The sequence below is a fragment of the Zingiber officinale genome, chromosome 2A, assembly GCF_018446385.1.
Source record: "Zingiber officinale cultivar Zhangliang chromosome 2A, Zo_v1.1, whole genome shotgun sequence".
Taxonomy (NCBI): domain Eukaryota; kingdom Viridiplantae; phylum Streptophyta; class Magnoliopsida; order Zingiberales; family Zingiberaceae; genus Zingiber; species Zingiber officinale.
Genome location: NC_055988.1, coordinates 102,018,840 through 102,090,928, shown reverse-complemented (window position 1 = coordinate 102,090,928; position 72,089 = coordinate 102,018,840). Strand labels below are relative to the sequence as shown.

The following is a 72,089-nucleotide window of genomic DNA, read 5'->3' as shown; positions in this document are numbered from 1 at the left end:
TTGCTATGATTTACATGTCCATATACCATGCTCCTAGCACTTTTAGTATGATTCTCATTATGTATATCAGCATAGCATCTTTTAAAGAGCATGATTTCTTCGTATGCATGTTTTTATGAGGTAGATGGTTTCTTACTAAGCTCCCAAGCTTATAGTTTTCCTTTTTCCTTATGCTGCAGATAAAGGTAAAGGGAAGATGGATTAGCGTAGGCTGGAGGGCGATGCAATAAAGATGTGTGTGCAAGGAACTTGGAATGACTCTTAGGGAGTAGCCCAACTAAAGACTTAGAATTTCAGCTTTTAGTTACTTTTCTGCACTTTTAGGATACTAAGTCTCATGATTTGTGAACCTAAGGGTTTTGCCATGCTTAGACTGCTAATTGTCTTGTTAATAGATAGTAAAATGTGAATGATGCTATGTTTTAGTGATTCTGGAAGTTCTGTACGAAGTCGGGTCTGATTTCTGTAGAAATCAGAAATCCAATCGATCAGCCGATCGATTGAGCAGTCCTCAATCGATCAGCCGATCGATTGGATGAAGTCCCCACGTACAGAACACTATGGAATCGATCAGCTGATCGATTGAGGAACCCTCGATCGATCAACCAATCGATTAGGAAGCGATCTGTCGCATACAGAGAGCTGATGAGTCGATTAGCTGATCGATCGACCATGGATCGATCAGCCGATCGATCAGGAATTTAAATCCCGCGAACAGAGAGCTTCTGAATCGATCTCCGGATCGATTGGCCAGATTGGCGATCAGTCGATCGATCCAGACGGGACTTTCGTGCACCATAGCACGTTGAATCGATCAGTGGATCGATCAAATAACTCCAATCGATCAGCCGATCGATTGGAATGTCTGATTTCAGCCAAAAGCGTCTGTTTTCAGGTTTGCGCTCAGATAGCAAGTTTGGCTTCCCCTCTTAGTATGTGTACAACCTTAGAAAGGTACTCTGAACATATAATTCCATATTTGATAGCAAATAGCAAAGGGTTTTAAATTAGTTCAGTTTCCGCACCTTATAGTAAAGTTTAGCACAGCAATTATAACCCCTGGCCTTACAGTCTAGTCAGTAGGAGGCTGGGTGTTACATGCGTGCAAGCGATAACGCGAAGCGGCTGGGGGAAGAAGAGATGCCCTTATAAACATTGGGCTCAATCGGCCGGAGCCGTCCGATCCAGGTCACTGGCCCCGAGGTGCAGATCTGATCGTCGAATTCAAAAGGCCAAAGGTCACATCAACCCTGACAACTCGAGCGAGTGGTGACGGCTGCGCGACCACGTGCCACCCGCTCACGGGTCACATTTAATGAGCACTATTACGTAGGCGTAGTCGCGTGCTCAGCCTTAATGGCGAGGATTTGCATGAATTCCGAGGAGATTCCAAGGACATCGCCATTGACCAATGTCAGAGCAGTGGGACAACCGCTGGCAAACAAAACTTTCCAAGTGCCGGTAGGGGTCGTGCCGAGCGACATCGTCCACTTCCGCAGTTCCCGATCAGATAGACACCCACATCGGTTGCCGAGCGACAGACATATCACCAAGCCAATAGTCCAGTCAGTCGGACTTGGAGCCTTCTTCGACTAGACTTGAAGGGAAGACACGTGATCCGGAGATAAAGATCGGGGGCCCACATAGGAAGGGGTCAACGACACAGGAGAGTCAAAGTCCCGACTAAGCGGGGGGGGGGGAAGTCGCCTGGCCGACCGACCAGAGTAAATTCCGGGTTGGCGCATGGATAGCTCGACCTGGGGTCGAGCTTCCGACGCTCACAAGCTCCCTTATGAAGGAACAGTCGTGTCGTGCGGCCGATCCGCTCGGCCGAACCGCAGATCAACCAGATCGTACTCCCATCCGAGTATTTGATCGAGCGGCCTTCTCGCCCGGTCCGATGCGCATACACATCCAAGCCCCCTGGAGGCCGAGCGTGCATTCCGTCCGGCCCAGTAAGAGACAAAAGACTTAGAAGAGGATGAAAAGGGCAACTAGGGATATCATTCTCGAGACACCTGCCGCCGACAAATAGCATGGTCGGCGGCTGGGCCGTACCGAGGATCGTACGATAGAAGTTTCCACTGTCGTGGCAGAGATATGCTCTGATAGTTGCGGTATGGCGTACAACACACGTTTCTAACACAACCATTCTGAGGTATGCTTTGAGGAACGTGCTCGCCTCGAGAAGCGTGCACGCGCCTCTCCGGGGTCCTATATAAAGACCCTCGGACTTCAACGGAGGTATATTTTTTCATCTACTGTAGCCACAGTCTCGTTATTTTGCCTCTGATTCGTCTCGTCGTTGCTTGACTTGAGCGTCGGAGGGTCGTCGCCGGGAACCCCTTCTCGACCTGGCTTTGTTGTAGGTTCCCCGGAGGTCCACGTCACTGAGGAGATCACCCAAAGGTAGCAGAGAGTACCATGTTCCCAGTTTTCATCGACTCAGCGCTCGGACAGGATCAAAAATGTTATAGGGAAAGGAGAGATGAAAGAGAAGAATAGTTGTTGAGTAAAATAGAAATTAGGTGCCCCTTTCATAAAGATGGAACTTAGGTTTTTCATAAATTCAATAATTTAAGTGCGCCCTTGGAACATTACTGAAATTAAAAATGACACCGTATTTTTTTTATCAAAAAATATTTTTTATTTTATGTTACCAGAAGTAATTGTTACCTGTACAAAAATAAATCAATTTAATTCAATCATATATATATATATATATATAACTTAATTATTATTTTTTAATAAGATAAATTTGTTATAATAAATATTACACTAATATAACAACTAATTAAAAAATTATTATAGCTATACTACTCAATTAGTTGCTATATTAAGGGCCATCATTTCACCTATTGACGAATGACTTATATTTGGATGAACATTAATACGAGAAATGTTATGGAAGAAAAATTTGTTAAAATTTTTCATAATAAAATTTTGTTACGATTTTATATAATAGAATTTTATTACATTTTTATATATCACAGATTCTATTAAAGTTTTTCATAACAGAATTCTGTTACGATTTTTCATAACAGAAATCTGTTACGATTTTACTGAGTCTGGGGCTTATACATTATTTATAGGGATTATTATAAACCTATTGTACAACAACAATCACAAGAATCATTGAATGTGATTCTCTTGTGTAGAGAAAATTTTAATAAATCTTCAGTCGTTTTTTGTAGAGTAGGCACGCTGCCGAACTACGGTAACTCTTCTTTTCCTCTTCCTCTTCTCCTTCCTCGTATTTGCTCTCCTTTTGTGCGTCTTTGTCTGGTTGCTCCGCACCATCTTTTACTCTATTCCTTTTCTTTCGTATTAGAGGTTGAGAGGTGTTGCCCCCTCTTTGCACAATAATTGGTATCAGAGCTACATGTTTTGAGGGATTTCTTCAACATGTCGGGGATGACTTCTACGAAGTTTAATATGGTGAAGTTTGATGGAATCAGAAACTTCGGATTATGGTAGAGAAGAGTCAAGGACTTGTTAGTGCAACAAGGCATGGTGAAGGCGCTAGGAGAAAAGAAACCAGAAAGCATGGAGAGATCGGATTGGAAAGAACTTCAGGCGAAGGCAGTGGCAACAATTAGGTTGTCTTACGGATGATGTGATGTACCATGTAATAGACGAGAAGTCACCGATAATAATTTGATAAAAGCTAGAATGTCGGTACATGTCAAAGTCATTGACAAATAAACTATATCTTAAGCAGAAATTATTCAGACTGAAGATGATAGAGGGAACCGATCTGAGCCAACACATCAACATATTCAATCAAATTGTGAGCGATATGAAGCGGGTTAATGTGAAGATCAAAGACGAAGACAATGCACTGATGTTGTTGAATTCTCTACCTTCATCTCCTATGTGTGAGATGTTGGTTACTACTTTGCTGTGGGATAAGTAAACTCTTAAATTAGAGGAGATCACAGGTGCATTGCTAGATTTTCACTAAAGGAAGAAAATAAACGATGAAGTTTCTCAGGGAGAAGGACTTGTAGTAAATAATAACTAAGAGAGTGGTAGGAGCAAATATCGACATGGATCTGACAACAACAATAAGGCTCGTTATAAGTCGAGAAGGAAGAAGGTGATCACGAGCTACAAGTATGGAGGCAAAAGTTATATGAAGAGAGATTATCCAGAGATAACGAAATATGTTGCAGAGAACAAAGATAATTCGGCAAATTCTGTAAACATAGTTGAAGAGGAAAATTCAGAGAGTAGTGATGGAGATATGCTATCAGTGATGGCGAGTTCAGAGCAGCTGATGGATGCATGGATTTTAGACTCTGCATGTTCATATCACATAACTTCAAACAAGAATTGATTTAACACCTATAGGGTAGTGAATTCTAGTTCAGTTTTGATGGAAAACAATGCGTCATGTAAAGTTATCGGTATAGGGAACATCAAAATCAAGGCGTTTGATGGTGTGTTCAGAACTTTATGTGATGTCAGACATATACCGGACCTAAAGAAGAATATGATCTTATTAGGCACACTGGATGGTATTGGTTGTAATTACAAATCAATGAGCGAAGTGATGAAGGTCAATAAGGGGGCTCTGGCGATAATGAAAAGACAAAAGGTAGCAAGAAACATCTACAAGTTGATAGGGACTACAATTATAGGTGGAGTCACCTTGGTGGAGTCTGAATCAAACAATACTGTCTTGTGGCATATGCGACTAGGGTATATGGGCGAACGTGAGTTGCTAGAACTTCACAAGAGAGATTTGTTGAAGGATGTCAAGACGTGCAAGCTTGAATTTTGCAAATTCTGTGTTCTTGGGAAACAAAGCAAAGTGCAATTCAAGACGGTAACAAACAAGACAGAGGGGATCTGGACTACGTACATACGAATCTTTGGGGACCATCCAGTGTAGCATCACATGGAGGGTACTTGTATTTTGTGAGTTTACTGATGGTTACTCATGAAAGGTCTAAGTATACTTTATGCGATACAAGTCATAAACCTTTTCAAAGTTTAAACTGTGGAAAACTAAAGTTGAGAACCAGACCGAAATGAAGATCAAATTCCTTAGGTCAGATAATGAGATTGAGTACACAAATTCAAAGTTTTAGGAATTTTGTGAGTAACATGGGATAATGAGGTATTTCTAGGTTCGTAGGACACCTCAGCAGAATGGGTGGTGGAAAGGTTGAACAGAACAATCATTGAGAAGGTAAGATGTCTCAGGTTGAATCCAGGGCTAGCAAAGAATTTCTGGACAGAAGTAGTTAACATGACATGTTATCTCATTAATAGATCACCAACGGTAGCACTAGAAGACAAAGTATCAAAGTAAGCATGGACAAGGAATCAAGTAGATTACTCTCATCTTCGAGTTTTTGGATGTCCATCTTATATGCATATATCTAGTAAGGAAAGATTAAAGTTGGATGCGAAGTCAAAGCAATGTATTTTTCTGGGGTATCAGAAAGGAGTTAAAGACATCAAACTTTGGGATCCTAAGACAAACAAGGTGGTGATCAACAGAGATATGATATTTGATGATAAGGCCATGCTACAGTGTACTCAGGAAGAAGGAAAGGAAACACCACAGAGCAATATAGAGAAAAATATTGTGCGGGTGGAGCTGGAGACTCATGACTCCAATGATTCTAGCTCAGAGCACACAGAGCATCGTACTATAGCTGGTGGTAGAATGAGACAAGTCTTAAAACCATCCACCAGATACATATTTGAAGACTTAGTATCTTATGCGCTTATCACTAGTAGCAAAGACCCTACATCTTTTCAGGAGAAAATACATAGCTTAGAGAAGGACAAGTGGACGGGTGCTATAGCGGAAGAGATGGAGTTGTTGCATAAGAACCAAATGTGGGATCTAGTGGACCTTCTTGAAGAAGAGAAAGCTATAGGGTACAAATGGATTTTCATTGTTGGTTGCTACTCGGAAAACCTAGAGGTTCCACTGTACAAAAATTTTGTACAAAAATCTGAACCTTTTCCTAGCTACCATGTGTTCTTTTAAATTAAATTTTGGATCGCCTGCGGAACTTAACACGTTTGATCCAAAACTTAATCTATTTGTTCTTTTAGGTTTTGACTTGGGTCTCCTGCGGAACTTAACACGTTCGACCCAAATCACCTTAAGTTATTAATTCCATTAAATATTAATTTCCATAATTGGTTCCCAGTATTGACGTGGCGAGGCACACGGCCTTCTTGGATATGGGAGCAACCACCACCGACTAGACAAAACCTTTTATAGAAAGCTAATATTTAATTTCCTAAAATAACTTTAGGTCAACCGAAAAGAACAATCAAATCACAAGGAAAAAAAAAAAAGAAACACTATATCGAAAATAAATTCGAAACACTAGAATCGTATGCCTCTTGTATTTAGTATTATTTCCAAAAATAACTAGTATGATGCGGAAAGAAAAATTACTAGTTATACCTTTTAGAAAGACCTCTTGATCTTCTACCGTATTCCTCTTCTAACCTTGGACGTTGTGTGGGCAACAATCTTTCGAGATGAGAACCACCAAGCACCTTCTTCTTCCTTACAAGTTTCGGCCATCAAAACTTCTCCTAGGATGAAGAGGTTCGGCCACCATCACCATGCTCCAAGGGATGCTAGAAAAGAGGCTTCTTTTCTCTCCTTCTTCTCCTTCTTAGATCCGGCCACCAAAAGCTATCTCCACCATGAGAAGGTTTCGGCCACACAAAGGAGAGGAGAGGAAAGAAAGGGCCGGCCACACCCAAGGAGAAAAGAGAGGAAAAATAGAATAGAGTCGTTCACCTTGAAGCCTCCTCTACCCCCTCTTTTATAATCCTTGGTCTTGGCAAATAAGGAAAATTTAATAAAAACTTCCTTAATTCTTTTGCCATTGAAAAGGAAAATTTATTTAATTAAAATAATTTTCTCTTTTCAAATTATAATGGCCGACCACTCTTCTCCCCAAAACAAGGAGAGTTTTAATTAAAACAAAAATTAAAACTTCCTAATTTGTTTCTAGAAATTTATAAAAATTTCTCCAATAATTTTAATCCCTTCATGATTGGTTAATAAAAAGAAATTTTATAAATTAAAATCTTTCTTTTAAACATGTGGATAATTTCCAAAAAGAAAAGTTATCTCTAAAAATTAAAATCTCCTTTCAATCTACAAATAAGGAAAGATATTAAATCTTTTCTTAATCTTTTGTAGAAACTAATAAAAGAGAATTTTTAATTTTTAAACTTTCTTTTAAATCATGAATATAATTAAAAGGAAAGTTTTTACCAAAATTAAAATCAACCTTTTAATCTACAAATAAGGAAAGAGATTTTAACTCTTCTCTTAATCTTTTGTAGAATCTTATAAAAGGAAGGATTTAAATTTTTAAACTCTCTTTTAAATTATATTATCCACATAAGAAAAATTTTAAAATTTAAAATTCCTTTTTATTTAATAGGGTCGGCCACATGAATTCACTCATGAACATACCCATGGTCGGCACTAGCTTGGTCTCCAAGCTAGCTTGGCCGACCTATAGGATGGGTAAGAAGGTGGGTATAGGTGGGTATAGTACTCTATAATTAAGAGGCTACGATAGGGACCGAGAGGAGGAATTGGTTTTGGTCTCCCGATAAAATTAAGCATCTCGTGCTCGCCCCGAACACACAACTTAATTTTATCAATAATAATTCATTCCACTAGAGAACTATTATTGAACTACCGCACCAATCCCAAATTACATTTTGGGCTCCTTCTTATCATGAGTGTGTTAGTCTCCCTGTGTTTAAGATAACAAATGTCCACTAATTAAGTAAGTTACTGACAACTCGCTTAATTAATATCTAGCTCCAAGAGTAGTACCACTCAACTTCATCGTCATGTCGGACTAAGTCCACCTGCAGGGTTTAACATGACAATCCTTATGAGCTCCTCTTGGGGACATTCTCAACCTAGATCACTAGGACACAGTTTCTTTCTATAATCAACAACACACACTATAAGTGATATCATTTCCCAACTTATCGGGCTTATTGATTTATCGAACTAAATCTCACCCATTGATAAATTAAAGAAATAAATATCAAATATATGTGCTTGTTATTATATTAGGATTAAGAGCACACGCTTCCATAATAACTGAGGTCTTTGTTCCTTTATTAAGTCAGTATAAAAGGAACGACCTCAAATGGTCCTACTCAATACATTTTAAGTGTACTAGTGTAATTATATAGTTAAGATAAACTAATACCTAATTACACTACGACCTTCCAATAGTTTGTTCCTTTCCATCTTGGTCGTGAGCTACTGTTTATAATTTATAAGGTACTGATAACATGATCTTCTGTGTGTGACACCACACACCATGTTATCTACAATATAAATTAATTGAACAACTACATTTATCATAAATGTAGTCATTTGACCAATGTGATTCTTATTTCTAGATAAATGTTTATACCAAAAGCTAGGCTTTTAGTATACACTCTAACATTCATATACTTGAAAAATACAACTGATTATGACATCATATTCAGTAGACAACCAGAAGATCCTTCAGTTGCTGGGTATGTAGATATAGACTATGCAAGAGATTTAGATGACATGAGGACTATTACAGGATACATGTTCATTGTGGCAAGAGAACCTATCTGTTGGAAATCCTATTGTTGCATTATCTACTACCGAATCAGAGTACATGACAGCAGCTGAAGCAGTGAAGGAAGTTTTATGGCTTATAGGGTTGGTCAGAGAACTAGGCATTTAGCAAGATGGAGTTAAGTTATTATGCAATAGCCAGAGTGCTATCTATTTGGCGAAGAATCAGGTGTATCATGCGAGAACTAAACACATTGATGTGAGATTTCACAAGATTAGAGAGTTGATTGCTTCTGTGAAAATTTAACTTAAGAAGGTTCTCACTACAGACAATGTTGTAGACATGCTGACAAAGCCAGTTACCATAGATTGCTAGGCTTGCAAGGTTGCAAACATAGTCCCACATTAAAAATATATGGGAAAGATCATGGATTTATAAGAAAAAGATATATCCATTGGTATAAGGCTTTTTGGATAGAACCCAAGAGCAAAACCATGAGATTTTAGACCCAAAATGGATAATATCATGTCATTGTGGATATATCTAAATTTTTTTCGATCCTTCAATTGGTATTAGAGCGGGTTCTACTCTGAATTGATGCAACCACCAATCAAGTAAGGGGGAAATCATTTTAGTTTTAAATTTCAGTTTCTTTTCACATTTTATTTGAATTGATAAAAGTTTATCTATTCAAATAACTCTTTTTCGTTCGATTTTTTTTCTCAAAGTTGGTGCAACACTACTCAAGTTCCTTAATATATTTTTTCCTCAAACTCTGCTAATCCAAGACCAAGTCTTGGTACCTTCTTCAAGTTTTCTATTTCAGATCTAAATGACCCAAAACAAAGGATACAACACTGCTCATCCTCCTCTTTTCAATGGAGACGACTTCCCCTACTGGAAGAGGCAGATGGAGGTGTACCTGAAGACCGATTTCAACCAGTGGTTCAGCGTCACCAAAGGATACAAGGTGCCCATTAACAATGTCAGAATTTTAATGGACCCGAAAAATTAGAATATGGAAATGAAGAAGAAGGCCCATATTGACTTCAAGGCTCTCAACACAATCAGTGCGGACTAACGAATGAGGAACTAAACTACGTCGGCCTACACGAAAACACAAAAGAGTTATGAGACAAACTCATAAAACTATACAAAGGAACCAACAACGCAAAGGTAACAAAAAGATACCTATTCTTAAATAAATTATTTAACATCAAAATACAGGAAGGTGAGATTGCCAGTCAGCTGCACGCGAGGATAAAGGATATCCTCAATGGACTTCATACAATCGACCACCAGATAGAGAACTGAGATCTTATAAGGTACTCTCTAAACTCATTTCCTCGAAATGCACTATAGGCATCTATCGTGGATGCCTATAAGATCTCGAGAATTTATCCAAATTGAAATTAGATGAACTTTTTGTGAATTAGAGCTACATGAGCAGACTGACGCTAAACTCGAGAAAGGTGTTGTTTTTATTGCAAGAACATCAAAGAAAAATCTAGAACTAAATTAGAACCTGAAATTGAGTCTGACCAAGACTCAGACGATGAAGAACACCTAGTGAACTTGGTAAGAAAGATGTTCATTAGGAGAAAGAAGAACCTTACCAAAAGGGTCCTGTAGAAGATCAACTCTAGCAATAATAATACTATTGTCATATGCTTTGGATGCAACAGGAAGGGACATTATAAGTATGATTGTCCGAATCTCAAGAAAAAGAAAGACCTCAAAGCAACATGGGATGAATTGTTCGTAGATGAATCAGACAGTGATGAACTAAAAGACACCAACTACCTTGTGCTAATGACATATGGACCAGGATCAGAAAGCAAATCGAAAGATGGGCCCGAATCCAAATCGAGACACGAGTTCACACTCATTTCCGAAGGTTCCGATGAGGAAACTAGATAGATTTTAGACCGTGGTTATTCCAGACACATGACTAGCAATCACACAAAGTTCACTCAACCAACATATAAAAGCCTAGGAATGGTTGGCTTTGGAAATAATGTTAAATTTAAGGTAATTGGGATAGGTAATATCGAACTAAAAACTATCTTTATTGTTAAAAAAGTACTACTTGTTGATAATTTTAAATACAATCTACTTAGCATTAGTCAACTGTGTGATTCTGGATATAATGTTAGGTTCCTTTCTTCTGAACGCTTAATCAAGCACTTAGATAACCCTAACGTAAACCTAAAAGGGTTTAGGAAGGACAACATCTATGCAATCAACCTAACTATCTCTTCACTTAAGTGTCACCTGACACAAAAAGAAGAAACCTAATTATGACATAGAAGAATGTCCCACACAAACTTTAGAAACTTAACAAAATTAAATAGCTTAGTTAGAGACTTACTAAAATTACCTAACTTAGATTCAACAATATTGATCCGGCGGTAAAAATCCGGAACCCCATAAGGAGTCAACGCTGAGGGGAGGTCAAAGGGTCCAGTGGCTCGCCGGAAAAGGGCGAGCCGACCGGACTCAGAAGAAAGGGAAATCTGATAGTAAAAGGCACCCTGGTAGGGACCAGGGGTCCGACGCTCAAATAAAGCAGTGCGTAATGACCGAGCGGAAGGAGGTGCCGCCCGGACGGCGCAAAGAATCAAGGCCGTCCGGACGACGTTCATCGCCCGCCCGGCGGGCCGGGCACCCCAGTCAGACGGTGGGTAAAAGACGGGGACATCTTCTGACAGCCGTCAAGTCGTATGGCTGTGCCATACTTCTAGTCTGACAACGGGTGGTCCTGCCGTCCCATCAAAGAACATGCTCGGACTATGGCAGCATGGTGTCAGGTAAGCTCTCTGACAAGTGCATACCGTGGTATGGGTTGCTGACACGTACGCACCTCGGTGGGCGTGCATCAGTTCCTTCTCCGTCCTATATAAAGAGGCTATTACTTCGCCAAAGGTACGCATGATACAAATTTGGCAGCCACTTTCTCCACCACTTACCTGACTTGAGCGTCGGAGGACCGTCGCCGGGGCACCCCTCCCTTGCAGGATCGCCGGAGCACTCGAGGATCCAGCAGAGAGCGCCACGTGCCCAGCGTCCGCTGACTCTTGGTTCGGACAGGATCAAATTGGCGCCGTCTGTGGGAACGCTCCTGCATTCGAACAAGAACAATGGACGAGGCTGGACGACAACACACGGTGGCGCTTTCAACAGAAGAACTCGACGCTCTGGTCGAGATGAGGGCCGCCAAACTCATGGAGCAAAAACAAAAAGCATCCGCCGAGCGGGCGGAGCAACAAGCAACATCTGCGTCTGGTGGCCGAGCGGAAGCACCTCCAGCCACCGTCGCATTCCATCGGGCCTTATTTCGCACCCCTGAAGCCATACCAGCCCGAAGAGATAGAGGATCTTCCTCAGATGAAATGCCAAGGCGGGATGACAGGAAGGGGAAAGCTCCCCGAGCGGACTCCTCCCCCGAGCGGATCAATCGCCAATTTTCGGAGGCTATCCTACGAGACCCTCTGCCCAAGCACTACGTGCCTCCGACGATCGGCGAATACAATGGAACAACAGACCCGGATGATCATCTTGGTAAGTTCGATAATACAGCCACGCTCCATCAGTACACAGATGGAGTAAAGTGTAGAGTCTTCCTTACCACCCTCTCGGGATCGGCTCAACGATGGTTTCGGAGGTTGCCGAACGGATCCATCACGAGCTTCAAGGAATTCCGAACGGCCTTCCTCCACCACTTCGCCAGTAGTCGGCGTTATCAAAAGACAAGTGTCAGCTTATTCGCCATCAAGCAAGAGCCGAGAGAATCGCTTCGAGGTTATATTCAGCGATTCAACCAAGTGGCGATGGATATCCCCACGGCCACATCGGAGACGATGATGAATGCCTTCACGCAAGGCCTTGTGGATGGGGACTTCTTCCGGTCGCTCATCCGAAAGCCGCCCCGAGATTATGATCACATGCTACATCGGGCCAACGAATATATAAATGTGGAAGAAGCGCAAGCCGCTCGGAAAAAGGAAACTCCAGCCGAGCACGCACCTGTTCATGCCGAGCGGAAACAGCACGCCGCTCAGCAGCCACCCAGAGGACCGAGGGCCGAAGCAATTCGATCCCCTCACGCCAGATCGCACGTACAAGAAGTGGCTGCCGCTCGGCCCAAGCCAAAGAAGAGGTGGACTCCTATGTTCTGCACCTTCCACCAGACGGATACGCACAACACGAGGGATTGCCGGAGCCTTCCCTTTGTGTCCAATCCTGTTCCCAGGAAAGCCGAACGACGGTCGCCTCCAATCGACAGGAGACGTAGGACTCATGAAGCTGACCGGGCCCGCACCGAGGGGCGACATCAGCAGACACCCGATCGGCACCGATCTCCGAGGCAGGAGAATCGCCGGGCGTCCAGAGAACGGTCACGACCGTCCGCTCGGGAGGAGGAAAATAGGAGCAATACTTCCCGGGGCGAGATCAACGTTATTGCTGGTGGGCCGACCGGGGAGACTCCAACCGAGCCGAAGGCGTCCGCGCAGCGTCCAGATCCACCGTCGGTTGCAACCAAGAGCGGGCAAGTGGACCTGAAATCACTTTCGGGGACTTAGAAGGAGTAGAAGTGCTCCACGACGACGCACTGCTCATTAAAGCAGTAATAGCAAATTACACCATCCACCGCATATTTGTTGACACAGGGAGCTCGGTCAACATCATATTCAAGAAGGCGTTCGATCAGCTGCAAATTGATCGAGCCGAGTCGCCGCCTCATGACGACCCCGCCTACGGGTTTACTAAGCAAGTTCACTATTTGACAAATCCTACCGCCACCTCACCGGGAGAAGAGCCGATCAGAGGACCGGACAATAAACTTTGTGGTGGTCGACTCTCCCTCATCCTACAACGTCATTTTGGGACGTCAATGAATTCCGAGCGGTTGTCTCAACCTTCCACCAAAAGTTCCCGTGGAGGACAAAGTAGGAGAAGTGCGGGAGATCAGAGCTCGACGGTGCTATATAGAGATGATCCGAGCAGAAGCTTGTTCCGCTCGGAAGGCGCCTCGAATTGAGGTACACGCCATAACCGAGAAGCCTCCCGCTTTAATTTATGATGAAAAGGAGGAAGTCCAGATCCATCCGACCCGATCGGAGGCCACGACTTTATCGCCTCTGGAAGAGAAGGAGAAGCCGATTCAATGCCTCCAACGAAATCATGATGTCTTCGCCTGGGTCGACACATGAGTTACCCGGAATTTCACCGAGCCTAGCGCAGATGAATTGCATGTCCGACCGGACGCCTGAAGGCGGAGAAAAGGGACTTCATCACGAGGCGAATGCCATTATCCAGTGAGGTAGAAAACTTCAAGGTCGGCCCATACGCGAGGTGCAGCCCCGAGTCGGCCGCCAACGTAGTCTTGGTCTCAAGCGGGCGGCAAGTGGAGGGTCCGCATCGACTTTCGAGATTTAAACAAGGCATGCCCAAGGATTTTTATCCTCCGCCTTGGATAGATCACCGGTGGTGGACTCTACGGTCGGCTGCGAATTAATTTGCATGCTTGACGCCTACCAAGGATATCATCAAGTGCCGCCCCGGAAGATCAAGAAAAGTAAGCTTCGTAACGACACATATTGTTACAATGTGATGCCGTTCGGATTGAAGAATGGGGCCACCTATCAACGCTTGATGAACAAGGTGTTCAAGGAGCAGATCGCGGAATCTGGAAGTTTATGTGACATTCTTATCAAATCCGTCCGAGCGGCCGATCTTTTCAAGGATATGGAAGAAACCTTCCGAACGCTGCGCAAATATGGAGTCAAGCTAAATCCCCAAAAGTGCCTGTTCGGAGCCAAAGGAGGGCGTTTCTTGGGATACATAGTGACCGAACGGGGAATCAAGCAAATCCCAGCAAGGTTAAAGCACTGCAAGACATGCCGCCCCCAAGAAATACAAGAGAAGTGCAAAGGTTGACCGGTCGGATAACTGCTTTATCCAGATTCATCTCCGTAACCGCCGACCGGAGCTCGCCATTCTTCGGATCGCAAGGCCACTAAGTTCCATGGGATGAAGAATGTGACCGAGCATTTGAAGAGTTGAAGACATATCTTAATTCTATCCTACCGGTCTGGGGTGAGTCACTTTATATGTATCTGTCATCAACTGAGCATGCTGTAGGCTCAAGGCTGGACGGCGAAGAACAGCTGTGTATTTTCTAAGCCACATTTTAAAGGATGCTGAATCTCGTTACACGGCTCGAGAAGTTGGCCTTTGCTTTGGTTCTAGCCGCTCGGCGCGGACCGTATTTCTTGGCTCACACCATTATTGTCCGGACGAACAGTCCACTCGGAAGAGTCTTGTTGAATCCGAAGCGTCCGGACGGCTTATCAAGTGGACGAATTGAGTGAATTTGACATCCAATATCAGCCCCGCCCGGCGATTAAAGCCCAATCCTTGGCTGATTTTGTGACCGAAGTGCAGAGCCGGAAGCTATGTGGAGAATATATTTGGATGGATCCTCCACTCGGCTGGAAGTGGATCGGAATATTACTACTCTCACCTCAGAAGAAAAGATGCACCTATCCGTCCGGCTAGATTACAAAGCTACTAACAATGAGGCAGTATAGGCCCTCATAGCCGGATTGCAGGCAGCACGACATGTGGGAGCAGTCGGGTGACACTCTATTCGGATTCACAGTTGCTCAGCAACTTTCCGGCACCTTTGAAATCAACCGTGTTCGGCTCAAACTCTACGCTGAGGCCTTTGAAAAACTCAAAGCTACTTTCCGAGAGGTGCTTATTCGGAAGATCCCAGAGCGGAGAACCAAGTGGCCGATGAGTTAGCCAAACTCAAGCTCAATAACGCCGGTCGCCATTCAAGAACCAATTGAAAAACGCTGTGGTGGCGCATGTCGACCGGATGCAAGGCCTCGCGTTTCCAAGTGACTGGAGGACACCTATTATAGAATTCCTCCGTTCGGGCACCACACCATCCGATGAATATGCAGCCCGGCTCCTCAGAAGAAGAGCCGGTCGGTTTACACTCATCGGAGATCAGCTTTACAAGAAAGCTTTCTCGCGCCCTTTGCTGAAATGTGTAAGCTCGGAGGACTCAGCTTACATCCTCCAGGAAGTACATCAAGGATCATGCGGGGTCATCCGGGTGGACGCTCATTGGCCAAGAAGATCCTCTTGGCCGGATACTTTTGGCCAACTTTACAAACAGATGCCGCTCGGACAGTATCTACATGCCTTTCATGCCAGAAGTATCACAACTTCTCCCACCGACCGGCAGAGGAGATGAAGGCATCAACCATCTCATGTCCGTTCGATCAATGGGGAATGGATATTGTGGGTCCATTTCCGATAGCGACCGGGCAGAGGAAATTTTTACTAGTGGCGGTAGACTATTTCTCCAAGTGGGTGGAGGCCGAGCCGCTGGCCAAGATCACTGAACAAATGGTTAAAAAATTCATCTGGCAACACATCATTTGTCGGTTCGGCATCCCTCGCCGACTAGTGTCCGACAACGGGCGGCAGTTCACAGGGAAGATGTTAGAGGATTAGTGCAAAAGCTACGGCATTGAGCAACATTTCACGTCCGTGGCCTATCCTCAGAGCAACGGTCAAGCTGAAGTCGCCAATCGGGAAATTCTTCGTATTCTGCGCGCTCGGCTCCACCATTTGGGAGGGAGTTGGCTGGATGAAGTGCCGAGCGTCTGAACGACGCCAAAAGAAGGACGGAGTCACGCTTCCATTTGGTATATGGCGGTGAGGCTGTCATACCGGTCGAAGTCGGCGGTCCGGATCCAGAGCTATGATGATGACAACGCCGAACGAAGAAACATGGAGCTGGACTTGGTAGAAGAGGAGAGGGCAAAGGCGTCTGTTCGGCTGATGGCATACCGTCGGTGGATGAAGCAAAACTACAACCGCGGCGTAATTCCCGGATCGTTCCAAGTCGGCGATCTTGGAAGAAAGTCAAGCTTGCGACGTCGGCAAGAAGCTTGAAGCCCCATGGGCGGCCTTTCAAAATCATTGAAAGCTCACGGCCAGTATTATCTGGAGGACGAGGGCTGACAGCCTAGATAGGCCGTGGAGCGCGACCACCTCCAGCCTTACCGGGCGGGTGAAAGGTGTATCATGTAAATCACCCTGTGTATTTCATTTTTCGACTAAATACTTGAAATGCGAGATGAAAAGTCAAAAGAGCGAATATAAGGCATTATCATCGTGGCAAGGCCCCGAGCCGATCCGGAGGTTTATATCCGAGGGAGCTCGAACAAGGCCCGAGCCGTCCTGGGGAGGTTTATATCCGAGCCGGAGCTCGAACTCGAAGGCCCCGATCCGAGCCGGGAGCTCGAACCCGAAGACCCCAGGCCGATCGGCCGGGCTGCGTATAGAATATAAGCAGCGTTTGAAATCGAAGACCCCGAGCTGTTCGGCCGGGCTGCATACTAGCGTGGCAGGAAGGAAACCAAAGCCCTGCGCTGTTCAGGATTATAGAGGAAGGTTATTGCCTGAAGCGAAGGCCTGAGCCGGTCGGCCGGGTATATGGTTTTTCCGAGCCAAGTGCTCGATAACGAAGGCCCCGCGCCGTTCGGCCGGAGGTAAATGGGTCGAGCCAAGCGCTCGAGGAATGAAGGCCCCGCGCCGTTCGGCCGGAGGTAAATGGGTCGAGCCAAGCGCTCGAGGAACGAAGGCCCCGCGCCGTTCGACCGGAGGTAAATTATCCGAGCCAAGATGCTCGACGAAGCAGACCTTGAGCCGTTCGGCCAGGAGTACGTTCTCCAAGCTGGGTGAAAGGGGCATATGGATTATCCGCGCCAAGTGCCCGAATAGCGAAGGCCTCCCAGCCGATTGGATTCGCAAGCAAATGACCCGTGCTGTTCGGCCGGGCACAAAGACTGTTCAAGTGCGAGATAAGTTATGAAGGCCAAGGTCGCTCAACCTGGTAAGGAGTTAGCCTAGAAGGCCGACGAGCCCCGTCGTTAAAAATCGAGAGCCGCGCCGACCGACTATAAATATCCGCGCCGTCGAGCTCCGACGTTAAAAATCGAGAGACGAGCTGGCGTCTATAAACGTCCGAGCGGAAAACCGACGAGCCCCGTCGTTAAAAATCGAGAGCCGCGCCGACCGGCTATAAATATCCGCGCCGTCGAGCTCCGACGTTAAAAATCGAGAGACGAGTCGACGTCTATAAACGTCCGAGAAAAAAACGAGCCCGCTCGTTAAAATCGAGAGCCGCGCCGACCGGCTATAAATATCCGCGTCGACCGGCTAAAAATCGAGGACGAGCCGCGGCTATAAACGTCCGAGCGGAAAACCGACGAGCCCCGTCGTTAAAAATCGAGAGCCGCTACCGCTATAAATATCCGCCGTCGAGCTCAAGCGTTAAAAATCGAGACGACGTCTATAACGCGTCAAGGAAAACCACGAGCCTGGTCGTTAAAATCGAGGCCGACCGAGGCTATAAATATCCGCCATGAAGCTCGACGATAAATATCGAGACACTTAAAGTTGGGACGAGGAAAAATTTCTTGCTAAAATAGAAAGGAGCGAAGATTATCTAATATGCAAGCCAAAAAGTCATTACATAGATAAGCGGCGAACGGTGAGAATTCAAAAAGTTTACGAAACGCCTCACACATCGAAATCAAAAGAGCCGGGATAGCGTCCATCACGCTCGCCGATCCTCGGGGATAGTCACCGGCAGACAGTGACCTTTGGTCTTCGATAGCCCACCGCCTTGATGGCCTCCTCGAACGTGAGGGATATCTTGTCGGTAAACTTCCCTCCGCGGAGGGCGCCTTCCTCACTTCGTCCGAGCAGGCCGACTCCCCTCTTGATACTCCTTGAGCCGGCATGGGCGCGTCGCTGGCAGCTTGGAGATCCTTCAAGTCTCCATCGAATCTTTGGAGATCGGCTCTCTTTTTCGGTGGCCAGCAGAGCATCCAGGTCCTTGATGCGTTGCTCCAGCCCCCGGATCTCCACCTTCATGTGGTCCATATCGTTGATGGCCTGTTGCTTCCGAGTGATCGCCGTCTGGATCTCCTTGTCTCGCTGCTTAATCATTATTTCAAGCCGAATGACCTTGCTCGCCAGATCAGAGGCTCGTTTCCGTTCGGCTTCTAGCGATTTCTTGGCCTTCTCCAGAGCAGCCGTCGACTGCCTGGCGTCCCCCGCTGTTTTTTGTTTCTTCAGTTCCTCCTCCAGCTCGGCCAACCGATCGCTAATGGCGATCTGCTCCACCCAGTTCTGCTAGCAAACACGAACAGGGTAAAAACTTCAAATAAGAGAGAGAAGAGGGGGAAGGGCTATACCCCGGTGGCTGATTGAAGGTTGCTGTCGCCGAGCTGCCCGGGAGTCAACTTAGCTATCCGACTCCGAGCATCTATCCAAGCTTGTGCGAGAGGGCCCGCCAGGGTGATCATCTGCTCAGGAAACACCGGCCGATCGGCAGCAGCCATGTACGCCTCTGAAGGGAGGCGCAGAACGGTTTTAAGTAAATTCTGGCCGCTCGGCCCGCTCTGAGATGGCCCGCCAGCAGAAGAGGTGGGTAGCTCGCCTAAACGCCTGAGACGTCGTCGAGTCCTCGAAGGGCTGGACGGCGGCACTTCCAAGCTGGCCCTCGGAGAATCCTGAGGGGTCGGGGTACTCTCGAGAGAAACTGTTCCGGACATCACCGGCGCATCTGCACCCCGCTCAGGTTGTGGCTCATCAAGTGTAGAGGCAGGTGCGGATTCCGGTCGCCGGCGTTTCCGAGCGCCCAGCGGCACATCATCGGCCGAACGGCCCTCCACTTCAGCTTCACTCGCAGGTTCTATAGTGCCCGTGGCCTCATCAGGAGGGGGGCCCGGCTTCCGGGACCGCTGGCGTCCCTCACCTTCTTCGCCGGCCGGATCGGTAATGCCCGTTCGACGGCCTCTGCTCGCCACCGCCAATCCGAGCAGCCTTCGTTTGAGCTTCTGGCTCGCCCGCCACATGACTTCAGCAGTAGCAGAATAAATCAGTTAGAACAAAATAAAGGGAAAGATAGGCTTACTCATGCTACAAGGCGGATCGGCTAGTGTAGAAGACAAGCCGAATATATGCATTACTCCTGGGAGAAGCATCTTGTCAATGTGGTAGCGCTGACCGACTAGCTGTTCGGCTGCATGGAGATAGTCTGCGTCACCTCTAAACTTGCCGAGCTCCGGTTGCGCAGGCATAGCCGTTTGCCACTTGGTGCGGAAAGTGGGCCGCTCGGGAAAGCGTATATAGAAAAAATGCTCCTTCCAGTGTTTGTTGGAGCTCGGCATATTATCGAAAAGGACGAAGCCTATCCTAGATTGGAAAACAAAGGTGCCCCACTCGGTTTGCTTGGGATAGTAGAAGTAGTGGAAGATTTTTGGGGTTAAGGGAATGCCCTTCAGTTTGAACAAAACTACCACTCCGCTCAGCAACCTAATAGAATTAGGAACTACTTGGCCGAGCGGAATGCGGAAATAGTTGCAAACTTCTAAGAAAAACTTGTGAGGAGGAAAACGTAGTCCGGCCAGGAATTGATCCCGGAAGAAGACAACAGTGCCGGGCGGAGGATCGTTAGGCCGATCGGAAGGCGTGGCTAACACTATTTCGTGGTCGGTCGGTAGGTCATATACTCGAGTGAGGCGCATGGCGTCTTCCTCGTCGAACCGACTTTCCATGCTCGAGTACCAAAGACCCGGAGTACCGCCGGTTGACTGCGAGGTACTGGTCATGATCGAAAGGCCAGAATGCGGGATAGAAGAGGATGGTTCAAGCAATGGAAGAAAACCGGCTGAAAAGGATGATTAACAGAAAGAAGAATGCGTCTGAAGCGAGAAAAAGGCTCTTACAGGCGAGGAAGATGACCAGAAGAAGCCGTGTGATCGTCGGAAAGTCTGAGAACAAAGTCGCCGGCGAGAGGGGGAATGACAGAAGTTTGGAAGCGAAGAAGACGAAATGCGGCGGAAACGAAGTCAAGGGTCTTATATCGCCGCCCGGAAACGATCTCCACCGTCCGATCCAGGTCGTCGATATCGAGGTTATCATCGGATCGTCCGTTTCAAACGGCGGCTGTCCCATCGGAAGTGACGTAACCGCCATACTCTGACAAATGCACGGTCGCCACGTGTCAACCGGTTACTAGCCGCATTTAATGAGCTCCCCTTACCGTGCGCAAAGCACGTGAGGGGTAGTGTGGGAGAACAACGGACATCGATTCCAAGAAAATACAAGGCATGGACAAAGTATCGCCGGACAGACAGATATCGCCGCACGGATGAGCATCTTTATGCCTGGCCGAGCGGCCTAAGGCAATGATCATTGTTCGACAGATCGGCAGTCCAGTCAGTCGGACTTTGCCTCCTTCGACTAGACTCGAGAGGAAGGCAAGTGATCCGGCGGTAAAAATCCGGAACCCCATAAGGAGTCAACGCTGAGGGGAGGTCAAAGGGTCCAGTGGCTCGCCGGAAAAGGGCGAGCCGACCGGACTCAGAAGAAAGGGAAATCTGATAGTAAAAGGCACCCTGGTAGGGACCAGGGGTCCGACGCTCAAATAAAGCAGTGCGTAATGACCGAGCGGAAGGAGGTGCCGCCCGGCGGGCCGGGCACCCCAGTCAGACGGTGGGTAAAAGACGGGGACATCTTCTGACAGCCGTCAAGTCGTATGGCTGTGCCATACTTCTAGTCTGACAACGGGTGGTCCTGCCGTCCCATCAAAGAACATGCTCGGACTATGGCAGCATGGTGTCAGGTAAGCTCTCTGACAAGTGCATACCGTGGTATGGGTTGCTGACACGTACGCACCTCGGTGGGCGTGCATCAGTTCCTTCTCCGTCCTATATAAAGAGGCTATTACTTCGCCAAAGGTACGCATAATACAAATTTGGCAGCCACTTTCTCCACCACTTACCTGACTTGAGCGTCGGAGGACCGTCGCCGGGGCACCCCTCCCGGCTCGGTTTTGTTGTAGGTTCGCCGGAGCACTCGAGGATCCAGCAGAGAGCGCCACGTGCCCAGCGTCCGCTGACTCTTGGTTCGGACAGGATCAAATATGTAATGTCTGTCAATAAGAAAACAAACTAAATCAACCCATAAATCAACTAATCAAACTCAAACTAATTCAATATTAGAATTATTGCACTTGGACCTATTTGACTCATATGGAATCAAATCTATAAATGGGAGTCTCTATTGCCTAGTAATAATAGATAATTACTCAAGATTTATCTGGGTAAAATTCTTAAAAAATAAAGATGAAACGTTTAAAGTTTTCAGTAATTTTTGCAAACAAACTGAAAATGAGAAAGACCAAAAAATCATACAAATTAGAAGTGATGACGGAGGTGAATTTAATAATCATAACTTTAATATATTTTGTCATGAAAAAGGTTATCATCATAAATTTTTATGCCCTAAAACACAACAACAAAATGGAATAGTAGAAAGAAAGAATAGAACCCTACTTGAAATCTCCAGGATAATGCTAAATGAATATCAACTTCCAAAATACTTTTGGGTAGAAGCTGTTAGCATAGCTTGCTATGTATAAAACAGAACCACAATAAATAAAAATCATAATAAGACCTCATTTGAACTCTATTATAATAAACAATCTAATGTTAAATACTTTAAAGTGTTTGGATGCCTAGCTTACATACTGAACACAAGAGAATACTTAGGAAAATTTACCTCAAAAGCAGAAAATAGAATCTTTGTAGGATACTCATTAAATAGTAGATGTTACAGAGTATATAATACAAATACACTAAGAATTGAAGAAACTATAAATGTAAAGTTTGAAGAATCTACCCTTAACTTAGGACAAACTCAGATTTAACTAATTGATTTTATAAGAGGCAGCACTAGTCAAGGGGGAGCAAGTGAAAACCTATGTCAAGAATACAAAGAAGAACATCAACCACAAGGAAATAAACCAACTAGAATAATAAGGGTTAACCCAAACCATTCACTTGAACAAATAATTGGTGACCCAAATTTAAGAGTCCAAACTAGATTAGTCTTTAGAAACCTAAACCAAATAACTTTAATCTCTAACATCGAACATAAAATAATAGAAGAGTCATTAAGTGATCTAGATTGGATCCTAGCTATGCAAGAGGAACTAGCCCAATTTGAAAGAAATAAAATATGTGATCTAGTTCCACTATTAGAACATAAAAAACTAATAGAGACAAAATGAGTTTTTAGGAACAAACTAAATGAAAAAGGGGAAGTTGTTAGAAACAAAGCCAGTTTAGTAGCAAAAGACTTTAGTCATGTTAAGGGACTTGACTACGATGAAACTTATGCCCCGGTGGCCAGACTTGAATCAATTAAAATGTTATAAAGCTATGCAACCCATAAGAGTTCTAAATTATATCAAATGGATGCTAAATCAGCCTTTCTAAATGGACTAATTAAGGAAAAGGTATATATAGGTCAACCTCCAAGGTTTGAAAACTTAGAACACCTTAACTATGTGTTCAAACTAAAGAAAGTCCTTTATGGCCTAAAACAAGTTCCTAGAGCTTGGTATGAAAGGTTGACCATATACTTAATCTCAAAAAGCTTTAAACAAAGTCAAGTAGACCCAACCTATTTGTCAAAACAGTTAATCAAGATTTCTTTATAGCTTAAATCTATGTAGATGATATAATATTCAGGTCAACTAATTCAAAACTCCTACAAGGATTTATAACATTAATGAAACAAGAATTCAAAATGAGTCTAGTAGGACCACCAACATTTTTCCTAGGTCTATAAATCAAACAAACAAATGTATCAATAAAAATATACACTTGAATTACTTAAGAAATTTGGTATGGAAAACTCCAAGAAAATTAAAACTCCAATGGCTACCAATATAACCATATACAGTAATCCAAATGGAAAATCTATAGACCTCAAATATTACAGAAGTACCATAGGAAGCCTACTATGTCTAACTGTCAGTCGACTCAACATTCTATTTACAGTTAATATGTGTGTGAGGTACCAAACATGTGCCAAGGAGTCACACTTGGTCAATGTTAAAAGAATTTTTAGAACTTAAAAGGAACATCCAACGTAGGTATGTGGTACCCTAGAACAACTAATTTTGAACTTATAGGGTTCTATGACTCAGATTATGTCGGCTGTAAATTAGACAGAAAAAATATAAGTGGTGGTTGTCAACTACTTGGACCATCACTTGTCAGCTGGTTTAGTAGAAAGTAATACTGTGTCGCTTTATCTACTACTGAGGTAGAAGATATGGCAATAGAAGAATGTGTTGCATAACTATTATGGATGATGGACACCCTAAAAGATTTCAATTTAAACCTTAAAAATACAAAAGTACTAATTGACAATATTAACCAATCAACTTAATAAAAAATCTAGTATATCATTCAAGAACCAAACATATCGAAATTAAACACCACTTTATAAGAGATCATGTAACTAAAGGCGACATTGAACTCAATTACATTGAGTCCAAGTCAAACTTAGCTAACATATTTACAAAACGCCTCCTTGAAAATGAATTTAGCAATTTACGACAACAATTAGAAATGTATTTTATAGACTAGGCTTGCTATTTATAAAATATTCTCAAAATGATTTGCAAATTCTAGGAAAAATTTATTTACTTTTATTTTTATAAAAATTCCCAACTTCTTAGATTTTCAAAAATTGTTTTAGCTTTAGTCTAGGTCAAAAACCATAGAAAGCATAATTCTATAGATCTAAGAAATGAGCATCTCACAAATACACTAGGTCTACTTTGATTGTATATTCAAAAACATACAACATAAGTCTGCACGTAAAATACTAAAATATAGTGATCAAGCTAAGCAATCCCTCTTAGTAACAATAAGTTAGATCAAATCTTGCTTAACTTGACTAATCAAGTGAACACTGCTATCTTCTGATAGTTAGTTAGTAACTAACAGTTAGATATTTAAGAATAATTTCTAGAAGAATATTTTCTTTAGATAATATCAGGTTTAGAGGGAGAATATTATGAAAAATACTTTCAATTTTTTTTCCTCTTCTTGATATTTTTTGAAAAATGTATTCTGTTTTCAACATGAATTTACTTAAATAGTTTGAAATTTTTAACAAGTTGTTTTGAAAAACTCACTTTCAAAAGTGGTACTAAAAATGAAACCTTGAAAACTATTTCTTTCCTTTGAAAAGTAAGGTCAAAATTTCCCTTGAAAAATGGATTTCAAAATCTTCTACAAGTTTATCTTTGCTAAATGTTTTTGAACAATTTAATCTTCAAACATTTTTAAAAATACTTTGAAAATTATTTTCTCACTTTGCAAATTAGTTTGGGAATTCTTTTCTTATCCTTTGAATTTTTTACTTAGTAATCTATTTATAGACTTATTTTGGAATGTTTATCTAAAATCTTATTTGAAAGCATTTTTCTTAGAAATTTCGTTTCCTCTTTAACACTACTTAGAAAATCCTTGTTAAATTGTTTTATTTTAAAGTACTTTGAAAATTCTTGTCTTAGAAAAATTTTCTTGAAATTACTTTGTAAATATTTATTTTTCTCAAAATATTTAATCATTCCTCAAATAAACCTGAATCTTTACTTTGTAAAGTTTTTATTTAAAAACATTACTTGCAAAAATCTCTTTTAAAAGATAAGCACTTTATATTTGAAGCTTTCATAATTAAGTTTGTAAAGTCCCTTCTTGCTAAACCCTTATATAATTATTTATGTTGCATACATTTTTTTTTTTATGTATATAAAATGGGGAGAATAGTGGGTTAGGTTAGAAAAGCTAACTCATGACTATTAAATATTTCATGCTTAATGCTTATTTGCATTTGTTTTCTAACTTTAACCAACGTTGTCATTACATCAAAAAGGAGGAGATTGTTGGTGCAAGTTGCACTAATAATTTAATTTTTATGTATGATAAATATGTTAAAGTTTGATGTGTTATTTGTTAACTACTTTGCTAAGTGTGTAGGAATTGCTGAGTGTGGAGGACCAAATACCAGGCTAAAATCCAGATAGGTCTGTAGTACTGGATAACTGGTGCGAAGTCTAGATAGATCAATGGGTCGACCTGATATTTGGTAGGAAGTTCGGTAGACAACCAGCAAAAGTCCAGTTGGGTTTGCGAACCTGACAGCTAGCATGAAGACCTGGTGGGTTAAGAGGCTAGCCAAACCGACTACAAGTTGGTAAGTAAAGGTAAGTCACTAGAGAAGAGTGCTCAATGATGACACATCCTGGTTGAGGGACAGTAAGTATTAGTCCAGTTTAGGACCATTTCGGATCTCTAAACTGAGACCTTGACTAAATCCTGGTATCGGGGAGACATGGTCTAATTACTACTCAATATTATTGTGCTAACACTTGTCTTATAGGTTATTATTTTGTTTATTGCATTAACACGCTTTGCAGGGCAAGAAGAGCATAAAATGCCTTGGGTGAACAGTACCCGATACACCTTCCAATGGATGGAAGGGAGGGGGTGAATCACGTGGTTTGAAAACTTATTCTTTTTGAATTTTAAAAGATAAGTACGTAGTGGAAAACTAAGAACTCAAAAAAAAAACCAAGCAGACAAAATATGAACGCAAGCGGTTTTACTTGGTTCGGAGCCTTTGACGACTCCTACTCCAAGACCCAGGTCCCACAGACCTATAGATGAATAATCCACTAAAATACTTCTTTCGATACCTCCGGAAGAGAGAATCGAGTACAAAGAATTTGGTACAAGTACAACACACTGTATTTGTCCTTTTGCAGTAATTAAGTATAAAAATTAAAGTTACCAAACACTTTTCATAAGATGGTCGGCTCAAGCTCGGTGTTTGGGCAGCTTCTTAGTAGTAGATGAGTGTAGCAGCGTTGTAGCAGAGTTGTAGCAGGAAGATGGAGTAGTTGGAGCCTCAATTGGATGCGTAGGAGCTTGTATATCAGTTATTCTTGAAGCTTAGCTCGAGAAGCCCTTATAAGGGTCGTGGAAGGTGACTTTAATGCGGTAATTCTGATCTCGAACAAGTTGGCCCTTATCCACGACGAGGTCTAAACTTTATTTTACGGAAGGTGCCTTCTATGCACTGAAGGCGCCTTCTATGAACAGTGCCAAGGCGCCTTCGGTGATTTAAGGCGCCTTCCATCCCTTGGAAGGCTCCTCGGGAATTGTTCACCCAAGGCTTTTTGTGCTCTTTTTGCCCTGCAAAGCATGTTAGTCAAATAAACCAAATAATAACCTGCAAGACAAGTGTTAGCATAATAATACTAAGTAGTAATTAGATCTTGTCTCCCCGAGATCAGGATCTAGTCAAGGTCTCAGTTTAGGGATCCAGAATGGTCCTAAATGGAACTTACGACTACTACCCCTCAACTGGAACACATCCCCACCGAGTCACTCTTCTCCAGTGATGTACCTTTACTTACTAACTTGCAGTCGATTTGACTAGCCTCTTGACCAACCAGGTCTTCATGCTAGTTGTCAGGTCCGCAGACCTAATTGGATTTCTGCTAGTTGTCCACCAGACTTCCTGCTAGATATCAGGTTGGTCCGTTGACCTATCTGCACTTCGCACTAGCTATCCAGTCCCACATACCTAGCTGGATTTCAGCTTGGTATATGGTCCTCTAGACTCGTCAATTCCTGCACACTTGTTAAAGTAGTTAGACAAATAACACATCTAACTTTAACCTATTTGTCATACATCAAAATCCGATTATTAGTGCAACCTGCACCAACACAGAAAAGTTCAAGCATTGCTTGAACTTGATTCATATCTCTATATGTTAGAGGAAGAAAGCCTAAACCTAGAGATTCAGGTGAAGTTGTATTCAAATAATCGTGTTCTTCGAAGGAGTGAATATTTGCTAAGGTGGAGATTATTGACAGGTGAAGTTGTATTCACATACTCGTGTTCTTCGAAGGAGTGAATATTTGCTAAGGTGGAGATTATTGACAGATAACTTATATTTAGATGAAGGTCAGTACGAGGAATGCTATGGAAGAAAAATCTGTCAAGATTTTTTATAATAAAATTCTGTTACGATTTTATATAACAGAATTCTGTTACGGTTTTTCATAACAGAATTATGTTGTGATTTTTATAATAGAAATCCATTACGATTTTATCGGGGTTTGGGGCTTATGCACTATTTACATGGATCATTGTAAACCTATTGTACGACAATAATTAAAGAATCATTGGATGTGATTCTCTTGTGTAGAGAGAATTCTAATAAATTTTTGGCCTTTTTTTGGAGTAAATACACTGCTGAACCACAGTGACTTTTCTTTTTCTTTTCCGCTTCTTCTTCCTCGTGTTTGCTCTCCTTTTATGCGTCTTTGTCTTATTTCTTTGCATGATCTCTTTCTCTCTTCATCTTTTTCTATATTAGAGGTTGAGAGGTGTTAACCTGTCTTTGCGCAACACCACCAAACTTGGCTACTAAATCTAATAAATTTAAGCGGTATAAAATTGATTAATTCGATCACTTTTGAATTAATTGATTTTTTTTTATAGTTGACTGCTATTAAACAATTAAATTAATTCGATTTATGAGTCGATCAGTTAAGTTACACAATTGTTATTCGGTTCAGGTATAACTAATCGACTATTAATATTATCAATTCGGTTTAATTGATTTGTTTGAATTCAAAACTTTAATATGAAATTGAATAAATTAAAATAATAAAAAGTTTAAAAAAATTCCTCAATTAGCCGAACTAAACTTCTTAATTTGATTAATTATTTTGATTTAATTGAGATTTTGTTTATTCAAATTGTAATAGTCAATTAATAACTACTATAATATTATAATCATTTTTAATTAGCTGTTATAACATGACTATTTTAAATTTGGAAAGATTTTAATTAGATTTAAATAATTTTAATATATAAAAAAAATATGACATTTTAATTAATAGATAGGAGACGAAGAGTTAAGGTAGAGATGAGTTTCAGAGGGTGTTTGGCTAAACTTATTAAAAACAACTTATAAGCTCCTACAATTTATAAGTTGTTTTAGGAGCTTATAAGTTGTTAGGTCTTATTTTAAAAATAAATTGTTAAAGTATTTGAGTGAACTTATTACAATCAACTTAAAGATATTGATGTGTTTGGTATTATAAGATCTTTTTATTAATAAAATTACCAAAAAGGGTATAATACTATTAATAGAGGGTTTTGAGATTTTTATTAATAGAGGATTTTGTGTGAATTTCTGCACCGGGGGAGAGAAAATTAGAAAGAGGCGTTGGCGGAGAAGATGCCACAATGTTGGAAGAAAAGTCGGCGGAGATAAAAAGATATTAAACTTATAAAAATTTATGGAGGATAAGATGAGGATTTATGAAATTATATAAGGATATTTTAGAGAAACAAATTATTAAAATAAGATCTTTTTTTAAAAAGTAGGGTCTTCCATACTTTTTTAAAAACAGCTTATAAACTCCAAAACAACTTATTTTGACAGCTTATAAGCTGTTTGAAAAAAAATTTACCAAACAAATTTGAAGAGCTTATAAGCTCTAAAACAACTTATAAGTTGTTTTAGAAAGCTTATAAGCTCAGTCAAATACCCTCTCAGTACTCTAAAATTTTAAAAGAAATTATACCTAATACAATTATAATACGTAATATGAAATTGAATATTAGATAATATAATATTAAGATTACATATCAAAATTAATTAGTTAAATAATAATAAAAAAATATATTTAAATATAAATAATAAATATAATAAATTTTATCTGATGGATAAACTTTGTTAGTAAAGAAATACATTCTTTCCTTTAACGCAGTTTTACCGCCTATAGAATCGCGTATCTTCTTTGTTTAGAAAACAGGTACTTTGTAGGGTAGCTGCAAGCAGGTAGCTGCATCCTTCCGTATTTTCTTTCTACTTATGACACCGCAAAAAATTACATATATTAACCCCTAAACCCTAAAATAATTTCATTTTCCGCACTTCGCATTTATTCACTTATCCTCAGCTTAACTCGCACGACTCGCCCTCTCTCTCGCCGTCTCCGTCTCCGTCTCCGTCTCACTTGCTCCTTTGACACTTTCGTCTCCGTCGATCCAGTTGCGATCGACTGTTCTTCGTCGACGGGGTGATTATTGTGCCGATTTTTTTTTATCTTACTGTTTGAATTTTATATCGATCGTCGTTTATTTGGTTTGTTTTTTTTCTTCTGACGATTCCAGGATTGAGTATTCATCGCGATAGTTTTACTTTTTGCAGAACGGTTTATAATTGAGCGAAGCATGGGGTACAAGGAGGTCTTTGCAGGTCTTCTGGAGATTTTTCCACAGGTAAAGCATAATTTCTCTTCCCTTTAGTCCTTGATTGGTTCTTTTAACAGTTCTTAACCTGGCATATTGTACGTATATTCTTATGCATGTATCATATGTGCATCTGAAAAAAAAATGTAAGTGTAGCTTTATTTTACATTTTTGATGTCTTTTTTAATGATTGTTCATCAGATTGTTAGAAATTCCATGGATATGGTAAAAGTAAGAATAAGCTATAGGTGTTCGTGATTTTTCATAACCGTGCATATATTGGGTGTTCCTTTAAAAAAAATTCCAAAGATTCTGGCAGTAGTCGTGTTACAATTAATGCTCTTTAAAACATGATCTCAGAGTTAATTGAATTTGTCAAAGGACATATTAGTATTAGTACTCTTATGTTAAATCCTTTGATTATTGCCATTCCCATAATTCAAAATGGTACTTGTATCAATTATTCAGGCTCCAAAGAACTTGAAGTTTTATAGTTTGTAAGCATTATTGGTGTTCTAGGTTTGAAGTAGTGTGTAAAGCATTTGCTTATATATGAAGTATACATGATTAGTGGTATACTATAGATTTTGTGCTGCCATTGAAGTTTTCATTTTGTAAGGAATTCAGCTGTTAGATTTTATTTCAGTCTTAAAATTTATAAATTCATTTAATCCAATTCCATCAAGCTTGATGTGCTTGCATATATCGACCTGTATTTTATCTTATTGTGCTTATTTTGGAGTTTAGATTTTATGGTTAAGTTTACTGTTGAAACTGATGTTCATTGAAGTATGGACTGTGAAGTCTTAAAAAAATATCATGCCTGGACTGTAGATTACTATTCTGGGATGCTTTTAGTTACTACCCATTGCTTGATATTTTGGTTATCCTGGTTTTAAATGATATTTAGTGTCCTTATAGTTTAAGAATATAATGTATTCTCTCTTTTATGCTTACAGGTTGATTACCGCATATTGAAGGCTTTTGCTATTGAGCATCCTAAGGATATTGATGCTGCAGCTGTGTCTATTGTAGATATTCTGCCTTCTCTTACCACATCTTACGATACATCATGCACTGTGCAAGATACAAATGAAGTAAAGCATCCCTCAACCTCAGGTAATGTTGCTTTTGGTCTCTAATTGATTACTGTAATACTTGTGACAATTTTCAAATTTTTGTTAGTTATGCTCTTAGGATTTGCTAGAACAATTTATAAATTTATATTTGCCCTAAATATTTGTAGCCTTTATACTCTTTGCTACTCGAATGCATCATTTGTTGTAACCATCTAATGTAATTATCAAATCCATTAAATAATTAAGCATAGAATTTGACTTGATCTATTTTCAATCAAAAAATAGGTTAAATCAATCAAGAAATATAATGCATTAGAAATTAGAAAAAAATAGAGAAAGTTGATCCAGAGGCAAGTTAATAGTCAGTCATAAGGTAAAGCTTTGGTTCATTGGTGCGAGTATGATTCTAATTTTCTACCTTAAGGATATATCTAGTCTGTCTTCTCTACTACCGCGTTAGTGTGGAGGCCTATTGTAATATTGAGCACCAAAAGAATATTTGTAGAAAGACCGAATAAAAAAAAAGAATGGGGTGGCAGGACATTAGAAAAGTCTCAACTGCTTTTGATTAGAACTTTGAACTTTAGATTTAAAAATCATGTAGAATAATTCTCTTTAATAGAGCCTTCTCTTTAAGACACTCATTGAATTGGAGATGTGTCGATATCAAGAGTTGTGGCTTTTTAATAATTAAAAAAATAAATAAATCAAAACTAGAATTAAATAAAGTTATACTAAATTGTTCTGTTAATTTTGAGTTTTCTTAACAAAAAAAACAATTCCCTATAAAACTCAAACTTCAAAATAGATTAATACAGTAAACAAGTGTTGCTTAACATCAATACTAAGGTGCTTTTAAAAGTACGAACTCTCACTTAATAGTAAAGTCTTCATCATCGCAAGAAAAATAGTGATTGTAACTGTTGAACCACATCATTCTTGGTTCGACTTTAACATGAGCTCGTATAGTGCTTGTGTCCCATGCTTTGATTTTTTGTAAGGACATTTAGTAGGGTCCAAACCTAGCTGTGAATGTATATGATACCCTCATATAGGAGAGCCTCTATTAGGGATGTGTAGAGTCACATCTCATAATAACACCACTTTGAGTCTCTTTATAGTTTTTAGAAACTCATGCTTTTACTCTACATAGTGCTTACCATCATTTGAGGATGAGGGTTAAAGTTCCTTAAATAGAACTTCTCGTACATTGAGTTCTTTTTTTCCCCCTTTTTCTATTTATACAAATGAATTTCTTTATCCAACCAATCAGCTTTTGTTGGTAACCTCCTTTAAGGGTCTGCCTATCAGAGTGATTGGGTTGCCACCATAAGAAGACTCATTTTGAAGAAATCTCATTCCCCTCATGTATCATTATTGAGTATAGCCTTTAATAAGCTTTATGATATGATACTATTTTAATCCCGTTCACGTCTTGATTTTTTTTTATGATATGATTTATTCATATCTTTAGCCCTTGTATAGGCAAGTAATTCCATAGGTGTAGGATATTAGTATTATTTCACCTATACTAAGTCAATTGTTTATAATTATAACATATAAGAATATAAAAAGCATTAAAAAATGAGTGTGTATATAAATGCATGGTTTTACATTGCCCATGCAAAGAAAAGTTATAATATACAACAATCTGTATATTTCAATGTTGCAAAAATATTATTTTAAGGTTTCTAAAATCAAAATGCATGTCTAATAATCCACAAGAATTTTCAAAGCATTTCACGAAGATTAGTTGTCTACCTCTTTGCATTCAACTTTTCTTCATAGTTATGTGAAAATATTATTTTCTTCATGCCTCCCTTCTTTTGGTGATTTATAAGGAAATATTCCAAAGCAACCATTTCTCTTCACATACCTCTTTGTTAATCATCAAAAGCCAACTGACTCGATGAGATTTGATCATGCGTGATTATTTGATGATGCAAATATATCATTAGAGTTTGAAAAGTATCCAAAAAGCATAATTAAAAAATTGATCAAATAGAGCATGTAATTAAATGACTATACAAAGCATTTGTGGTATATATAATATATAGACAGTCTGTATAAATACTGTTTTTATAAACTTCATGCTTTTCATTATTCAAATAGTATTACTATTAGCAAGTATCTAAGATTAAGTCAACCCAAGTGCTTTATATATATCAATTGCATAATTAGATTACTGATCCTGTCTGAAAATTGTGAAGATGGCAAGCTGGGGATGTAACTACCGCATTGACTGGATATAGACTCCGCTCTGTTCTGCAACACAAGAAACGTTAGTACTGACGTTGGCCTTTCGACGCTCAAGTCAGTCACTGGAAAGAGAAAAAAAGGTGGAGCAACAGTAGACACAAGCTTGAATAGTGAATCATGCGTACCTCCACCGGCATGTGGACCCCTTTTATATAGTGCCCTAGTGTGCGATGTGCACACTTCTCTTGAGACGTGAGCACGTTCTCCAACTGATCGTGGACACGTTCTCCAATTTGTCAAGAAAGTGCCTGACACCATACCTTAACAGGGCATGCATATCCCTGACATTAGAAGCTTTCGTCGTACAATCCGCTTGTTGACCATGCCCTGTGTCAGCGACACTATTTCTCAAAAGGATATCCCGAGACACGTCAATGATCCCTCTGATCGGCCGAGCGAGGAAGCCGCTCAGCTGATATTCTCTCTCGGTCGACCTCGACTGTTCTTCCTTGTGGTGATTGGGCTCAAACAAGCGTTTCGGTGACTTTAGTTTTCTGTCGATTCGCACTGAGCGTCTGGCGATCTTGCCCTATTATGTAGAGTTGGACGGGGTCAGCTCGCACAAGTCTCTTGCCGATTGGACACTGCCCACATCGATCAGTCATTGTAGTCGACCTCCGCTCGGCCAACATAGATGAGTCCTTTGACATCTTGTCGTTGACTACCTTGACTTTGACCTCCACGTCGACCGCTCTCTCCGTCTTTTGACCCGCACTTAGTGGGCCCCCCTTTATCATCACAAACCTTCCCCTCAAGTTTAGTTGAAAGAGGCTGCCAGTCTGACTGACGGGACGAGTAGTGTCTCGTGTGATCTCTGGCGATCGGACACTCACTATACTGTGCATATCGGTCGGCACATATCCCCTAATCGTCGTCCGAATGTAATGAACGCAGAAGTGTATCGCTGACTCGAAGGTCTAATTAGCCGACCGACCACCATTCTCTGTTCTCGAGTCCCTGATTGGATCACCTAATCGTCGCCGTTCTGTTTCATTTACTGACTCAGATGTGTAGCTGTCGCGCCGATTATCCCTTATAAAACTGATGGTGGATCGACCGCTTGGCTGTATGATGGTAAGACATCTGTGCCGATCGGGACGATTGACGACAACACTTGGCGAATTTTTCCCTTTCTCTATGCTTTTCTGGATGCACGCCCTTTTAGGCTGACGTCGCCTAAATTTCTAGAAGACTGTGCAAATCCTCGATCATTATGGCCGAACACGCGGCCATGCCTTTTAATTAAGTCTCATTAATGCTCTGCTATAATTAGCTGCCACGTGTCCTTCTTTCTGTCGTCGCACGCTCGACGTGACAGGTGGATATCCACTGGTGATGTGACTGGCGCTTTTTAAATTCGACGGTCGGATCTTCTCCTGGTTTTTCGCAACTCTTGATCGGACGGTTCGAGGCGATCGACCACGAGGTTTATAAACCTTACTTCGCTTCGTCGTTGCCTTCATTCCTCGCGTTTTCTTCTTCGAGCACGCTCTGTGGCGCTTCTCCTTCTCATCTTTGCCGACGATCTTTCTCATAAGGTTCTTTCTTCCCTTTGTTGTTGCGTCTTCTCGATTTCATTATTTTCGATGGCTAGTTCCTCACAACCTCCTGTGCCCGTCCTCGGACTCTGGTAGTACTTTCACCGAGTCCAAGTTTGACGGGGAGGACATAGAACAGTTTAAATCTACATTCCATTTTTTGTCTAATTATCAAATTGTCATTTCTTTTGCTTACAATCAACCACACGAACTCTTGCCGACTTTTTGACCTTCTTTAAGGACTAGTTTTGTGTAGGCTTTCGTTTTCCCGTTCATCCCTTCATTTCCACCGTCTGTAAATATTTCCACATCTCCTAATCAATTAGTGCCGAACTCCTTTAGGTTGCTGTGCAGGGTAGTAGTATTATTCCGCCTGCACGACACCCCTTTGACGCCTCAGGTCTTCTATTACTTTTATTATTCTAAGTTATCCGAGTCCGACATCTTTTTATTCTAAGCCCGCGTGGGCTCAGTCTTCATTGACAAAATGTTGACTCAATAAGCATTGGAGGGAATATTATTTCCGCGTTCGTTTTCCCGAGCGGCCCGACTTCCCGACTAGCTGGCAGATGGAAGTGATGCAATCTTCGTCACTCGAGAGGTATTGAAGCACTATCTCCAAGCGGCGACTAGTTTGGTCGGTCAGAAGTATCACATCCACTGGCTGCTTTTGGAGGACGTCCTATATGTGTTTGGCCTGAGGCCGATCCGAACGCGGCTGCCGACCAACCTAGGTATGCTCTTTTTTTTGTTCATCTTTGAATCTAACTAATTTTTCTTCCTTTTTTGCAGCCCGTATCATGCTGAGGGCGCATCTAGCCGGGAAGAGCAGGTTCGCGGGCGCAAAGATCAATATAACGGTCGTGTCTGAGTTGGAGAGTCGTGTCCTAGCTTCGATCACCCACTCTGAGGATCCGCTCGGCGAAGCTGGAGGGGCAGACGCGTCGGCTAGCAAGGGTGGAGGGAGTCAGACAGCGGCTAGCGGAGCCGTGGCTACTATTGTAGTCCTTTCTCCCGAACGACTTTCCATGCTGCCGATCGCAGTGGCCTCAGAGTCTGCTACCTCCGGTGAGCCTCTGATACACCGTAAGAGGCACTGCGAGGAAGCTTCCTCCCGCTCTACCACTTCCGCTCTGCAAGCCCCTGCCCGCACCGGTTCTCGTCCATCATCTGAGCGGGTGAGACATCGATGCCCGCTCTTCCGAAGCAGGGAGCCACTGTGCTCCGTCCTTCACTATCCTCTGACCGGACACCTTCGCTATTTGGGTTGCCATTAGGGACTATCTATGCGCTGTTAATTGCCTTCATGCCATCGCAATCTTCGTCGATCGCACAAGTATCCATCATTCGACCGTCCTCGACGTCCCAGTCTACGGGGAGAGCGACTTCTGAACCTTCCGGTCCGAGCGACCAGAGGTAAATAATGACCATCATCCATTTGCCCACTGATGAATGGCGCAGCCTGGACGCTGTCGCGTCTCGAACCCCCAAGCACTAGATTCGGATTCAAGGGTCGTTAGCACAAGTATGGGCCGATGCCCATGCGCGCGCGACGGTCATCTCACATGGGGAGCTTACGAACAGCCATACTCAGATGGCCGGGTACGTATGTTGCCTTTATATTTACTTGCTTTCATCCGTTCGACACTCACAATCTTTTTGTTGCTATAGTCCAACAGCTGTGCGCTCTGAGCGACCATTCAGAGCCTGACCATGTGCCAAAGGCTGACCTTTCTGGAGCATGAAGTCCAACAGCTGCGCGCTCTGAGCGGCCATTCAGAGGCCGCTCAGGCACGCATAGAGCAACTGATTGCTGAGGCGACCCAATTAAAGGGCGATCTGAGTAAGAGCTCTGAGTTATTGCAAGCGGAGAAGGCCAAGAGTGCTGAGCAAGCTTCGCAACTGGCGAGGCTCAACAAGCAGGCTAGCTCATTTGAAGCGAAGATTAATTCCGCCAATGCTCGGAAGCTTTGAGCCATCGAAGACCTCGATATCAAGAATAAGAAGGCCTGGGTCTTGGCTCAGAATCTTAAGGATGCTGAGGCCGAGCTGAGTGTCGAGCGGGAGTCAATCGGCAGAGCAAGCTGCAACGAAGGCCCATCTCGCCGTAAGGATGCTGACTTGGAATCGTTGAAGGCCGAGTTGGAGGCATCCCGATCGACCCTCCAAATTTATCAAGACGTCGAGCTTGGTCGGTTTGAAATCCTCAAGCAAGATTATCTCCGCTCGGACACCTTCAACGACTGGTTCACAGACCGAGCGCTCCGCCTCTTCAATTTCGGAATTAATGGGACTTTTGATCAGCTGAAGGACGACTGCTATCTTCCGTCCGCATTGACCAACAAGGTGATCAACCGGGAGAAGCTGACCGAATCGCTGTTGGATGACGTGCTGGATTACTTAAGAGTGACCCCTATCTTTGTTTTGTAGGCCTTCTTTTGTAATGTCTCCCGATGTGTGGTAAAAAACTTCTAAGTGTTAATGCACGATTGCCTGTTCGGTGCATCTTTCTTCTGTTAATTTTTACTACCATTCCTTCATGCCTCGCCGTTCGATTTCAATGAAGCTTTGTACTACTGAGCGTTTCTTGAAATTTTTCTAAGTGTAACTCACTGCTCTCCCGATCATCAGTGTAACTCGTCTCAGAGATGCTCGAATGCTCATTCAAGCATAAGCTGAACGACTATATCATATCCTCGACTGTTGACGTAGGCTAGGATTTATAGTCGTCGTTCGACTGTTGACGTAGACTAGGGTTTATAGTCGTTGTTCGACGGTTGACGAAGACAAGGGTTTATAGTCACCGCTCAACTGTTGACGAAGACAAGGGTTTATAGTCGCTGCTAGACTTTTAACTTGGCCGAACGTCACAAGAGTCTGGAACACTTTGGATTTTTATTCATTCTCTCTGCATTTACTAGACACACACTTATACAAGTGCATTTGGATTTAACCACGCACTTGACCATATAGGTCTGGAGATGGTTCGCGCTCCAGGGCCACTTGAGTTTTCTCCTGCCTTCCTCTTGCAGGTAGTAGGCTCCCGAGCGGAGCTTCTGAATGACTTTGATAGGTCCCAAGGAGCCTCCAGCTTGATAACATCGCCAACTGACTTTATTTGTTTCCACACCAGGTCGCCGACTTGGAATGACCTTAAGATCATCCTCTGGTTGTAGTTTTGCCTCATTTGTTGCCTGTACGTCATCAGCTAGACAACTGCTTTATCCCACGCTTTGTCCACCAAATCGAGCTCCATGAGTTCCCGCTCGGTGTTCCCCTTGTCGTAGAGTTGCACCCGGTCGGACTCTACTCCGACCTTCATTGGAACCACTGCTTCTCCTTTGTACACCAGATGAAACGGTGTGACGCTGGTCGGCTCTCTTGGCGTGGTGTGATTAGGGATGGCAATGGGGCGGGTTCAAACTCGGCCTCGTAATAAACCCGCCTCGGCGGGATGGGTTTAGACTCGCCTAAACGGATTTAAGGTGGGTCTAGGGCGGTTCCCGGGTTTAACCGGACCTGCCCCGTGATCAAAAGGTCACCGGTTCGAATCCTGGAAACATCCTCTTGCAAAAAGCAGGATAAGGCTGCGTAGGATCCTTCCCCAGGACCTCATATAGCGGGAGCTTCGTGCACCGGGTTTTAGAAAAAATAGTTTATTAATATAATTACAAAATTTCTTATATTTAATAATTAATATTTTAATTAAAATTTTATGTTATAATATTTTAATATTGAAATAAATATATTTTAAATATAGCGGGTCTAACCCGAACTCGCCTCGTCGGGTTCACGGGGCGGGGCGGGTCCAAAGGGAGGCAGGGCGGGTTTTGGGTTTGGCCATACCCGCCCTAACCCGGACCCGTTGCCATCCCTAGGTGCGATTGACCCACATGGGGAGTTCAGCTGCACCTAGCGTGATCGAGCCGAGCTTGTAACCCTTTAAGGATCTCTTGGTTGGTGACTTTCGCCTGATCGTTGCTCTGAGGGTAGACTACTAAAGTGAAAGCCTGTACAATGCCGTAGCCTTCGCACCACTCCTTGAGTCTCCGTCCGGCGAATTACCTCCCGTTATCCAAGACGAGCCGACGAAGGATGTCGAATCGACATAGGATATTCTGCTATATGAATTTGATGACCACATGTTCGGTTATCTTGGCTATCGGCTCGACCTCCACCCACTTTGAAAAGTAGTCTAATGCGACGAGCAGAAATCTTCGCTGGTCGGTCGCTATTGGAAATGGTCCAATGATATCCATACCCCATTGGTTGAACGGACAAGATACCGTGGATGCCTTCATCTCCTCGGTCGGTCGGTGCTGGATGATGTGATATTTTTTGTACGACAAGCAGGGTCACTGTCTGAGCGGCATCATCTTGTAGCATGGGCCAAAAATATCCGGCCAACAAGATCTTTCGAATTAGTGATCTGCCGCCTGAGTGACTTCCGCATGAGCCCTGATGCACTTCTTGAAAGATGTACTTAACGTCTTCCAGTCCGACACACTTGAGCAGCGGTCTTGAGAAAGCTCTTTTATATAGTTGGTCTCCGATCAGCGTGAATTGTTCGACCCTCTTTTTCAACAGGCGAGCTTCATCCTAATCGGCTGGAGTACTACCCGATCGGAGGAACTCTATCAATGATGTTCTCTAGTCACTCGAAAAGGTTAGTCCATCCATCCTATCGATGTGTGCCACCAGTGAGACTTGCTCGATCAGCTTGATTTGATCGAACGACTGGAACAATTCAGATCTTGATCAACGGTGAAAAGTCGCTTAAAATCCGATCCAAAGGTGCTGATTTTCATGAAAGGTCCAGATCTACTCCTTAGGTTGGATGGCCCCGATCATGATAAATGGCTCAGATCTCCTCAAGTCTTAGACGGACTATCCAAATTACTCCAACGCTTGATCTCTTTATTTAAGCTCGGATTTGAGCCCAAATTTAGTTTGATCTGAACGGGTCCATGACCCTTTTTGGTGCCTACAAAGAATATATATCCAAATATTATCATCAAATATCTCAAATATAAGATAATTTGCAATTAAGTTCACAAATGAATCCAACTCATGAAATGTGATATAAACATGAAATTAACACATGAGAAAATCAAATGATATGCTTATATGAATCAAAATATCATGACAAAATGATGGTTATCAATGATCATGGTGTTGTCGTGAGGGATCTCCACTCCCTCTAGGTCTTGGTGGCCGAAATTGATCTCAGGCCCCTCGTTTTTTTTCCTTGCTGCATCCGACAACATGTATTTCTAGGCGTCGGGCGTGCGACTTTCTCGCTTGGTTTGAGTCATCGCCGGTCGACCCACCAGCTATCATTCCAATCTCTCCTCGACTTGCGTTTCAGTTCTCCCGAGCCGAGGTCCTAGTCCGCTCAGCAGAAGCTCGGGCGGGACTTGTGTTGTTTCTCCTTTGAGGCTGATGATGACACCGCACAGAGGTCACTTGATCGTCATCTTGCTGCCCCGTTGATCGACGCCTCTTATGCCGATCGGGTGATGGTGATCGATGGCGATATCCTTGAGGAGCTGGTCGGCTCGCAATTGGCGTCAGATCATAGTAATCATGCGTGTTGTGCGTTGCCGACTGATGGAACGAGTAAAACATTGGCGTTCATACCTTTCCCTTCGCCTCCTTTGGGCGACTGGCTGCCACATGCTGTACGACCTGCGTTCTGGGCTCCTGGTGTTGCTGTGCTCCTCCCGCTTGGGGCCCTTTGGGTGCTGATGGCTACTAGGTGGTCGTCGTTCAGGCGCTCCTACGGGCTCGGCCGACGCCTCCTTTCTTCTTGCTGCTTGAGCCTTTTTCATGTTTATGTACTCCGTAACCCTCCTAAGCAGGTGGTCGAAGTCCTTCGGCGGCCTTCGGATGAGTGAGCGGAAGAACTCTCCTTCGGTCAGCCCCTGGGCGAAGGCGTTCACCAATATTTCCGAGGAGACCGATAGAATATCCATGACTACTTGGTTGAAGCATTTGATGTAGGCCCTCAGTACCTCCTTAGGCCCCTGTTTCAACGAAAATAGGTTAACGCTCGTCTTCTGGTAGCGACTGCTGCTGGTGAAGTGGTGTAAAATGCCGCTCGTAAGTCTTTGAAGCTATGAATCGAGCCAATCGACATTCGTCTGAACCAGCGCTACGCTGACCCGGAAAGTGTAGTGAGGAAGACTCGACACTTCACCCCGTCGGTGTATTAATGAAGTATGGCCGCGTTATCAAAGTGGGCCAGGTGGTCGTCCAGATCGATAGTTCCGTTATACTCACCGATCGTCAACGGGGTGTAGTGCTTTGGTAGAGGGTCGTCCAAGATTCCCTGAAAAACTGTTAATTGATCCGCTTGGGCGAATCATCATTCCTTGGTGCTTTCCCTTTACGCGTGTCCCGAACGAGCGCATTGTCCGAGGAGGATCCTTGTTTCTTATCCGCTCTGCCTAGCTCCTTTGTTGGAGTGTGGAACAGTGCTTGATGGAAGGGGATCGGTGTGTGGGGCGCGTCTTTGTATCTGCCGGCCGACTTCTTACTCTGTCCCCGAATGGATACATGATCCACTTGGTCTCCATATCCGGTTGGATGACATGCTGTTGAGGTTGCGGGCTCTTGTAACTAGCGATCTGTAGGATCAAAAAGAATTTAGATATCTCCATAATTGCATGATATTGTCCACTTTGGGCCTAAGCCCTCATGGTTTTGCTCTTGGGCTCTACCCAAAAGACCTCATACCAATGGAGATATCTTTTCTCTTATAAACCCATGATCTTTCCCATGTGTTTCCAATATGGGACTATGTTTGCAACCTTGCAACCCCAACAATCCCCCCCTCAAACAAAGGACCATAGGCTTCCCACGTCCGATCCTCGACCCACCAGGTCTTCCTGCCCCTCGGTCCACCCGACCTACTAGGACTTCCTTGCCTAGTCGCAACTAGGACTTCCTACCTGGTGTCTGGTCCTCTTGATCCGAACATAGGACCTCCCACTTTCTTTGTTCGAGGTCAATATTGTACCCACATGGCTCAATCAGACCATAGCTCTTGTGCACAGTTGGCGGTTAAACCTTCTGGCAGTCCGGACTCTGATACCAATTGTAGGATCAAAAAGAATTTAGATATCTCCATAATTGCATGATATTATCCACTTTGGGCCTAAGCCCTCATGGTTTTGCTCTTGGGCTCTACCCAAAAGGCCTCATACCAATGGAGATATCTTTTCTCTTATAAACCCATGATCTTTCCCATGTGTTTCCAATATGGGACTATGTTTGCAACCTTGCAACCCCAACACGATCGACCAACACCTGTTGTTGTTGTTGTTCCATAATTTTTACTGCTCGGACTTGTATAAGCATATCCAGCTCCTCCTTTGTTATGGTAATCGTGGCGAGTCGTCCAACGTTCTCCATCTGCGCGTTTCAGATTCAGGCTACGTTCCCACATATGACGCCAATATGATCCTGTTCGAAAATCATGGAGATGGCAAGCTAGGGATGTGGCTACCTCATTAATTGGATGTAGACTTCGCTCCGCTCTGTAACACAAGAAACGTCAGTGCCGAGCTAGGGAAGGGTCCCTGGCGTTGGCTCTCGACGCTCAAGTCAGTCATCGGAAAGAGTTAAAAGGTGGAACAACAGTAGACACATGTGTGAATAGTGAATCATGCGTACCTCTGTCGGCGTGTGGACCCTCTTTATATAGTGTTCTGGTGTACGACGTGCGCACTTCTCTCGAGATGTGAGCACGTTCTCTAATTGGTCGTGGGCACGTTCTCCAATTTGTCAGAAAAGTGTCTTTGACACTATACCTTAATAGGACATGCATATCTCTGACAAGACAGTTGAAGCTTCCGTCGTACGATCCGCCTGTTGACCATGCCTTGTGTCAGTGGCACTGTCTCCCAAAAGGATATTCCGAGACACGTCAATGATCCCTCTGATCGGCTGAGCGAGGAAGCCGCTTAGCTGATACTCTTCTGATCGGTCGGCCTCGGCTGTTCTTCCTCGTGGTGATTGGGTATAGTAGTTTGTCTCCCTCTGTTCGGACAAGGGTTTCAGTGGCTTTAATTTTCTGCCGATCTGCACTGAGCGTCTGACGATCTTGTCTTATTACGCCGAGTTGGACGGAGGTCGGCTCGGACAAGTCTCTTGTCGATCGGACATTGCCCACTCCTATCGATCATTATAGTCAACCTCCGCTCGGCCAACATAGGTGAACCCGTTTACATCCTGACGTTGACCACCTTAGCGTTGACCACCTTGATTTTGACCTCCACGTCGGTTGCTCTCTCCGTCTTTTGACTCGCACTTAGTGACCCCCTTTATCCCCGCATCAATTACTACACAAAGTATTTATATACTATACATAATATAAAGAGTATTATACACTGTATAAATACTATTTTTTATAGACTTCTTGCTTTTCATTATTCAAAATAGTATTACTTTTAGCTAATATGAGATTAAATCAACTTGAGGGCATTATATAGATAAATTACATTTTGACACATGCTAATACACTTAATTCGGTATGATTTAAATGCTACTTGGAAGAAAGAATTTACATATCTCCATAATAGTATGATATTGTCTGTCTACTTTGGGTCTAAGTCCTCATAGTTTTGTTTTTGAGCTCTATCCAGAAGGCCTCATACTAATCATGATCTTTTCCGTATATTTTTAATGTAAGACTTTGATTATATTCCCAATAATCCCCCTCTCAAATGAAGAGCCACTATTATTCTCATGGTTTGGCTTCCCCTCAAACATTCGGTTATTTTTGACTTGCTTTGGGTTTCCTCGTACGCATTCGATCACCCTGACCTGCTCCGGGTCTCTCCACGAGCATTCAGTCATTCTGACCTGCTTCGGGGTATCTCCAAAAGCATTCGGTTAACCTGACCTGCTTCGGGACTTCCCACGAGCATCCGGTCACCCTGACCTGCTCCGGGCTTCCCCACAAGCATCCGACCACCCTGATTTGCTCCGGGTCTCCTCACGAGCATCTGATTATCTTGACTTGCTTCGAGCCTCCCCGCGAGGATCCGATTACTCTTGACCTGATTCGGGCCTCCCCGCGAGCATCGAGTCACTCTTGACCTAGGACTTCTCTATGAGTATCTAGTCACCCTGACTTGCTCCGAGCTTCCCTCCCCTAAGCATTAGGTCATCCTGACCTGCTCTAGGCCTCCCAGTAAACATCCGATTATCCTGACTTGCTCCGGGCCTCCCCTCAATTTCGTTCAAGGTCACCCCACATTACATTTGGTCTGGACCATGACTCTGATATCATTTGTTAGGACCAAAAGAATTCATATAGCTCCACAATGGTATGAATGTATGATATTGCCCACTTTGCGCCTAAACTTTCATGATTTTATTTTTGAATGGGATAATATATAATTAAATGTATACATTTGCTCCATGAATTGCATCACAATCATTAAGCTAATTGTAGTATATACCTTTCACTACTATTTGAGCAATCACCAATGTGGATAATTGCCTTAAATCTAGTTCGAACACTTTGGATCCACCTTTCTAGAAGGTATAAGAGAACCTAGAGACGTTTATATTCGAGGGCATAGATCCCCAAGCAATCATTGAAATACCTTTCTGCGTCTGGCGACATGGACGATTTTTACCGTTCCGGCATAGAAGCGAAACTAACACAGTACGTGTGATAATTGCGCGTGCATCACGCGGCAGAAATAATGGAGCGCACGCGTCGCGCGATAGAAGGAATCGCGACAAAAGGAATCAAATCAATTATTTTTGTTGATTGATTAATAAAAAATACGCTACATAAAGTAGGGGAGACAGTGGCGAAGACAACCGACGAGTGAATAGTAGCGGGGAGGCGATGACGAGGCAGGAGCGAAGGCGTCCCGGAGACATACTAGAGGTGTCACGGAGATGTTCCGAGACGCCTTTGGCACTGTTGGAAGTGTTGCAGGATGAAGGCGTCCCGAGACACCTCCGACCCCTCTTCGCAAACACCCAAGATGTCCCGGAGGAGTCCTAGATGCCTCCGACCACGCTTTGCACAAGTATCATGTCCTGGATGCATCACAGGTGCAGCTAGAGGTGTCTCGGCACCATCGGAGGTGTCGCGGGACACCTTCAGCATCGCTAGAAGCGTCCCATGACGCCTTCGGCGCTGTCGGACGCCTCCGGCCACTTGGCATCGTCGACATTGCGATGTTCCTGTTCTTGTTACACAATCGAAAATTAAACCTTTCAATTTAATCAATTCAAATAATTCTCAACTTAAGTGTGATATTTTGAACATGCTTTCATAAATCTTAATTAAATTATCCTGATAAAATATATTTAAAATTATTTTTTAAAAATTATTTTTTTTATTAATATTCTGATTTTTTTACTATTTTATATTTTATTTAAAAATTCTAATAAATCAAATTTATATTCTGATATATTTTTTTATTTTGTATTTTTTTAACAAATTTAGTGTTTAATTGATATTCTGATATTTTTTTAATATTTAAAATATATATTATTTAAATTAATAATTAATTAAATGAATAAATAGTTAATTTATATAACTATTATATATAAAGTAATATCTTTGTGTTAATTTATATACTTATTATAGATAATTTTTTTTGTCTTAGAATGAATTTGAAATTTGGATCTATAAATATTAACATATTTAGCTTTGTTACTTTTAGGATTCTTGCATCCTAAATATATGAAACATATATTTTTGTTTTAGAATGTCTCTACCTGATCTAGGAAATATTGCTTCCTAAACATATGAAACATATAAATTTTAATTCGAATTATTGATAGATTAATCTTCTTTAAAGAAAATTATATTTAATTATTTTTTTTAATAATATTAAATTGTTCAATAATTGAGAACTTATATAAAATCAATATACAATTTTTTTATAAATTATATATAATAAACATATTTAACTAATAATTACTATATATAAATAAAAAAAATACTGAACTATATTGACATGATATTAAAATCATATCATTCCGATCTAGGACCGAAATCTTGATACGTGTTGAGATTTTAAACCTTGCCCCCAAGTTCAACTCCAATGATGATGAACTCAACTTTAACCTTGATTTCTAATCATTGTTTATGGCAGACCCCAAATATGTCTTCTAAAGTAGGAAAAAACTAAAGAAAAATTATCCATCCATCACCTGGATTACATGAAAGCAATTACAAATATAATTTGGATATATTTTTTTAGATATTTCTAACTGCAGTAAAATTCCAATAGTTTTGACAATCTCAAAGCTCAAAGTAAAAAATATTGCATACTGTTTTTCTTTGCAAAAAAATCAACATGGTCTCATATCTCATGATTGAAATAAAAGAAAGTGTTTGAATTAGATTGTTGGAACTGTATAACATAATTATTGATTCCATATAATTGAAGACAAAATTGCACTTGGCCTAACTTGAATCCAAAGATATGAAAAATCAGTCAACAAACATAATGCATAGAAATAAGAAAGATTAGATAAAATGAATTGGACGCAAGTCAAATCTCACACTCTGAGGCAAAGATTTGGCAGATCAAATGAAACAGTTCAACTCCAATGATGATTAACTCAACTTTAACCTTGATTTCTAATCATTGTTTATGGCAGACCCCAAATATGTCTTCTAAAGTAGGAAAAAACTAAAGAAAAATTATCCATCCATCACCTGGATTACATGAAAGCAATTACAAATATAATTTGGATATATTTTTTTTGATATTTCTAACTGCAGTAAAATTCCAATAGTTTTGACAATCTCAAAGCTCAAAGTAAAAAATATTGCATACTGTTTTTCTTTGCAAAAAAATCAACATTGTCTCATATGTCATGATTGAAATAAAAGAAAGTGTTTGAATTAGATTGTTGGAACTGTATAACATAATTATTGATTCCATATAATTGAAGACAAAATTGCACTTGGCCTAACTTGAATCCAAAGATATGAAAAATCAGTCAACAAACATAATGCATAGAAATAAGAAAGATTAGAGAAAATGAATTGGACGCAAGTCAAATCTCACACTCTAAGGCAAAGATTTGGCCGGTCCATATGAGTTTCATTTGATCTTTTCCCAACGATACAACTGGTGTTACCTCTATTTTGGCATGCCAGTGTGGATGTGTTTTGTAAATCTCTTCAATGATGAGCACCATAAGAAAATTTAGCCTTAAAATATCAAATAAGATAAAAAATAGAGGCAGGACACTATAAAAGTAATCCCTCTTGATTGGAACTATGAACTTGGATGCAAAAATAAAAAATATGGAATGACTCCCCTCTTATAGAGAGCAAGTAATGGCTTTAAAGTACCCATTGAATTAGGGATGTGGCCATGCCAAGATTTGTTACCTTTTTGATTAATAAAAAATTGAACTTAAAACTGAATTATAATTTATTTAGTGTTTTCCAAATAACCACCCTAGTAGTGAACTCTTTTGTTGTTTTCCTTAAGTTGTACTGTTGTTTGATTCTGCAGCTGAAAAGGTTAAAGAGCCTATGTTTTCTGGACATCAGGAAGATGAGGAGCCTACAAGTCTGAAGAAGTCATTGGCTGGTGAAGATACAGTTTCTAGTGGCAGTTTCAGTTCTGATAACAGGGTGCCATCATGCTTTGTGGAGAATGATTCCAGGGAGCCGCAGGTTTGCTTTGTAAATCATTTGAAGGAACTGGAACGTCCAACATCAGATGATCATGTTTCCAAGGAGCTGAATGAACATTCTGACTTCAATCTAAATGCCAGGGAGAATGGATTTGATCTAAACCTTGTGGAAAAAGTCACTCTTCCTTCAAAGCTTTATGAGTTTGAGGAGTTTGTAGACTCTCATAATAATCTAAGCCATGATGATGAGTGTCCTTTCGATCAACCTGTGGTGCAACAATCATCAATTAGAAAATCAGATACTGACGATTTTCACCATGAGTCTGAGACATTCCGTAATCTAGATTCCTCAGTACCAGCTTCATTTCACATTAATGATCCACATTCACCATTTGAATCAAAAAATATGGTTTCAGATTTTATAGCCAGGGAGAAAGTAATGAGTGTTGGGAATTTCTCTCTAAATTGTTCCAATGAACAATTAGGATACCCAGTTCAGCCTCTCAGGACTCAGAACCTCTCTGAATTGGAAACTGATGATGTTGTTTTAGATTTTCGTATCTCAAATGCTGATATTAAAGTTTGTGAAACTGCATATTCTTCGGATTTGGCTGTCGATGAGGTTGCCACCATCACAAGAGATTTTAAAAACCCACAATCTAAGTCATCTGATGAGGGTGTTGCTGAGAATGGGGTGCTCCTTGCTAATGCTGATAATCCATGTACAGGTCTGCTTACACGATCAGGTCATTTTGTTGACATTGAGGATCTTCGAGGTCTCATTTCAGATGCTAAAAGCAGCAAGGTAAATATTATTTCTTGGTATTATTATGTTTATTTATTTTTCCTATGACCTTGTATAAAATTATTGTGGAAATTCTAGTGTCTAGTCACATCGAATTCTAACTAGGCTCTTCTAGTTGTTTTTTTTTTACTTTATATAGCTCTGAAGGACATTAATTTGGTATTTTCAGTTTTTGCAAAGGAATAGTTTAATATGTCATGAGGTTTAGGCCATTTTTCATCCAAGCTTGATAGTTATTATTGCCCCCCTTAATAGAAAGAAGGTTACACATTTCTGTTTCTCAGATATTGCATTTGATGATCTCTAATTTGAGGCATCCTTCCAATTTTAAATCATGTTTCTTTGCTACCATGTTATGTTTTTGCGTTCACTATTTGCCTATTTGCTATTGAAGTCACCTTTTTGGTTGTTTCTTTTATTTATTTATTTTGTTAGTGGGTCATCAAATTTCAGGAAGAAAGAAATCCATCATTATGTTGTGCATACGCACACGTATATATATGTGCGTGTGTATTCTATTTGAATTGCTTTAATCATTTAAACTGTTCACAGGTAAATTTGTTTTCTGCTGTGGAATCGATGACTAGTATGATGAAAGAGGTAGAGCTTCATGAGGAGAGGAGCAAGCATGCCAAAGAAGCAGCCTCAAGTGCTGCTGAAGATATTCTTTCCGATGCAGAGGAACTTAAAAAGATTCTAATACATGCAAAGGAAGCAAAGGACATGGTTGTTTTATTGTTTGCATTATCTGATATGCTTGTTCTGGTTATTTATTTCTAGAGGTGGTTTTGTTAAAATTGTGCTTGCTTTTTCAGCATGCTGGAGAGATTTATGGTGAGAAAGCTATATTAGCAACTGAGGCTCGAGAACTCCAATATAGACTCTTCGGTTTGTCAAACGACACAAAAAAATCCCTTACACTGATTGGGGAGGTTAGTTACTGATGCCACTTTTGGACGGAAAGCAGATATACTCACTGTTTCTTCCATTATACTATATAGATCCTTATTATGTGTGTTGACTTTATTTTTCTCTGGTATAGTCACAAATATCAAGAATAACAAATTGCCCAATGAGGTTTGTAAGGCTGCTACATGAATTTTTTGCGCAACATTGAGATCTATGTAGTCGTATAATTCCTTTATATGGTGACTGAACTTTCTTGTCTTATGGCGCCTCTAGTATAAACTTTGTCTTACGGTGCCTCTAGTATAAACATTGTCTGATTTCAAAATTAACTTATCATATCATTAATATGTTTCACTAAACCAAGAAACTTCAAATTCACAATACATTTCCACATATTTAAATAGGTAATCATTCTTGTTTAAAACTGACTCATTTACTTGCATACAAATTGCACACAAGATAATTTATTTAGCTACTTTCAAGTTTCAAACAAAATAGACCTTTTGTTCTTAGACAAAATCTTGTTATCTCACTGCCTGTTTGATAAAATTCTATACTGAGATGAATGCTACCCTATGTTTTGGGAAATGCAAAGATGTATGCAGTTGTTCCTTTATTCATTTTACACCATCATATTAGAAAATCTAAGAATACTACTTATATTAATATATTTTCCATAATAGTATCAGATAGGAGCCTAGGAATTTAAACTTGATTCACGGATGATCCTTTTGTGAATTGGGCATCAAGAAGGGCGATCCTTGGTGACAGGCTTCTTTCTCCCCTTGAGCATCAAGAAGAGTTTGAGCCATGTGATGACTTCACTGAATCTATGCATGCGGGAATATAATATGTTTTGTCTGTTTGCTGTACAGCTTGCTTTGTCAGGAAATGCAATCAGAGTCATTGACCATCTTTTTATATCATAACTTCCATTGCTCCTTTCTCTGAGTGAACATGTTGAAGTAGATCTGTACATTATAGCAATTGTCTGTCTCATACTTCACTGGTTCCATGCTTTCCTGAAATATTTTTAAAGCCTTAAAAGACTGGAATCAGTTAGTAACCTTTAGTAAGGAATTCAAGTTTTGGTTTTTCATGTTTCATCGAGAGTTCAGTTACGATATCCACTGGTTATATCATGGAAAGCATTTTGAGCATGTCTTATTAACTTGTTTCTAAAGAATTCAACTGGTTATATACATTTTGAGCATGTATATTGCTTCTTGGGCAATTTTTTTACTATACATACAACAGCAGTGTAAATGAAGTTTTTATATTCCCCTGCTTTCAATTTTTCCTCTGATTTTTTACTTTTTTTCTGAAGTTGGTTAACTTTATTGATGGAGAAAAAGTGTTTGTCGGTTTCCTACTCTCCTAGAAAACATGCCCTAAAGTTTCTAAGTGTGACATGTTCATGTTTTCCAGATTCAACAAACCCTTGAAGCGCGCCTAGCTGCTGTGAAAGTCGAAATTGCAATAGCTGAACAAGAGAAACTTGAAAAGGAAGTAGCAGCTGGTAGGATCCTAAGCGAACAGGAAGCCATTATGGCTTCAGTAGTAGAAGAATCCAAAAAGCTGCAAGAAGAAGCAGAAGTGAACTCCAAGGTAAGCATATTTCAAGGATATATATAATAGTAATATTTGTGAAACCATGTAACTTTCAAGAAATAGATAAAGTTGAATGCCATTATTCTTGTTTCACTTTGCTACAGATAACGGAGTTTCTGATGGACAATGGCCACGTGGTTGATGCTCTCCAGTAAGTTTGTCCGCTTTGCTTTTAGTTTCTAATTTTATTTAAACCAGAGAAAAAGACTTCAACTACTATATTTCTTCTACTGATTAAACTGACAACATATTTAGGAATTAAGTTGGACATAATTTTTGATTACTGTGTTTCACTCGGTTATATGGCGACTCTTCTTGTTTATCTTTTATCTCAGAGGTGAAATTGCTATCATCTGTGATGACATCATGCTGCTAAAAGAAAGAATCGATGGTGGTCTACCATTTGGTAGATCTCTGCGTTCATTAGCTTCAAGCTTCTCTGGTTCTTTGAGCTCATCCTACAATAGGAGCAAACATTCGTCGGAGGAGATGCTCAAGCACGAAGATATTGCAGAGCAGCATTCGACTCAAGATGATCCTATGACAAAGGTGAAGTCTTCAATCGCCGAGCAAGAGCAAGCCGAGAAAAGTTGTGAAAATCATGGGACATTCACAGATGGCTGGGAAATTCTGAAAGATGGAGAATTCTGAGTACAATTTGATAGCTCGTGTCCTGAACATTTTTTCTCTCGCGATTTCAATGTAAATAAATTATATTTCTTGCTATAGGAGTGCAAGTAATTTACTGATAAATTTATTCATTTTGGATATTTGATTTTAATAAAACTATGGAGAAGGCAGAAGTTTCATTATTTATGTTCATTATCCAGGTTACATTTGCACATTCTCTCATTGAATATTGGTTTGAATAATTATACTCGAATTGAACGCCATATCCACATCAGCTTCTTTATTTAAAACACACAATTTAAAATAAAAAATTTATTTTATTAAATTTAGATATCTATATTTTTATGATAATATATATTAAATTTATTTTTATCTCTCCTTTACAATATTTAGAAAATGGGAATGGAAATACTATGAAAAATTTAAAGAATGGATATAATAATAAAGCAAAGATTTTTTGACGACTATCTATCTAAATTTGAAGGTAAAATTTTTAGATGAAGTTGGTCACGAATACTCTAAACTCCTCATCCACTTATTAGGAATCCTGTTGAAATGTGATCTGAGTCCATTGCTTGATTAAGCTTGAATCTAACCAGAATCTGGAAAACAACTCGTCGGCCACACGCTACTTGTTTAATAAAATATAAAACTCCTGGACGTATTCCAGTAGCAAAACAACTGAGTAGTGAAAACTTGGAATTCGATATGAAAAGAAATTTTAGGCTACCTCACAACATAATGTATGGCAAATACAAGAGTCAACAAAATCCAAAGCCAGCAGGAGGTGTGCTATTATAAAACTATTTAGTTCCGGAAGTCAACTTCCACGGGCTTCTCTCCTTGTCGCATCATGGAGGATATCGACGTCCACACCGTCCGGGGGGAGCTGGACATACCGAACCACTGACCCTCTGATAAAACAGTTGCGTACTGATAACTGCAACAATCAAAGAACATGAGATGAGCTCAGGCGAGTTTACCCGTGTTCATAAATTACACAACTTCATAGTGAACGCAAAACCAGTAATGGTTCAATTTAACTTGCTTGATGAGGCACTTAAAAGAGTGTGAATTAATATGAGGGGCCTTGCGGTATATAAACATTGATAAAGGAATATATATGACCGATCGTGGTATTCTCAAATGCCCAATAACACCAAGAATCTCCGATGCCATAGCATTGACTAGATCTAAAAGGCTACGTTTCAATTCCCTGACTCAATAAATTAAATGGCACTCTTCCTAACTTCACTAAATAAATAACAAATAGCTAAGTGTTCCAGAGACTAAGTATACAAATTATGTTGGGCATTGAGGGCCTTACAATTTTGGTTAGATAAATGATAAGAAACTCGTGTTATGGAACATAAATAATAAGATAAAGCAAGAGATGAGAATGGATGGGGCGGTTCAAAAGGGACATGATTATTGAAACCCCACAAATATAATTTGTTTAAATGCTTAGCAGTATAACAGAATGGATAGTACTAATCTGAGATTTTGAGAGAGCACACGTTTAGTATAAATCACAAAGGCATTTATACGGATCAATTTGAATGCTCGATGGTTTATAGAATGAAGGCAGTTTCTCCACCTCATAACCATATCAAGTATAAACCTTTGCAGCCAAAAGAAAGGATAACATAAGGATTGAAGGTAAACAAGTGAAGAAGAATGAGAAGGGAACAAAGGGATGAGAAGTTTTTTCTTCACATTTTTTGTTTGTCTCCGAAAGGAGTTAGATTATTACTTTTGAACTAATGACATCGATCCACATGTTAAAACTTCTGCTACAATGGCTCTGAAAAGAGCAATCAAAACAATATAATGTTTTTAATAATGAAGTAATTTCATAGATAATTAAGAAGAAAGGATCAAATTGTGACTAACTAGACATTTCTTCAAAAGACTCCAGCTTTTACTGCTGTATCATATTCACAACTATCTTCCAGCAAAACTCCACAACAAAAAGAAACGCTTTTATCCTTCGACTAGCTAATCCCCCCAAAAAAATGTAACCAATGAAAGATCATAAAACGACTCCAAAAGAACAGAATTCATAACCATCAGTAAGAAGTATCATATAATCAACCAAACGTTCGAGAAATAAATTTAACGAGTAAGACCAGATCCAGAAAAACCTAATAAGCAATATTTGGATCACATTTGGCATCAACTAAAAGCAAAATAGAAACTGATTAACGATGCAAACACAAACATGCATATACTCTAATAAATTATTAGATTCTTACAGAGCATCTACCGGACTGAGGGCCTAGGTGCAACCTATAGCTATTTTTCACAGAATTATATTATGCTTCTCAGAGAACATGATGAAATCAGAATGGACATTTATAAAACAAAATGCTTAATGAAACGTGGTTACATTCTGAATTTTTTATATTTATCAATTCAATCAAACCACTCCTTTGTCTCCTGTGTGATGACATCTTTAGAAACCCTCTAAAATCTAAACCCTCTGAGATCAGCAGTAAGAGATTGGAGACCTAAACTGTCTTAAATGAGTATATTTCTTAAGGAATCTATTCATGTACTACATCTAGCTTTAGGTGCCCTAGCAACTAACTGTCATTTGTTGTTTATTAATGAAGAAGAAAAGGAAGGAAAAACTAATAATAAAGCTAAGGCCATAGAATTCCAATCTACACATCCAGAAATGCTAAAAGGAATCCAATCGGATCAACTAGTAAACGCTCAATGAATCTCCAAAGTAGTCGAGTGCCCACTACTAGATTATGCCAAACCTCCAAAAGGATTTCTTTTGCAGAGAAATGATTCTAATTACTGATGCATTCAATAATGAGCTACCAATCGTTCAAAGACCTCAAAACCCTAAACCCTAATCCCATACATTAGCACGCATGTACACGCGCTTTCCACAAAAAAAAAGGGTAATCAAGAGAGGAAAGCGGGGAAAGGAAGGAAATTTACACGAAGAAGAAAGAGATGCAGGAGAAAGCTGGAGTACCATGTGCGGGTATTTGCCTTCGTCTACGACTTTGATGTTCTCAAGCTTGATGTTGAGGTATTGGTCGACGGAGTGGAGGGTTCCTCTGATGGCGAGATCGTTCTTCAGCTCCACCGTCACTTCTTTACCTACCAACTCCTTGAAGTACGAGAAGAAGAGCTGGAACGAAACGAAAACCAAATCGAGATAAGGAGAGAAAAAAACTTCAACCGCAGGAAGTCGAGGATGACAGAGAACGCTGTAGTCGAAAGCAAATGTACCATCTTTGCGGCAAAGATCCAGAGGGAGAGAGAGAAGAGGGCAGCGCCGAGGTTCCTGAAAATTTAGGGCATCCACGGTTAGAGCCCGTTGAGAGTTTGTTGCCACATCCGTGCTATAAAAAATTTCACGTCTCCGCTCACTAAAAACACCTCTCAACAATTCCTATCTCACACTTTCTATTAGATTTATTTTACATTATATATCATTGAATTTTTATAAAATTTAAATTAATAAATTATTAACATTAAATAATATTAATAATTAAAAAAACACATAAATATTACAATGCATCAAATAGAAAACATACATTATATAAATATATAAAAATAAATTTAAACACATCTACACTAGGTCATATTTCTATTTAATTTTTTAATAATTTTTTCATGTAAATAAAGTTGTTACGGTGCCATCTCACTAGTATCCTTCATAATAACTTCATAATCCTTATGAAAGATCTCAGCTTTCAACAAAGTCATTTTTTTTGTATTTGATATTCTTTAATATTTTATCATTCGATGTTATATTCCATTTGTCACCCTCTCTAGCTTTAGATTTGCCCTTCCTCTTCATTGTCTTTTGCCTTATCAGAGAATGCGGAGTTCATAGTCATTCAAATCAACACTCGTATCTGGATTTGATGTTGAAGTGTTTCCTCTTGATTTGGATGTCCTTGCCTTCTTGTTAGAGTAATGAGCAATTGATTGTGGAGTATATTTCTCATACTCTTTGACAACCCCCCATACATGCATGTACTTAAAATCTTTGTCCCCTCGGGGTGGTGCGATGGTTAAGACATGGGGTGTTGCCACATGAGGTCTTGGGGTCGAAACTCGACGTGACCGAGCATAACCTCCCTCATGTTTTGGCCATTTGCACTAATGGCTAGTAGCCACCCGTGATTTACCTCCTCCGTGTTGGCCTAGGGACGGGTTGGCGGGGGCGAGCGAATCGCCTTTTGCCACATGTACTTAAAATCTTTATTATTGTTGTTGGCTTTCCACATATTCAGTGCATTCTCCAACACATTCTCGTCACTCCAACTGTTTTGACGATGTGTATAAAAATTATTATAGGTTGCAGAAAATTCATTTACCATCGGTACAAATATATAATAATGTGATTTTAGCCGCTAATAACTTCTGGTCATAGATTCAATGGGGCAATGCTTCTAGTAGTAATCAATTATATGTTTTCAAAAAACTTGATCCTTCTGGTCATTACCAATGATTGGATCGGTGCTAATAGTTCTCATGACTTCGCAAGGACCACGTTTTCATCAAGAGTCGAGAGACCAAAATCTTCATTTCGATTCATTTTTCACTAGCTTAACTTCATGCTCTTCTTGTGATGAGTGTGGTGGCAACTGAGTTGCTTGAACAGATAATGGTGTTAAAAATTCTTTGTCACTAATAGATGGATCAATAGTATCCCTTCTTGATTCATTCGAAAATATGACTGGTGGTTGAGTAGGAGAAAATACGTAAGGATAAGACATCCCAAGTTGACTACCCATGGCTGACCAATCTTGGGGTGGATACATACCATATAGAGTTGGGGCGGTGTTACTTTGGTTCATCATATTTTTTTAGAACTTTGGGAAATATTTTAAAATTTGGGGATATTGTGGAACATCTGAAATATTTTTAAAATTTAGGGATATTGTGGAACATCTGAAATATTTTAAAAATTTAGAGGATATTGTGTATGAGAGAAAATATGAGAATATTGGATATTTGGAGGAATGCTAGTATTTTGAAAAAATGTATTTCCTTCGGCATTTGAAGAATTCAAAAGATTTATAAATAAAGTATTGAGATTTTCATCCATCTCGAATACAAATAGGAAATGAAAGGAAGAAATAAGTAGAAAGGAAAGATAACAATGGAATGAATGAAAAAATGAAATCGATTCTATATTTATAGATTTTTTTTTTAAAAAATAAATTTTAACTGTTGAACAATGGTTAACAATTAGCCGTTGTTCAACGGCAAACAACAGCTAAAAAATTAGTCGTTGTATGTTCTTTATTTTTTTTACAATTATTAAAAAATATTTTAATATAAAAAAATAAAATGTTGAAGCAATGACTCCGTAACCACGGAGCCGCTTCTTCGATTAAACTGAAAAGCCTCCCTCCACTATGGGAGGGAGGTTTTTAAGAGATGCTAGTTCATAGTGGGAGCTCTCTTAGAGATAAAGGACACGATTTGATTTTTAATATTGAAAAGGAAATAGGCAAAAATGAAACACCTCCTTGTTCAATTCTTATCTCTGACTTAATTTTTTTCATCTAAGTTTTTAAATCAGTTGGATTATTATAATTATCTCTCAATTTTTTCATCTAAGTTTTTAAATCAATCGAACTCGTTATAATAATTATAGTTACGTACTATAACAATTATCCAACTGTAACTATATGTTATAGTAATTATAATTTTATAGCTATTACAATATGCATGTTATATAAATATATCACACCCATATTATAATAGCTACGGTTTTATAAATATTACAATGAGGATACTTACTATCATGATGTAACAACTAAGAAATCATAACGGTTATAATGTAAATTTCTGCCAATATTGAATAGATTAAGTATACATTGTAACAACTATAAAATTATAGTTACTACAATATGTGTAACAACTACAACTTTAGCTGCAATAATGTCTCCGATCGACTCAAGATTTAGGCAGAAGATAATAGTATTAAATACTACTAAAAAAATAGTTGGATAATTATACATAACTAAATAATAGGATACGAAACCTTTTTAATAAAAAAATTAAAATGAAACATCATGATTAAGGAAAAGAATCACCCTTTGAGTTTTGCATAAAGGAAATCATATCAGTTCTATTCCGCTGTAGAACACTGGTTGCGGAATGCTGCGAACTTGCCCTTGTGATAAGTCCGTGTAACTTTTTTTTTTTATAAAATCAAAATTTTCGCGCTTCGTCATCATTGTTTTTTCCTTTTTATTTTTATAAAATGAACTTTTCCTCACTGAATCTCTCCTCGTCGAAGCCCTAGCCCTCTCTCGCCCTCACGATTCTGCTCACCTCAAGCTCCCTCTCTATCACGAGCTCTCACAAACACCCTCCCTCGGTGAAATAAGCTCTCGTTCTCCCCGCCCTCCCACAAATCTCGGTCCTCTCTTGTCGTGCCCTCCCTTGTTGCACTCGAAGCTCTCTACAACGAAGCTCCCTACTACAAAGCTCCTTGCGACGTCGACCCTCGTCGCGCCGTCCCTCAAGCCTCCCTCACTCGCAGCGACAAAGCTAGGGTTTACCCGCCCTCCCTCCTTTGCCGTGACAAGTGACGTTGACCCTTACCGTGCCCTCCCTCGAGTCGTCCTCACTCACCAAACTGTAGCTAGAGTTTCCCCACTGCACCCTCCCTCCCTTGTCGCGATGAAGCTCCATTGCTGGTAAAAGCTAATCATTTTTAGAAATTGCATGATTACTCTTGCCTTTTTTTTATTATTTTAGATATGTGCTATACCGGCTGTAGGATCGGTGCGCGTTGATAGATGGGAGTGAATATCGACTATCTTTCCTTTCGCTTTCGTCATTTGTTCTTTCTATCAGGGTTAGTATGTAGCAAAATATAAATAAATAATAGAAACGAAAGAACACACGAGATTTACTTGGTTATTAATCCCCCAGGGTCAGTATGTCCAAGGCCTAATCACAGGAGATGTCCGTTCACTAGCGGTCTCCTTTCTGGAACTTTCTGGAGGTGGAGAAAATGGTCTTACAATTTAACAAGTGCAAGAAAATATTATAAATTAAAACATAACTTGTAAATATAAAGAAAAACAAATGATAGTGGCTGGTCTGGAAGTCTTGAGCGTAGTGCACCCCTCTTGGAGCATCAATGGTCGTACATCTTTGTTGGGACCGAAATGTAGCTAGGGGGGGGGGGTGAATAGCTCGACGCGATCTCATGCTCGGCATTGCTTGCTTCTTGTGATGATGTGAAGTGGAGATATACAAGAATACAACACTCAACGCTAACACTAAGTACTTACTTGGTATCCACCTCAAGAAGAGGTGACTAATCCAAAGATCCACACACTCACGCACCCTCCACTATGAAAACACTCATTCTCGGTAACTATCAAAGGCGGAGAAGCCCTACAATACTCTCAATACAACAAGAAACAAATAGAAGCAAATACAAGGGAAAGCTTACAAGATTTGAACAATGAAACCCTAACCCTAGCTTCTTCTTCTTGTTGTTGACACACCTCTTGACTTGGATGTCTCTCCAAGATCCTTCAAGAACTTGCGATGAAGTGGAGAAATGATGTGGAGAAGCTGTCGTGATCGCCTGTGTGGTGGAATCGAAGAAGTGCCGAAGGAATCGCACGCCAACGGCTAAATCCTGCGCCAACGGTCGAATCCCAATCGATTGGATTGCTCCCAATCAATCGGGGAGGCTTTGGATCGATCGACCGATCGATCCAGAGCACCTCTGTGCTCTCGGGAATTGCCTGGATCGATCGACTGATCGATCCAAGGCTTATCGCGTGAAAATGCACCTCCCAATCGATCGCCTGATCGATTGGAAGCTCCCAATCGATTGGCTGATCGATTGGTAGGTTTTCTGATCGCGTGACACTTCTCCCCAATCGATTCACTGATCGATTGGGAGGAGGTTTGTCTCGGGGACTTACCCAATCGATCAGCCGATTGATTGGGCATGAGCCAATCGATCGGCTGATCGATCCAGCTTCTGTTTTGCCCAAAAACAAGTCCAAAGTCCCCGACACCAACATCCGGTCAACCATGACCTGTTGGTACATCATGCCTAGCATCCGGTCACCCTTGACTTGCTAGGACTCCCTCACCAAGTGTCCGATCAATCTCTTTGACCCACTTGGACTTTTCTCCTCGTGCCAAGTGTCCGGTCATACTTGACCCACTTGGACTTATCTCCACCAGGTGTCCGATCAACCTTGATCCACCTGGATTTCCCGTGCCAAGAATCCGGTCAATCCCTTTGACCTACTTGGGCTTCCCAACACCAGATGTCTGATCAAACTTCATCCATCTGGATTTCCTGTGCTTGGCTTCACTCACCAGGACTTTCACCTAGCTTCACTCACTAGGACTTCTAATTTGCCTGGCTTCACTCACTAGGACTTTCGATACTGCCTAGCTTCACTCACTAGGTCTTTCACCTGGCTTCACTCACCAGGATTTTCCGGCTGCCCGACTTCACTCACCGGGACTTTCACCTAGCTTCACTCACTAGGATTTCCCATCTGCCTGACTTCACTCACCAGGACTTCCATTCTGCCTAGCTTCACTCACTAGGACTTTCCCATCTGCCTGGCTTCACTCACCAGGACTTTCCTTCTGCCTAGCTTCACTTACCAGGACTTTCCCATCTGCCTGGCTTCACTAACCAGGACTTTCCAGTCAAGTATCTGGTCAACCTTGATCTACTTGACTCTTCTTCACAATCTATCCACATGAACAATTGCACCTACAATCTCCATGTATTGTCTACATGTATTATCAAACATCAAAACTCAAACATCAAGACTCAAGCTTGAACCAATTCAAGCTCAGTCAACCAAGTCAACCTTGACCTTGGGAATATTGCACCAACAATCTCCCCCTTTTTGATGTTTGACAATACCTTTAAGTTAGGCTAGTCTTATAGCCTCAACTTTCCTTCATGCCAATGTAAGAATGATGGTTTCCTTCATTCTCCTCCTTTTCTAGAGGGTAAACTCCCTCTTAGGTAATGAAGACCTAACTTAACCACACATTCTCCCCCTATTGTCACACATCAAAAACTCTCCCCCTGAAGAGTTACCCAACGTTGTTTACAACTTCACTTATTGTTCACAACACAATAACGAAGGTCCCATACCCTTTATTATTCTTAACGCTCATCCTTGAGTATATACCACTTGGTATATTCACACACGATTCAAATGAAGGTCCCATACCCTTCATTGCCATCAAATGCTCATCCGTGAGCATACACCACTTGAATAATGAAGATATCCATTCTCCATTATATTCAAATGCCTAACCTTGAGCATTTTCACGAAAGAAGGTTAACCGCCTTCCAAGGTGTATGAAAAATATATTTTCATGTCCTTAAATAGTAACTCTCCCTAAAGACATGCACATAACTTCTGTCATTGCACCAACAATGATTTGGAATCCCTAAACCTTTAGGAAACCCAATTTTGAAGTTTTGAGGTTCAAAAATTTAATATTGAAACCAAACCTCAACCTAAACCTCTACTTAGTCTTTCTTAACCAATCCATCCTTATTTTCATCATGAAAACTCCCCCTATATGTATACAAATGTGTTTTGAGGGGTTAGGAATGGTTACCTAGACTAAAGGTGGTTCAAAATACTGAAATCAAGCTTTCCCAGCCAAAATCAGCATCCCCAATCGATTGGAGTTGGGTCCCAATCGATTGAACTCTGCTGAATCGATCCACTGATCGATTCAGACTGCGTGGATCGATCGGCTGATCGATCCAGCGAGCTTCTGCTCGCGGGAGAACTCCTCTTAATCGATCGTCCGATCGATTGAGGCACTCCAATCGATCGGGCGATCGATTGAGGCACTCCAATCGATCGGGTGATCGATTGGAGCTCTGAAAAACTGAAAATTTATTTCAGTGAATTTCAGAAACTCCCCCAAAATTCTACAAAAGTCGAAAAATCATGAAAATTCATGTAGACATTCCTTAGGGCATATATTATCAAGGAAAAATAGTTTTCTATGAAAATACTTCCTATTTTTAAAGATTGACACAAACTTTGAAACTTGTAAAAACTTTAGTGTTTTCTTCCAAGTTTGTGCTCAACTATTCAATGATGATTATTATCAAAAGATAGCCTTCATCAAGGTTTTCCAAAATATATTTAAAATCATTTTCAAAACCAATATCCAACCATGTTCTTTGGGCTTAATGCACATGACTTGTCCATTAGCTTTCCCAATGATTGGAAAACACATAACTATGTGTTTTGATGAATTTAAAACTCAAAAGAATGCACTAAATCAACATCTTGAGTTTTGTTCATCATCCTAATATCTCACTTGTATTTAATGTGTACGAAACCACATACAAGTCATCTTATAGTTCTTAGTGAGATGTAAACTTTGATTTTACCCTAATCTAGGGATCATGCATATCTATCTAGGCATTTTGAGGTTATGAACATCCACCAAGGATGTTACTTGTTAACAAATGTTGTTTGTCCTTAATTGCGAGGAATTAAACATAATGCATGATATGTTATGGCATACATCAAAGATAAATAATTTTCAAAAGAAAATTTCCTATGACTATATGATGTATGTATGACATGACATGGTATTTTTGTAATTTTCATAATAAATCATGAGTGCAAGAATAAATATAATGTCATGACATATGATGGGCAAACAATGCATGGAAAATTTGCATAAATAAAATATACCTAGATTATCTATCTAAGTATCCTAAAACCTTAGCTAACTTAACTTAAGTCCTAGATTGCCCATGACTTCCCAAGAAAATGCCAACACCCAAATTTGACATTTCTTTTACTTTTATAAATTTTTGTGCCAATTTAAAATACATATTGATCCTGTCCGAACCAGGCTCAATGGACGCTGGGGATGTGGCGCTCCCTGCTGGATCCTCGAGTGCTCCGGCGAACCTGCAACAAAACCGAGCCGGGGGGGGGGGGGGGGGTCCCGGCGACGGCCCTCCGACGCTCAAGTTAGGCGAAGGAATAAGAAAGTGGCTTAGAAAATGGAGACTTGTGTACCTCCGGTTGAAGAAATGGAGGCCTTATATAGACCTCTCGAAGGAGCCTGGGCACACCAATCGAAGCGATCACCTGCTTTCGACCATGCCTATGTGTGGGCCTGTCAGAAGGGCATCCATAAGACCATACTGTTGATACAATCACCTGCTTTTGACCATGCCTAGGTGTGGGCCTGTCAGAAGGGCATCCATAAGACCATACTGCTACTGTATCAACCTTTCCGTGACGTGATGGTGGGGCCTTTAATAGTGCCACCTTGCGTACAGTCTAATCATCATGCCTTTGCTGACATATCATATCCCGAGCCGAGCGAATAGGCTGCTCGGCTAACCACTGTTCCCTCGCCACGATTTCGGCCGAGCGGACACCTCCACTCGGCCATTCTGTCCTCGGCCGAGCGGACACCTCCGCTCGGTCATTCGGCTCCGGTTCTTCTGCTTTGGCGTCGGACGGGACCCCATCTGTGGGCCCCCCATTCTTACCGCCGGATCACTTGCCTCCCCTCCAAGTCTAGTCGAAGGAGGCAGTGAGTCCGACTGACTGGACTGTGTGTCCGAGCGGGCGGTCATCGCCTTATCGCTGCTGCTGATATCCCTTGAGCCGTTCGGCCCTCATGCCAAATTTATCCGCTCGGCTCTTCGCTTTGTATGCCTTGGCGCCCAACGTGGATGTTTACTTGTCTAAATCCTCTTGAAAATCGCGCAAGTCTTTTTCATTAAGCCGAAGCATGCGCGGTATGGGCGCATTAATCGCGCTTGGTGACAGAGCGCCACGTGGCTTGTCTCTAGTGGCGGTGACGCTCCGTACGATGGGACGCCTTTGTTTTGAAATGAACGGTTAGATGATGACCTCTTCTCTTGTGCCCTTCATCAGACGGACAAGGCTGAGCGGTCTCGTTTGTATAAAGCCCTCGTTTTGGCCTTCACGCCGCATTCTCTGTTTCATCGCGCGTCCTCTGTCGAAGCTGCCTGCTGCTAGCTTACTCCGGCGACTCCAGTGCTTGCTTTCCGGTGGTTTTCGAGTTCCTGGGCTTCTTTCCTTTGATCTTCCCTAAGTAAGCTTCTTCTCTTCTCTCGTCCCCTTGTTTCCGAGTATTGCTAGGCTTCCTTCCCTTCTTGAGTCATGGCGAGCACTTCTGCACCCGCTACCGAGGTTCACGGTCCGTGGTATATGAGTATGGAGAGTAGGTTAGATGAGGAGCACGCCCGGCGCGTTGTTAGGACCTACGGGATCCCGCAAGACCATGAAATAGTTGTAGCCGGCCCGACCGACCGGCCCCATAACCCGCCGATCGGTACTATTTGTTTTTTTCTGGACCAATTCCAGGGCGGCCTTAGATTTCCTACTCATCCATTTATTTTGGAAGTTTGTAATTATTTCCGCATCCCGCTCGGCCAACTTGTGCCGAATTCCTTTAGGCTACTGAGCGGGGTTGTCGTCCTCTTTAGGCTGCACAATATCCCACTTGACCCCAAAATATTCCACTACTTCTTCTACCCCAAACAATCCGAGTTGGGTACTTTTATTTTCCAAAGTAGAATAGGCTTCAAATTTTTTGAGAACATGCCGACCTCCAACAAGCACTGGAGGGAGTTCTTCTTCTATATACGACTTCCCGAGCGGCCAGCATTCAGAACCAAATGGCAGACCGCTGTGCCGACCCAGCCGGAGCTCGGCAAATTCAGAAGCAATCCGGCCTACCTTCATGCGGCAAATTGCTTGTCCGGTCAGCGGTACAAAATCGACCAGTTGCTTCTCAAGGGGGTGTTGTACATTTTTGGATTATCTCCTGTTCGGGCCAATCTCCCCTACCGCATGGGTAAGGACTCTTTACTCCCTTCGCCTTTTTTGTCTAACTGATTTTAATTTCTTCCACTGCAGTTGAAGTCATGTGGCGCTCCAAGGCTATCGATCATCTGAAATTGAAGGCCGTGGAAATTGAGGCGGCTACCAAAAAAGAACTCGCCGATCGGGGTCTTATCCCCAGCCGCCCGGCAGATGCAGGAGAGGGGGGGACGCAGTCCGCCCCTGAAACAGAAGTCACCCAACCCGCTTCAACGGAGGTTGAGGCGGATCCTGTTTCCTCTGCTCCAGCCGAGCTGGGAGTCCCCCAGGTCGGGGATTCACCACGGGAAGTTCGGCGGAAACGTCTAAGAGAGTCCAACCTTCCGCCGACCCCAGAGGGCGAATCGCAGGCGCCGATCGAGATCGCTTCTCCAGATCGCACGCCTTCGCAGATCAGGACCCCCGTGGCCTCGCCCACCGCACAGCCCTCTGGCTCTCCTCCACGGACTCGTCGTCGCTTACGACGGTTGGGCGAAACTTCAACCATAGGGGAGTCCTCGGGCCAGGCGACTGCGGCTGAGGAAGTGCCGGCCGGCCACCCGACCATCAAGACTACCCTTCGATTCCCGTCGGAGGAATATTTATTGTCTAACGATCGACCATCAAGCCCCGTTCATGAAATAACCTTGACGGGTCCGCTCGCCAAACTTTTCGAGGACGCCCAGATTCGGGTGGCCCTCATGACGCCCAAGCAGCTCGAATTGATACATGCGTTAACTCCTGTAGGTTCACTTTTCTTCTCATGCCTGTTTGGTTTCTGATCGCCACTAGCCATCGGCTGGCTGAGCTGGAGGATCTCATGGAAAAACTCCAAGTCTCGGGGGGTCCCTCGGTCGAGCGGGAGAAACAAGCCCGCGAGGCCGAACAGAAGAAGGCCGCCGACCTGGCTACAGAGGTGGCTCGACTTGAAGGCCTGGTGAAGAAACATGACGCAGACGTGAAGCGCGCCAGTAGCCAGAAGAAGCGGGCGATCGCTGATCTGGACAAGATGAAAGTTGAAGTCCGAGCCCTAGATCAGCACTCTAAGGGTCTGGAAGCCCAATTAACTGCCGAATGGGATGGACGCTCAGCTGAACGCACTAAAGCGGAGGTGGACCAAAAAGTTCTCCAAGATTGAGTCGTCTGGCTGCTGCACGTCAAGATTACCTCCGCTCGGAGAGGTTTGGCACGAAATTTGGTGGCGGCGTCTCTTCAACATTTGCCGAGGCCGTTAAGGTCACTGTGGCCTACTTGAAGAAGGGTGGCCACCTTCCTGCGGGAATGCACATTCCCGCCTCCGATCTGGCGGCCATGAAAGACGACATTCCGGACGGTTTCTTCAACTTCGAAGACCCCGAGTGAAGAGTGTTCCTCGTTTCTATCTTGTTTTTACGTTTCTTACGCCAGCGCAACTTTTTATACTTGCCGTCCGGCATGCTTTCCCTTTAATGCAATTATGTCTTTGCTTGCGTCTTCCTGATCATTATCCATAATATTCTTCTGTTTGCTTAACGTTTATGCTTAGAGTCAGTCATGCTCTAAGTGTTCTCCGTCACGCGGCCGATCAGCTTAACCCATTAAACAAAGTCCGAGCGGGAGGGCCTACTCACTCTGCACGTATCTAGCCTGTGTGAAGTCAACAAACGCCAAGTATCGAAGGACCAACGCCCGAGCGGGCCTAAATGTTTTAATACTTGTGGTTTCCACGGTTTCTTATTCTCTGATATTCGTTCGTCCGCCCGGGGTATTTATAGTCGCCGGACCGACTCTCGATTTTTAACGATGGTGCTCGTCGGTTTTCCGCTCGGTTTTTATAGACGGTCGGCGCGGCTCTACGGTTTAACGTCTGGGCTAGACGGTCTTCCGCTCGGTTTTTATAGCCGGTCGGCGCGGCTCTCGATCTTTAACGACTGGGCTCGTCGGTCTTCCGCTCGGAGATTTATAGACGCCGGCTCGTCTCTACGATTTAACGTCGGGGCTAGACGGTCTTCCGCTCGATCTTTAACGACGGAGCTCGTCGGCGCGGATATTTATAGACGCTGGCTCGTCTCTCGATCTTTAACGACGGAGCTCGTCGGCGCGGACATTTATAGCCGGTCGGCGCGGCTCTCGATCTTTAACGACGGAGCTCGTCGGTCTTCCGCTCGGGGATTTATAGACGTCGGCTTGTCTCTCGATCTTTAACGACGGAGCTCGTCGGTCTTCCGCTCGGGGATTTATAAATGTCGGCTCGTCTCTCAATTTTTAACGTCGGAGCTCGACGGCGCGGATGTTTATAGCCGATCGGCGCGGCTCTCGATCTTTAACGACGGAGCTCGTCGGCGCGGATATTTATAGCCGGTCGGCGCGACTCTCGATCTTTAACGACGGAGCTCTAGACGCCGGCTCGTCTCGATCTTTAACGACGGAGCTCGTCGGCGTGGATATTTATAGCGGCTCGATCTTTAACGACGGAGCTCGTCGGCGTGGATATTTATAGCGGCTCTCGATCTTTAACGGCGGAGCTCTTCGGCGCCGATATTTATAGTCGATCGGCGCGGCTCGATCTTTAACGACGGAGCTCGTCGGTCTTCCGCTCGGACGTTTATAGACGCCGGCTCGTCTCTCGATCTTTAACGACGGAGCTCGTCGGCGCGGATATTTATAGCCGGTCGGCGCGGCTCTCGATCTTTAACGACGGAGCTCGTCGGCGCGGATATTTATAGCCGGTCGGCGCGGCTCTCGATCTTTAACGACGGAGCTCGTCGAGGCCAGTATTTATAGCCGGTCGGCGCGGCTCTCGATCTTTAACGACGGAGCTCGTTGGCGCGGATATTTATAGCCGGTCGGCGCGGCTCTCGATCTTTAACGTCGGAGCTCGACGGGCTTTTAAGCCTAATATGGACAACGTTTACCTGGCCGAACGACACAGGGTCTTCGGAATCGAGCCTTTGGATCGTACAATATACCTTCGGCTGAGCAGCTCGGGGCTTTCGTCGTCGAGTGCTTGGCTCCGATAATTTACCTCCGGCCGAGGAACACAGAATGCCTTGGGAATAATTTGTTTCCTGCGATAAAAGGAGTACAGCTATTTTGAATTTACACAAAATAGAGCAAAAGCGCACCTATCACCCAGCTCTATATGGCTGAAGGTGATTTGCACTCTATGGCCGATCCAGCATCCGACCTTCCGCATCCTTGAGATAATAAGCGCCCGAACGGAGCTTCTCGACCACTTCAAAGGGTCCTGCCCAGGGAGCTTCCAACTTGCCGACATCTCCGACCGGCTTGACTTTCTTCCAAACTAGGTCGCCTACTTGAAAGGCTCTGGGGATCACGCGCCGGTTGTAGTTCTGTTTCATACGTTGCCGGTACGCCATCAGCCGGACGGACGCTTTAGCTCTTTCCTCTTCGACCAAGTCTAGCTCCATGTTCCTCCGTTCGGCGTTATCTTCATCATAATTTTGTACCCGAACGGACTCCACCCCAACTTCAATCGGGATGACTGCTTCGCCTCCATATACCAAGTGAAATGGAGTGACGCTCGTTCCCTCCTTTGGTGTCGCGAGAGCTCGTCTACCCAGCTGCCTCCTTCATGGTCGAGCCGAGCCCGTAAAATTCTGAGAATCTCTCGGTTGGTTACCTCGGCTTGACCGTTACTCTGGGGGTATGCCACCGATGTGAAGTGCTGCTCGATGCCATAACTTTCGCACCACTTCCCGAGCAGCTTCCCAGTGAATTGACGTCCGTTGTCGGAGACGAGTCGTCTTGGGATGCCAAAGCGGCAGATGATATTTTGCCATATGAACTTTTTAACCATCTGCTCGGATATTTTTGCAAGTGGCTCAGCTTCTACCCATTTTGAGAAGTAGTCGACCGCCACCAATAAGAACTTCCGCTGCCCGGTAGCCATGGGGAAGGGTCCCACGATGTCCATCCCCCATTGGTCGAACGGGCAGGCCACAGTTGATGCTTTCATCTCATCTGCCGGTCGGTGGGACATGCTGTGATACTTCTGACAGGATAGATAATTTGCAACGGTACGGGCAGCATCCTTTTGAAGTGTTGGCCAAAAATACTCGGCTAGCAAAATCTTCCTGGTTAACGACCGTCCGCCTGGATGTCCACCGCACGAACCTTGGTGCACTTCTCGAAGGATGTACTCGACATCTTCCCAGCTGACGCATTTTAGGAGCGGACGGGAGAAGGCTTTCTTGTAGAGTTGATCTCCTACGAGGGTGAACCGACTAGCCCTTCTCTTCAGTAAATGAGCTCCTTCCCGGTCGGAGGGGGTAGCTCCCGAGCGCAAAAACTCCACAATAGTTGTCCTCCAGTCGCTCGGGTATGTGATGCCCTCCATCCGATCGACATGTGCTACTAAAGATACTTGCTCGATCGGCTTCTGAGAGCCGACCGGGGATAACGCGCTTGCCAGCTTGGCCAATTCATCCGCCACTTGATTCTCCGCCCGGGGGATCTTCTGAATAATCACCTCCCTAAAGTTGAGCTTAAGTTTTTCAATAGCCTCCACGTAGAGCTTGAGCCTTGTACTATTTATCTCGAAAATCCCCGAGATTTGCTGAGCAGCCAACTGGGAATCTGAATAGAGGATGACCCGGACGACTCCAACGTGCCGAGCGACCTGCAATCCAGCAATAAGGGCTTCATATTCTGCTTCGTTGTTGGTCGCTCGGTAATCTAGCCGGACGGAGAGCTGCATCCGCTCTCCTTGTGGGGACAGCAAAACTATGCCAATTCCGCTCCCGTGTCTAGTGGACGATCCATCCACGAACACTTTCCACATAGCTTCGGGTTCCGGGTCCTGCACCTCCGTCACAAAATCGGCTAAGGCTTGTGCCTTGATAGCCGAGCGGGGTTGATATTGGATATCAAATTCGCTTAGCTCGGTTGTCCATTTGATGAGCCGTCCGGAAGCTTCTGGATTTAAAAGCACTCGTCCCAACGGGCTATTGGTCTTGACGATAATCGTGTGCGCCAGGAAATAAGGACGAAGTCTCCGAGCGGCCAGGATCAGAGCAAAGGCCAACTTCTCGAGTCCGGTGTAGCGGGTTTCAACATCTTTCAAGATATGACTAAGGAAATATACAGGTTGCTCCTCACCTCCCGAACGATTCACCAACAGCTGGCTTGGCCAGCACAGGTAGGGAATTTAAGTACGTCTTCAGTTCTTCAAAGGCCCGATCGCAGTCTTCATTCCATTGGAACTTTGTAGCTTTGCGGAGGACTTTGAAGAACGGAAGGCTCCGGTCGGCAGTCTTGGAGATGAAGCGTGATAGCGCTGTAATCCGACCGGTCAGCCGCTGTACTTCCCTCATGTTTCTGGGCGGTGGCATGTCCTGAAGAGCCTTCACCTTGCTAGGATTAGCTTCAATACCCCGTTCGGTCACAATATAGCCCAAGAAACGTCCTCCTTTGGCGCCGAACAAACACTTATGAGGATTTAGCTTGACCCCATATTTTCTGAGTGTACGGAAGGTTTCTTCCATATCTTTGCATAAAGTGGCCGCTCGGAAGGATTTGATGAGGATGTCATCTACATAGACCTCCAGATTGTGTCCGATTTGCTCGCGGAAGACCCTATTCATCAATCTTTGATATGTTGCTCCGGCATTCTTCATCCGAACGCATCACCGATAGTAATACGTCCCATCCGGTGTGAAGCTAACTTTTCCCGATCCTCGGGCGGCGACTTGATGATAACCTTGGTAGGCGTCCAAAGCATACATATAAGCTCGCATCCGATCGTAGAATCTACGAGCTGGTCGATTCGGGGAGAGGGTAGAAATCCTTTTTAGATCTCTGAAGTCGATGCACACCCTCCATTTGTTGCGGCTTGAGACGAGCACCACATCTCGCTAACCACTTGGGAATTGAACCTCCCGTATGTGGCCGGCCTCTAAGAGTCTTTCTACCTCTGCTCGAATGATAATATTCTGCTCGGCGCTGAAATCTCTTCTCCTTTGTTTTACTGGCCGAGCGTCCGGCCGGACGTGAAGCTTATGTTGGGCTATGCTGGGGGAGACACCGGGCAGCTCATGCATCGACCAGGCGAAGACGTCATGATTTATCCGGAGGCATTTGACCACTTCTTCTTTCTGTTCGTCCTCCAGGTCGGCGGCAATAAAGGTTGTAGCCTCCGATCGGCTCGGATGGATCTGAACCTCCTCCTTTTCATCATAAATTAAAGCAGGAGGTTTCTCGGTTATGGCGTGTACCTCGATCCGTGGAGCCTTTCGCGCTGCGCTGGATTCGGCTCGGACCATTTCCACATAGCATTTCCGAGCGGCCAACTGATCTCCTCGTACTTCACCGATCTTGTCCTCGACCGGGAATTTGATCTTCTGGTAGAACGTCGACACAACAGCTCGGAATTCGCTTAACGCCGGTCGCCCCAGTATCACGTTGTAGGATGAAGGGGAGTCGACCACCACAAAGTTTGTTGTCCTTGTTCTCCGGAGCGGTTCTTCCCCTAAGGAGATAGCCAGTCTTACCTGTCCGACCGGAAGAACCTCATTGCCCGTAAACCCGTAGAGCAGCTCGGCTTGATCGATTTGCAGTTGATCAAAAGCCTTTCTGAAGATGATGTTGACCGAGCTGCCAGTGTCAATGAAGATACGGTGGATGGTGTAGTTGGCTATCACCGCTTTGATGATAAGGGCATCATCATGCGGCACTTCAACTCCCTCAAGATCCTTGGGCCCGAAACTGATCTCGGGTCCGCTCGCCTTTTCTTGGCTGCAACCCACCTCATGGATTCTGAGCTGCCGGGCGCTTGCCTTTCTCGCCCTGTGTGAATCTCCTCCGGTCGGCCCACCCGCAATAATATTGATTTCTCCCCGGGAGGTGTTGTTTCTGTTCTCCTCTTCCCGAGCGGACTGCCTAGGTCGCTCATTGGACCTTCGAGAGCGATCTTCATGCCTTGGAGGGAAACGCTGTTCGGGAGATCTTCTATATGTTCGCCGACCGGACTCTTGATGCCGCTGCCGGCGGTCGGGTGAAGGCGATCGACGAGGGCCACCCCGTCGTACGGGATGGGTGATTGAAGGCAGACCCCGACAGTCGCGGGTGTTGTGGGAGTCAGTATTATGGAAAGAGCAAAACATTGGGGTCCATACCCTCTTTTTCTTCATCTTTGGCCGCTCGGCCGCTACCTCTTGGACCACCGAGGACTTCACATGATGTGCCCGGGATGCCTCAACTCTTGGTCCTCTTGGTGGCCGATGGGCAGCGGGCTGCTTCCGTTCGGCATGGGCCGGACGTTCGGCATGAGTTTCCTTCCGTCGGGCAGCCTCCGCCTCTTCCACATTTATATACTCATTCGCCCGGTGTAGCATGTGGTCGTAGTCTGGGCGGTTTGCGAATGAGCGCGGAAGAAGTCCCTTCTGCGAGGCCTTGCGTGAAGGCGTTTACCATTGTCTCCGAGGTTGTGGGGATGTCCATCGCTACCGATTAAATCGCTATACACCCGGAGAGATTCTCTTGGTTCTTGTTTAATGGTGAACAGACGCTTGTCCTTTGATAACGTCGGTTCAAAGTGATGAAGAAATGCCTTCGGAACTCCCGGAAACTAGTGATAGAGTCAGCCTCCGAAACCACCTATGTGCGATTCCGATAGAGTGGTGAGAAATACCCGACTTTACGCTATCGGAGTACTGATGCAAGGTGCTGTCGAACTTCCCCAAATGATCGTCGGGGTCGGTCGTCCCATTGTAAGCTCCAATCGGCGGTGGTGTATAGTATTTTGGTAACGGATCCCGATGTATGGCTTCAGAGAACTGTCGGTGAACCTGCTCGGGTGGTGCGTTCGCTCGGGGAGCTTTGCCCTTCCTATGATCCCGAACGGGAGGCTCATCGGATGAAGATCCTTGCTCCCCGTGAGCGGGCGCGATTTCTGGGGGAGTACGGAAGAGTGCCTG

At 42.6% G+C, this 72,089-nt stretch overlaps 2 protein-coding genes across 2 annotated transcripts; one reads left to right on the top strand and one right to left on the bottom strand.

Moving 5' to 3' along the window:
- Positions 1 to 29,500: 29,500 nt before the first annotated feature.
- Positions 29,501 to 51,475, top strand: LOC122041767. The gene is made up of 9 exons (XM_042601555.1): positions 29,501 to 29,650; positions 29,782 to 29,852; positions 30,782 to 30,941; positions 47,211 to 48,139; positions 48,692 to 48,865; positions 48,955 to 49,071; positions 50,477 to 50,656; positions 50,764 to 50,810; positions 50,995 to 51,475. Exons 2-9 carry the CDS (start codon positions 29,805 to 29,807, stop codon positions 51,308 to 51,310), a joined length of 1,971 nt encoding a protein of 656 aa, XP_042457489.1. The 5' UTR covers positions 29,501 to 29,650; positions 29,782 to 29,804; the 3' UTR covers positions 51,311 to 51,475.
- Positions 51,476 to 51,978: 503 nt separating this feature from the next.
- LOC122041766 (sm-like protein LSM2) lies at positions 51,979 to 54,696 on the bottom strand. The gene is made up of 3 exons (XM_042601554.1): positions 54,542 to 54,696; positions 54,282 to 54,440; positions 51,979 to 52,229 (listed from the first exon to the last, which is right to left on the bottom strand). Exons 1-3 carry the CDS (start codon positions 54,542 to 54,544, stop codon positions 52,110 to 52,112), a joined length of 282 nt encoding a protein of 93 aa, XP_042457488.1. The 5' UTR covers positions 54,545 to 54,696; the 3' UTR covers positions 51,979 to 52,109.
- Between the last annotated feature and the right edge of the window lie 17,393 nt (positions 54,697 to 72,089).

Coding starts and splice junctions, on each gene's coding strand:
- LOC122041767 (XM_042601555.1), top strand. CDS start 29,805: ATGGGGTACAAGGAGGTCTTTGCAGGTCTTCTGGAGATTTTTCCACAG. Junction 48,866..48,954: donor CAAAGGAAGCAAAGGACATG/GTTGTTTTATTG, acceptor TTGCTTTTTCAG/CATGCTGGAGAGATTTATGG. Junction 49,072..50,476: donor CCCTTACACTGATTGGGGAG/GTTAGTTACTGA, acceptor CATGTTTTCCAG/ATTCAACAAACCCTTGAAGC.
- LOC122041766 (XM_042601554.1), bottom strand. Junction 52,230..54,281: donor AAGGCAAATACCCGCACATG/GTACTCCAGCTT, acceptor TGATTGTTGCAG/TTATCAGTACGCAACTGTTT.